A 66,702-nucleotide genomic window follows, 5' to 3' on the forward strand; every position below is an offset into this window, starting at 1 on the left:
GCTGATACTCCTAAAGCTTTTGCTGCCCGCTTACGGAATTTATTAATGGCATAAAATCGTTTGCCCCTTTCTATGGTGGCTGATTAGGGCCATCGCTTTCTCGCCTTAAAATTCGGAGGCGAGAAAGCGATATCACGAGACGAGAAAGCGATATCACGAGACGAGAAAGCGATAACACGAGACGAGAAAGCGATAGCACGAGACGAGAAAGCGATAACGCGAGACTAGAAAGCGATAACGCGAGACGAGAAAGCGATAACACGAGACGAGAAAGCGATAACACGAGACGAGAAAGCGATACCATTACGCGAGAAAGCGATAAAGCGAGAAAGCGAGAAAGCGATAGAGCGAGAAAGCGATAGAGCGAGAAAGTGATATACCAAGACGAGAAAGCGATAGAGCGAAAAAGCGATATACCAAGGCGAGAAAGCGATAGAGCGAGAAAGCGATAGAGCGAGAAAGCGATAGAGCGAGAAAGCGATAGAACGAGAAAGCGATAGAGCGAGAAAGCGATATTTCACATAATTCTGCCCTGTCTGCACATGACGTCTAACCTGCGTATGATTTAATCCAACAGGAGGCTTTTTTTTCATTTGGTTTAGTCGTATAGTAACAACATGAACACGCTTTCAAATTCTGTGGTACTTTTCTAATTAATCCTTTAACTTGTCCAAACAATAATCTAACAATAACTCCAGAAACCGAGCGTGTTTTCGTTGAACTAAATGAGTGCTCTTAAAAAGTCTGTAAAAAGGATACCAATCATTTAATTCATTGTTACATCACTAATTAGACCTGGATTAATTCCTTGCTTACAATTCTTTATTGTCATTTCCTTTGTTAAATGCCACCATTGTTATCTCATTATTCATGCCGGGATTAACAATCCCTGGCTTCCATTTGTCCATCCACCCTACCAATTTAGCGTTAATTAAGTACTGGCTTCCCTTGTTATCTAATCACTGTTGTTTCAAATGTACGTCTTTAGCTTTCTGTTTCCTAGTTTCTAGTCTCTTCATTCACCTGATGAAGGATAAGAATATACTCCGTAACATCGTGTTCCAGTGCGGTATTAAACAACAAACCAACCAAATGAACTCCCCGTCGGGCTTTATTGTTTCAGTGATGGAATTTTTATACACCCTGTGCCTTTCATCTGGTCTTTTTATGTGTGCCTATTTCACACATACATATTTCTACTTTTATGTGAAAAAGGTATTGTTCTAAATGTACGTGCCATCGTCTTCCATACTTCTACAAGAATGGTTTGTCTACATACTTATATGTCTGTCTGTCCCCATATCCCAGCTATCTACTTGAGACAGTGCCACAAGTCATCGACCGACATGATAGGTGTTTAACAAAAACGTAATATAATTATTACTTGGGGAATAAAGCACTATATCATAAAACACCTGTATATCGAAAATAATTTAGTTTAGATGGGGAGTTGAGAAGTTGGACGTAAGAGGGTTGGGAACTTGATTGCGTATAAGTTCAACTAAGTAAGTAATGTAAAGTATATTGTGACTTATTGGTTGTGAAACGTGCGGTGTGTGGCCTTGACATTGTGAGTTAGTCTAGATAATCGAGTTTACACTGTAATGTGTTGCTGGATAGGGATGTTTTAAAGGGTTTATTCTGAATTTAAGGGTGCTTTTTTTTGTTTGGTGTTTTGATATTTTGTTTTCAGACCCAGTATAGTAGTTATTGAGTAATTTGGTTTCTTCTAGTAACTACTATCTAGTAGGTACTAGTCTTTGCACCTATGTTTTTTTTATATATTGTAAGGAGTTTAGTTGGGGATAGAGAAGGACGGGAGCGACTCACTCCAGTGTGTACATGATAAATGTTTTGTAGATGTGTAGGCGGGTTTTTTTGGCTGCAGTGACCTCAATGCTCACAATATGAAACATACATTTTAGAAAGTCCGATATGCTCATGTGGATTAGCAAATGAGGATAGTTTTCACTTTTATTTGTTCAATATATACTGTAACTCGAAATAACATGTACTTTTACCAAAAAAGATATACATTAGACTCAGTATTATTCGGAAATGCCCATGCAACTGCACCTGTAAATATGCAGATTCTTGAATCTGTTCATTTATCTATCGTAAAGTCAGGCAGATTTGACGCCCTTTTCTCAAGATAATGATTGTTTACTCTCAACCTATGTTTTCGACATACCTCTCTTCTTTTGGACTATGTACAACGTATACATGACTAACAGCCAAACTATGTAATTGTTATTTGTTTTTGTAAGGGAGAGGTGTTCATATAAGCTTACAGCTTGTTCACCGATCCCTATTCAATTTAATTTGAATAAAAATATGTTTAAACCATTTGTCTGCATCCCAGTGAATCACCTATTGCTCTCATTCGATTTGAATCGTTTTGACATGAGTTATAAACAAGATGATACAGGTAAATAGTTCCATATATTGAACGAGTTTCAAGTCCTCCTCTGGAAACGAAAATGTTACGAAAGGTTAATTGGATACACGCGTCACCAATCAGCTTATCAAAACCTATGCGACCACGTCCAGCTGTAGCCCATTACTTTACTTTTATTCTCAATAGACCACCAATAGTGGTATAAGAGTACATATCACACACATCAATTACTACATACAGTCAAAATGGCGGCGGAGTGTAACAATATATTGTAGAAAACCAGTTGTTGGTATAACATGTCTATTATCTAAATTTTGTTAGAAGAAAACGTGGCGGAAAAGATGGGTTTTGATAGATATTTTGATGGCAGAACGGGTTTGAAATTGGCGGACCAAAATGTCGCTTACATTATAATAAAGGAGTTGTATATCCATATAACTTTCCCACTTGTTCAGCACACCAACTTCTAAATGCCAACCAAAGAAGTTCACTATATATGGCTAGGCCAGCGTTTAACTGCGTACTATTTTCAGCTTTGATTAGACGAACGTTTGACTGCATCCTTTTATTTGCTTAGATTACACCATTGACTGTGGAATGGTATTGCTCTTAGGCGACATATATTTCAATTCACACACTCACTCAGTGATTTGTTTTAGGATGGTGGTTTGGATGTGATTGATTGTCTTAGTGCTGGCCACTCATGGTGGAAATCACCATGAAAAGATACTCGTCACAATGCCTTATTTGTCATAGGTCCCTCCCTTTCATCTGGCACTTCCGACACATTTGTCACACAATATCATAATTCAAAGAAAACCATAGAAAAGAACCAGTCAGACTACAAAATTCGTAAACTTTTGGAAGCAGTACACATCAAGAAGATACGATCCGCTCTCAACAGAGATGAAGGATAGTACATTCCCAATTCCTACCTTCACTTGATAAAGTAATCAATAATATTTCTTGTGTACATTATCTGTTTCAATTCAACTATGTAGATCAAACCCATCTTTTGTATATACATCCACCTGGCCGGTGTCGTCTCAGGACGCCGAACTTTCGATTTTCCACCAGTCTCAGGACGCCGACCTGCGGTTTCCTTTGAAGGTTAGGTTCTGATTAGGCTTAATTAGCGTTGCGGATAATCTACTCTAGATGTTTCGATAAGGTGAACTCGCACATATCATCACTTCCAATTGATTGAAAAGTTTACAATAACACTTAGCAGATTGCCAATATTAAACACTGTTCATATCTTTGGTATAGATATCTATGGAATGGCCAAAGGATTCACATTCGATTTCGAAATGGCAAATGCACAGCTCGATGAGAGATTCATCCCTACAGCTCGCGGCAGTCGTTACTTGGTTGTTGGCGGGTTCATGTACAGAGTCAGCAAGAGAAAACGAGACTGGATATCTTGGATATGTACTGCAAAAGACTGAAGAAGACCGCTGCCGACAACTCGGAGACTACATGACCAACTTCTGGGTGGAGGGAGATCTGCACATGACGCAATGGAACCACCACAACACAGATGGGCCAAGAACAAACAACCACCTAGAAGGGTGGCATTCAATCCTGGAGAAATACGTCGGCAAGGCTCTTCCAAACATTTTCGAGATTGTGTCGTTGCTGTCACGAGAACAGACCAACACCGAAAACAAGCTGGTCCAGTATGCGGCTGGCCAGAAGCGTCCGTCCAAGAAGAGGAAATACAGGGATTTGGAGCGACGACTGGATGACATTTGTCCCCAGCTTGAACAAGGAACACTGTCCGTGAGGCAGTTTGCTGATTCTGCATCCCACCTATTGCATTTAGGTTAAAATCTGTGAAAAAATGTATGCTATGTACGATGTACATGTATTTATTAAAAATGCTAAAATCTGTCAACTGATAAAAATCTGTCATCTGTTGTCATCTTCTCATTAGGTGCGCTATCATCCGCATAATCCGGATTATCCTCCTCTAACAACTCTTTGATCCTGCATTGTCCTCGTAATCCATTATTAATTGGCAAAATGAAACTAGTCTCAGGACGTCGACCTTTATATTTCACTCAACCGTATAGTGTGGTCGAAAGGTCGGCGTTATGAGCCTGAACCCACCTGGCCTCCTATAAATTCTAATTCAGTCCTTGTATATCACCCTTCTGGCTTCCAATCAACTTACTCAATCTCTTCTACAAGCGTTGTACATCAACCTTATTTATTGTATAAACAAGTCATTCCCTATCTACTGTAATAACAACTCATGTATATATTCTCTCAAGTTGTTACTCATGTATCACTTGCTTGACAACGACATTAGAACCTATGGCGAAACGTCGCCGGCACAGAATAAAAGAATTTGTATATCCATAATAATTGTCATTATTCTTCATCAACTCAACATCTAAAATGCCCATCAAAGAAACAATTCAATTGGTTGGTGTGATTAAGTTGGTTAAGACAATTCGAATCCAGTCATGTCATAAAATATGTAATTCCTTAAGTCACATCACAAAATGAACGTTTCCGTTATTTCACGATATGACTATTGCATACGTGCAAATTGCATGTCAAAGGAAAGTCTACATCTCTATTAGATATTCTCTAAACGTCAAGTCATACACCGCCATTCGTGGGCAAGAACATTACTGAAAACCATTTAATACTATCCAGAAATTACGATGGCGACTGAGCTCCCGTTTGTAGTCGATCGTGCGCAGACAGCACTGAATTGTGGGTAATATCGCTTTCTCGCTTTCTCGCTCGCTCTATCGCTTTCTCGCGCAATGATATCGCTTTCTCGTCTCGTGCTATCGCTTTCTCGTCTCGCGTTATCGCTTTCTCGTCTCGCGTTATCGCTTTCTCGTCTCGCGTTATCGCTTTCTCGTCTCGTGTTATCGCTTTCTCGTCTCGAGATATCGCTTTCTCGCCTCCGAATTTTAAGACGAGAAAGCGATGGCCCTAATCAGCCACCATACCTTTCGGCTTCACCACGGAACAAATCGTACACTTTAATCATTTCACGTCAGCATTCAACTTAGTTTGGCATGAAATGCATGTGGACCCGTTTTTTTGTAAATATCTCTTCATCCAATGATCCAATCGATCTCAAACTGTGCAAGTGGATGTTTTGTCAGACAACCTAATCACATTGTAAATCACCGATTTTATGCATTTGTATTAAAGAATCTGTCTATGTAACTGTCAACAAAATAAACAGCAGAACGCAGACTGCTTGCAGAGGGAGGGAGCCAATGACCTGTAACAGCGGCAGTGTTGGGTCATAAAGGTAAATGCACGTGCAGTTCATGATAGTTACCTGTGCACTGCACAGTGATAGACCGTTTGGATCATTCACATTGACTACTTCTAGCTGTCATCATGAAAGCTTATTCAGATGATGCTAAACGTTTAATTAGAAATGTGTTGAATTTTTTTTAAAAAGAGAGCAAACGTAGCAAACCGATTTATAAGGTGTCGGATTACATGAAACGTACAACTTTTGCTCTTGGCATGAAAAAGAACATCGTGCTAAAAATTGTGAAAAAATAAACCAACAACCAATAAACAAAACCTTGTACAAAAAGGTAGGCATCCAAAGTTAGATTCTTTTGACATCAGGGTCATCAGAGATGTCATTCGCCGGCTATTTGCTAGAAATGAACACCTGTCCACAAGAAAGTTAAAACACATCCTTGCAGAGGATCACGACATTAATGTTTCTAGGTTTATGCTAAGCAAACTACTGCTCAAATTTGGATACAAGTACAAGAAGGTAGCAAACCAGAAACTTGTAATGTGTGAGAGATCTGATATTGTGAAAATAAGGTGTAACTATCTGAGAGAAATTAAGCAGGCAAGAGAGGATGGGTTCGAACCTATATATCTGGATGAGACCTGGGTCAATGCAAACCATACTGCTGCCAGACAGTGGCTACCCACTGATCCCAGTGATGGTAGGAAAATACCAACAGGCAAAGGTGAACGTTTAATCGTTCTTCATGCTGGTTCCCACCGTGGATTCCTACCTGGGTGTGATCTGGTATTTCGGTCAAAGAGCACAGATGGTAGGGACTATCATACAGAAATGAACTCAACGGTTTTCACACAGTATGTTGAGGAACAATTGTTGCCAGCTCTGCCTTACAAAAGTCTTGTTGTCATGGACAATGCTCCCTATCACAGTGTTCGAGATCCAAACAATAGGTGCCCAACTTCCAATACAAAGAAGTCAGATATGCAGCAATGGCTAACAAATAACAATATACAATTTTCAATTAAGGCCACTAAACCACAGTTGTACTCTTTGATTAAACCTAACAAACCTCCACCCACATATAACATTGACAACATGCTACGCCAACACGGCCATAAGGTCTTGAGATTACCACCGTACCACTGTGATCTCAACCCAATCGAACTTATCTGGGAGACCTTAAAAGTACAGTGGCCTGAAAAATCAATCATTCAAGTTGAATGATGTCAAGCACATTGTCAACACTGCTATATGTGACATTGACATTGCACGCTGGCATGCATGTGTTGAACATGTCAAGAAGGTGGAGAAAGAGTACTGGCTCAAAGATGGCTTGAAGGAGCAAACAGTTAATCCAGTTGTCATTCGTCTGACACTGATGACTCCTCTGTGGAAGAATGGAGGAACTTGATGAAGTTTAATTCTGTTATTATATTTACAGATAATAATAGTATCCAGCCAGATATGCTCAAAGAAATATAACTTCTTTTAACAATGACAGCACTGACTAATTCCAACGACTTATAGTGTAACATGAAACACTCATTTCACATAAAATTATCATGAAAATATAAATATTAACTATCTATATGCTTAAAGCTATTAGAAATGCATTGCTTAATTTGGAATGTGAACGACATCAAAACATAACACTTTTGTCTTCATTCTATCTTTTCTTCAATGAGTGTGCATGATTGTGTGTGCTTGTGTCCGAGGGAACGGGGCTTTAACAGTTGTTGAGTTCTAACCATAGGTGGTCCGATTAATGATTTAGTGTAAATATACTTTCTGTGTTCTTTAAATGCATTTCCACTTAGGTACTGCATAAACAAAATATGACATTAACATTACAAATTTAAAGATTTTAACCTACAGAATAATTCTCACTAATGGGTTTTGTGGTTAATGTTGAACAACTCAGAGAAACAAACTCCGTATGATGGTTAACAGTTGGCACCCACCTTACCCTATTCACGACCTGTGACACCTCTTCATACCTGTCACGTGCATAGCTGACCTACATTGACGAACGTTGACCTTTATGACCCAACACTGCCGCTGTTACAGGTCATTGGCTCCCTCCCTCTGCAAGCAGTCTGCGTTCTGCTGTTTATTTTGTTGACAGTTACATAGACAGATTCTTTAATACAAATGCATAAAATCGGTGATTTACAATGTGATTAGGTTGTCTGACAAAACATCCACTTGCACAGTTTGAGATCGATTGGGTCATTGGATGAAGAGATATTTACAAAAAAAACGGGTCCACATGCATTTCATGCCAAACTATAACTCACCACTCACCTCTCTCTCCTCTCTCTCACACATCATCACACACATACACACACACACACACGCACACTTTCGAAATTCCTGGATCCGCCCGTGATACGACTATATATATATTATTCATGAATTTTTAAACAATGACAAAATGCCATGAATGATTTTAGTAGTCGGGATCAGTTTTATCAAAGCACCGCATTCATTACGCGCGTTCTGATTGGTTTGTCGTATTTTAGCACATAACAAGCATCGAGAGAGGGGCCGAGTCTTCTTGAAATTTACGGAAAGGGGCGAGCGGTGACGAATGGAGTCTTCTTGGAACTTATGGAAAGGGGCGAGTGGTGACGAAAGATACCACATGCGTTTCAAAATGATGCTTAAAGAAGTGGCAGAGAAATCGCTTGTCCCACAATAATACGAGTTCGGCACGAATGTGTTATGCGCACACAATCATGGACCTACACAATGTATTTGGGCCCGATTTGGGAGCGATCACCTGTATTGCAATAGTATGGTGGTGTGTGGTCCTGTGCACAGAGCTCATGTCACAAATCAATTGAAGTTAAGCAACGTTGAGCTCGGACAGTCCTTGGATGGGTGACCCTGTTTGGCAGCTTGACTCCTGAGACCTTCTTGGACTACAGTCCTGCCCCACAACGAAACACATGTGATACATATGGTCTCACCTTAGGCAAGTGGGTTTGTGAGCCTTCAAAACTGACTTTGTTCAACCAGCAGTAAATGGGTACCCGGTGAGTTAAGTCATATGACTATAAACCTTCTAGCGCCTAACGGGCAGCTTGGGTTATTCGGGGTAATAATGTGATGTTTGTGCGCACTTTGAGCATGCCCCTTTGTGGTGTGGAGTATAGCGCGGTATAAGTACCCTCATTGTTATTATCATTAATACAGTGCAAGGCTGTCGTAACAACTGCATATAAAATGCAGCCCCTCAAATTGCAATTTCATTTAAAACCGAAAATTCCTGTTCTCGTAATTTCGGTTTTTCTCTTGTTATTTGAATTTTTTAACATGTTTTCGAATTTCGACTTATTTGCAAGCTACTCGGGGTATTTTTGAGTGAAAATAAAGTTTGATTGCTCTCCTAGCTGATTCAGGACGACCACTTCGAACCAGGCATTCAGGAAAAACTTATTTTTCTCCAATAATTGATTTAACAAGAAAAATACTCAGATTTTGGATAAGTAAAATATACTAAAAGGGAATATTAGGAGTTTGTGCATTGTAGAAATTAACTGAAATAGTGGTGACTGAAGGACGGGTTGTACAGTCAGTTAAAGACAAACTTTTGATCATTTTATGAAGGCTTCGAGAAGTATCATATACTGATTGCTCAGGTTAAGCAGGACAGGTTGATCACGACAGGTTGATCAGGACATGTTGAGCAGGACAGGTTGGGCAGGACAGGTTGAGCAGGACAGGTTGCAGAGGACAGGTTGATCAGGACAGGTTGATAAGGACAGGTTGAGCAGTACAGGTTGAGCAGGATAGGTTGGGCAGGATAGGTTGATCACGACAGGTTGGGCAGGATAGGTTGATCACAACAGGTTGATCAGGACATGTTGAGCAGGACAGGTTGATCACGACAGGTTGATCACGACAGGGTGATCAGGGCAGGTTGAGCAGTACAGGTTGAGCAGGACAGGTTGATCACGACAGGTTGAGCAGGATAGGTTGTGCAGGACAGGTTGAGCAGTACAGGTTGAGCAGTACAGGTTGAGCAGGACAGGTTGAGCAGGACAGGTTGATCACGACAGGTTGATCACGACAGGTTGAGCAGTACATGTTGAGCAGGATGGGTTGATCACGACAGGATGAGCAGTACAAGGTTGATCACGACAGGGTGATCAGGACAGGTTGAGCAGTACAGGTTGATCACGACAGGTTGAGCACTACAGGTTGAGCACGACAGGTTGAGCACGACAGGTTGAGCAGGCTAGGTTGTGCAGGACAGGTTGATCAGGACAGGTTGAGCAGGATGGGTTGAGCAGGATAGGTTGAGCAGGACAGGTTGAGCAGGACATGTTGATCAGGACAGGTTGAGCAGGACAGGTTGAGCAGGATAGGTTGATCAGGACAGGTTGATCAGGACAGGTTGATCAGGACAGGTTGGGCAGGACAGGTTGGGCAGGACAGGTTGAGCAGGACAGGTTGAGCATGGCAGGTTGATCACGTCAGGTTGATTAGGACAGGTTGGGCAGGATAGGTAGATCAAAGCAGGTTGAGCAGGACAGGTTGAGCAGGAAAGGTTGATCAGGACAGGTTGAGCAGGATAGGTTGATCAAGACAGGTTGATCAAGACAGGTTGAGCATGACAGGTTGAGCAGGACAGGTTGAGCATGACAGGTTGATCAGGACAGGTTGATCAGGACAGGTTGGGCAGGATAGGTAGATCAAAACAGGTTGAGCAGGACAGGTTGAGCAGGACAGGTTGGGCAGGATAGGTTGAGCAGGATAGGTAGAAGAGAACGGGTTGATCATGGAAGGTTGATCACGACAGGTTGATCAGGACACGTTGAGCAGGACAGGTTGATCAGGACAGGTTGATCAGGACAGGTAGAACAGAACAGGTTGAGCAGGACAGGTTGGGCAGGATAGGTTGAGCAGGGCAGGTTGATTAGGACAGGTTGATCACGACAAGTTGAACAGGACAACATCCAGGATTCCACCCCACAGTTTGGGAGTGGAGTACAGCACGCAAAGTCAGCGGTCCTTCCCACTCAAGCTACCGAGGGTTCCACAAAAATTGAAGTGTGGTAATTGGGAGTCTAGATCGCTTGTCAGAGGCTCCGTTACAACATACGTTACACTGGAACAGTTTCAGGTCATTGTGTGTCCGTAATGTAATCGAGGTGTTCATGACCAACAAAGAGGATAATTTGACGATAGTCAGAACAAACGCCTTGAAACTTACGTAAAAATATACATAGACACAGATGCGTACATAAGGGTACTTCGCATTCACAATCGTTCATATTTATATTCCTTCAACAACATGAAGGGATAGTATAATGTAGTTAACTCATATATTTACCAAACACATTCACGGATTGTTGTATAAATTACACTGATTATCTAAACATATGTAGTTGTATTCATGTAGTATGAATAACACTGATTATATAAACATATGTATTTGTATTCATCTTGTATAAATTACACTGATTATATAAACATATGCATTTGTATTCATCTTGTTTAAATTACACTGATTATATAAACATATGTATTTGTATTCATGTTGTATTAATTACACTGATTATATAAACATATGTATTTGTATTCATGTTGTTTAAATTACACTGATTATATAAACGTATTAGGGCTGTATACCAGGATATTGCCCTGATTTTCATATTGCGATATATTGGAATAATTTAAGAGATATTGCAATACATATGGTGATATATTGACAGGAAGGTTTCTGCCCTAGTGTGTACATCATAAATTCATAATAGCTCTCTGTGTGCGACATCATCTTCTTAGTTGCTGTTACACCATACTTTCAGGCTCCCCGTCCCCATTGTGTATGGCTGTGTGCCAGTGGTTTACAGACAACTTAAATGATATAGAGCCTTAATGTGGAATTTTTAATTGAAGTATTGCAACAGAGTTTTGCGAACATAATGATAAAGGTAATAATATAACATGATTTTCATGGTCAGTGTTGTTTGCTTCGACGGAATGCACTTCATTGCAGTATGTAATTATTGTTACTGTATGTCAGTGATTCATTCAGATTCAACTCCAATATAAACATGTGTTAACATGAACTATTGCAAACTGAAACAAAAGCATGATTTGGTTTAACTACTTGAGATTAAAATCCAATAACTCAGAGCCAGATGCTCTACTCATAAGTCCAAATAAACAAATGGTCCATTTGAGGCCACTTAATTCCTCAAAATAAAACCATTCAAACCCACAAATCGTAAAGCCTTTGGTAGAATATATGGCACTTTCGGAGACACTTATAAAGCCCCTTCCACTTGTAACATGTTACATGAAACCAATAGAAATAAAAGCTGCACTTTTAGAGCACAGTTTGTGCCATCGAAATCAAGGGCAGATAATTCAAAAGGAGCTAACTCTGGATCACCCAGTATATTGCAGAATCTGAACTATATCGCGATAATCGTATCGCGAGATACTGTACCGGTATATACCGGTTTACCGGTAATATTGCACGGCCCTAGAACGTATGTATCTGTATACATGCATATACGTAAGGGCTATTTTTATAGACACACAAATTGTTTTAACCATACCGTTGCACAACAACACTAACGTGTGTACTATACTCATCGATCCACATCTGATGAACAACCGTTTACTGGAACACAGTCTCCTGTTATGGATACCGTTCCGGGTAAACATTACGTAACTAGCAGGTATACGCAGGCGCAGGCGCTCTGAACAACCGACTCACCTACATATGTATGTGAATCACACATCGCGGACTATCTGTAAGTATATTAAATTATCAATTAATTTGGTTCTGGTGGAAGTGGTCCATGATCATTCAAAATTTCATGTAATACTCGTGTTTACTGTATATTCGATTGCATGTAGTTGTAACAGATGCCTGTTTATTATTGTGACACAGCTTGGCACCTACTCGACTGTTTGAGTTATAGCCTGTATTGGTAATCCCCCATTACCCCTACATGCCACTACCCCTACAGCTTATAACAACATAGTTTACGGTCTGTTGCACTGTTAATCCACTGCCTGTTACCTATTCCACACAATGGACTAATCCACTTAAGAGACATAACAACACACAACTAAAAGGTTGAGAGAATGATTTTAATGAAAAGTGATCATCATTTGTCATCATCAAGATTTTAATAAGAATTAACAATAATTCGTCATCATGATTCTTTGTTGGACATTAACAATTAATTGTTAACATTCAATGTTAACATAGTCATTTGTGTCAAGTGGTGGCGGCTACCTCTCCCGGGCACAAACAAACTCAACATTACGCAGACCAGCCATGTTGATGCTATGTTAGTTTGTTGTCAACAGCTATATACTATACCGAACTATCTCAATTTACTTTCTCGTCTCACCTTCTCATTTCCCTCCACTTCTCAATAATACTAAGTATCTTTTATCATGGCACTAAAACAACTTAATTTCAACATTTAACAACCTACACATTATCCAATTTGTAAAATTGTTCTACTCACTAGGGGTTTATCTTTCATCATGAAACTAAAACAACTTTTAGCTAATCCCAAATTTCCTTGACACAAAACACTAAAGAACAGTTTAATCCCTCCCTTGATCTCATCTGTGTACTCTATGCACTAATCTCTCTTTGGGTCAGTTCATTATGCCAGACAGGTAAATGCCGTGTGTTGTTTTAACTAATTGTAGGGGTTATGGGATACAACCCCTGTATTTGATAACATGGTGACAGACCAGGATATAACGAGGCCTGATATCATCAGATATAAACTGCCTGACACGACATCTGACATTAGGTGTCCCCGTAATTGTTCGTCCTGGTTTAATCAATGTTGTGTATCTAAAGTTTTATTGACTAAAGCATATACAGAATAAAAAAATATATTACAGAAACAGTTTACGTCTTCTGTAGATACAGATGGCAGAACAGATATAAAATAGTGATCTGACAACCTTAATATTTAACAATTTCACACAGTCAGTCCACAACAACCTCAGCTCTTACGATGCACACGAAAAGTAATATATTCATAATAAAATTTTAAACATGTAATGATATCTCTCCTGCTCCATGCTGTAACAGTATTCACTATGATTGCAACACGCTTAGAAGACAGATATATTGTATGGTCTCCGCTGGCAGACACTTATCATTTGTTTGTTAGTCCGCTTGCAGTGCAGTTAGTTACTTAGTTATTTGTTTTATATAGCGTCGCCCGCACAACTGGTATTTCGGCGACGGGCCTGCAGTGCAGTAGTGTTGTTTCTATCTATACATCTGTGTCATCATGACCTAAGCAGCATGTAAATCAATACGATTCAGTACTATGCACTAACGAGCGCAACCTAATGAACGCCCCTAACTGGTTTGTCCTGAAAAAGACGAATCCACGTTGAACCTTTACGGGGTGATTCGTTGTAAGCGCAATGTATAATTCAATTTTTATCTGGTTTTCGTAGTTGTGATAGATTACACAATAATTTCTCCCGTTTGAAAAATAGCTCCTCCATCCAAACATATTCTTCCAACTAACGAGTCAGTTAATTACTACCTTGATTTTCAGAAAATGTATCACTATTCTTCAAAACAGCCCATTCAATTCCAAATAACAACCTTCCCGTACCCTAACACATCTCACACAAATGAATGAATGCCTTGGCAAAATCAATACCCACACAATAAAGTCTAACCTTTTTTCCAACCACTTCATTAACTAATCAAACATTAAGAATTTAATCAATGATTAGTGTTTAATTGATGATTACATAATTACGCGTTGATACAACTGGGTCCAGGTCGTTTTGGAAGTCCCGCCATGTTGCAGCGTACAGTCCTTGAAATTTTCCAGACAAACTCTTCATTAAATCTACACTATTCAGCTTTCTCTCACAATGTAAATGATCCCACTTCTGACACCAAGTTTCAACCATATTCTCAGGTTCATGTCCTGGACCCGGTTGTATCAACACGTAATTATGTAATCATCAATTAAACACTAGTCATTAATTAAATTCTTAATGTTTGATTAGTTAATGAAGTGTTTAAATACGGTTGTTTAAACCCTTATTTAAACACCCATTAACTAAGTATGCCTCTAATATAGGTCCCGTCATTAAACCATGATTAACTTAGGGGAATCCCCTAATTATTATCCATGATGCATTGCAGGTAACCACTCATCTATAGGGCCCGTAAGTAGGTCACGGCACTTCGCGAGAGATTACGTTGTTTAGTTCTTCCGGTGACAAACAACGTTTTTCGGCAATGGCGATAACACTGTTACATTGGGTATGCCGTGGATAATCATACTCGACACTGGCTGTGTGAATCATAAACCTATGCCATGTAACATTGACTGCTAAAACACTAAGGCAATGTTGCATGAACAGCACGTGAATATTTGCCAAACAGATGCAGAGTTGTCACAGCGTCGTCTTCAGGCTGGCCCATTCATTAGTCGAGGTAAGTTTGTTACATGGATTTCTTTGTTTTCATTTAAAGGCTGGTATTGTTTAAGCATGGCACGCACAGTAAGGGTGGAGTTGACATGTGTGCAGATTAGTTAATCAAGTTTGATTGCATTTGATATCTTTCAGTGGGATTTTATTGTCCCCGGAGAGGACCCTAATAAAATATGACAGGCATGTATCCGGTATAATGCATGTGTACCCAAAACTGTGTTAATAAATAAAGTATCTTGCAGTTGGAATTATCCAGAAGATAACTTAATGTGCAATGAAAATCCAGGTGTAATTCTAAAAATAAATGTAATGAATTAAATAATAATTTAATAGTGCGTAAACAATGATGATTATATCCACACTTTGATTGATACCAATAGCTCTGAATAGGTGTCTCTCACAAATGTATTCTGTAATATGAGCTTGATTAATATATTATTACAACCCCATTTAGCATTTGGTTATGGTGCAGCATGTTCAGCCACAAACATAACATCCACATGCTTAATTTATCATCAATATCTTGATGTCAACATTGTAAGGAACTGTTTTAGTGTTTACATTTTATTAAGTATATCATACTTGGTCTAACGTGTTATGTATTTTTTCAGTTGGAACAGATGCACATCTTTAAGAGGAGAAAGAAGGAGGAATAGGTTTCTTTATCACCACAATTACCATTGACATCAAGAGCAACACAAACTGAAACAGATCTTCAGATTTCTCTTTAACATCTGGTGGTCAAGCAATATACATTGCAAATGAAGAAACAACAAGTCATTGAAATGTTGTATGTACAGTTATAAAACATATTAAAGCCCCACGATCATCCTTTGGAAACTTGCTGAACAGGAAATGCTTGTAACCAGCAAGGTGTTTTGGAAAGTCTTGTGACATCTTGGGACTCTCAGATAATTCAGTGAGAATTTAGATGAATGACCATGAAAGAACATTTGTATTCCAGATGATACTGTTACAGTATTTTTTCAGGTTTAGCATCTGGGAAATGCAAAGAATGTTTGATATGTTATGAGTAATTATGTCTTTGGAATAAACTTGCAGAATAGTTCTAAAACTTGTTTATTGTTTTTTTAAGTGTGGATAAAGCAAGCACAAATTTAATGGTTTGGAAGATTTCTGCTTTTAGCCATGATATTGATTTGACAGTAAATATAGAACGATGGATGTAGGAGATTAGATTTTCAGTGTATATAGCAAAGGTTTCCAAGTGAGAGAGTTGGGTTTTACACTACTTTTAGCAATATTCCAGCAACATAATGCTTGGGAGAGCAGCAATGTTACCCTACTACTCCAGTTTCCATGAAAAAACATGCTTTCAAATGAAAAGTTAAACTTAATCAATGGCATAGGCATGTGATTCTACATGACATGGAATTTTGTTGAAATATGAAATTCTTTGTTTTTATTTGCTGTAAGATTACAACACTGGTTCATAGCACAATAACCAGTACACATTATTCTTTTCCATTATTTTAAAACATATTGGTCTAACTGTATAGTGGAAAATATGGAATGCCAGTTACCAACCTTGGCCTCATTGGCAGAATATTTGGAATATGTAAGTTACTAAATACACGGGTGAAAACACTATATTACATGACAAGTAGTCATACTCATGCTGCTATCAGCCAGTGTCTGCAGAATCTACAGTCATGACATAGTATATATGCACATTTAGTTTCCCCATGTATTGATCAGTATATTTTACAATACAGGAAATGTCTTTGAGTGATTACTCCAAATTTTGAGTGTATTTGGTCTTGCATTTTTTGCCAATTGTGACTTGAAGGTGCTGTGTGCTGCTTCATATTTTTGCTTACAGCATAGCAGAACTTCACCCCTGCATAACCAAGAACTAAGTAACACTCATGTACTTTAGATCATAGTACATTGTACACTCACCCCAAGACATCCAGTACAAAGTGTAATAAATATTGTGCAACAACCAGTTTTTATAAATCACTTCTATAATAATGTTTACATAATTTGATAAATAATTGCTTCATGATGAATATTCATATGCCTGAGGGTTTTCACATTTTCTTTTGAATATCTCACAGTAGTAACCAAAATAATTGTAACCATGCCATCAAAGGTTATTTTGTCGAGCTGTTGATTGATTTGTGACACTATGACTTGTATTAATGAATCAAAACGTCACCATAAATGGGAAAGTTCATATATTTATAAAAAAAATTATGTTACAAGAACTGCTTTTATACCAGGCATTGGGAAAGACAGTGGCCATTTGAAACATTAGAATAAAAAAATGCCCCATTAAAATTTTGAAGTTCACTATTGATACAAGGGCAGTGGCCCATTCTAAATTCAGAAAATGGATAATAATCCTGAAAATGTCGAAGGTCTCCATCCCAACTCCTGTATTCAATATATCATTATCAGTATATTTACAGCATGGCAAAGAAACAATTTGACACATGCAGATCCCTGTCATCTATCCAAAGTAAAATTTATAATGCATTTTCTTTCACATTTGCAAAACAACAAACAATTTTATTTCATGTATCTTTTGAGTCATTCTGTCACCTGAACTGGCATAAAGTCATCCCTTGGACTTGGAAAAGAGTAAAATTATTAAGCCTAACAACTAGTTTACAAGTATTTATATGAGTACCTCAAGTATTTATACACATGCATTTTTACATTGCATAAAGCCAATTGTCGTTATTGAATATTTTAACTATTCCAAATTAAAACTATTTTGTATTATTATCAATATTGATATTTGTTAGAAACTATTTCCTAACAAATATAAATATATTGAATATGTACAAAATAGCATTTAATTTGGAGTAGTAACTAAAATAGTGCTGAAGCAGAACAAATGTATTTAGAAAATAAATAACAAATTAAAAAAACAAAAATATTCTAATTTGGAATTACATACTTTATTGAAAAAGGGAAATGACAGAGTCAATGTGGCCAAATATGAATAGAACATCAACTTGATAAAGTTGGTAACACATGGCTGTTTTATGAATTGCAGTATATTAATTAATAGTTTTATTAATTCAATATAAATACATATTACTCAAATGCATTTTACGTTAACCATGTCATTGATTCCCGAAATATGTTTTGTGACAAACACTGTCCGCGATACTGAAAAGAAACACGTTTAGCGATAGAACTGCACTTGGTTGTCAAAATATATTATAGCTAAAGAAAGGTACTCATATGGTTTCGAATTGACTCATGGTTGTCGGTTGTCAGTAAGGAACCGATAATCCTTGAAGGAATAATAATTTTTCGATCTTATCGTCCCCAAATGATCCAATTATCACGACTGTCACCAGCTGTGACAGCCAAGCATGGTAGTACACTTGGTCCGGTCTAGTAAGGTCATATTAGGCGGTCGCGCAATTTGGCACCACAACTGGTTCTTGCGTATTCGCTTGTCACCGGAAATCTAGTAGCGGAAGTAGCGCCTCGCGAGACTTACGGGCCCTATAGTCTGCATAATGGCTGCCGTCAGAAATCGCAGTAAAAAGTTCGAAAGTTGTGAAATACAGGCCTGGTTGAAGATCATATCAGTGTGTTAAACAGCAAACTGACTAACTCCATTACTAATGACAAAAAAGAAGCAGATATGGGACAAAATAACGTCTTAGCTCAATAGCATTGGGGTAAGCAATAGAACGTCCAAAGAAATCAATACAAAATGGAACAACATGTTTCAAAATGCAAATAAAAAGTGTTTTCAGACAGAATATGGTCTACTACACTAAATGTGTCAATTTCTTATGTAAATATTATTCAAACAATCAAAAACTTTCAAAAAATATAGAATGTATACCCTATATCCACGTATGATATGATATTGAACAAAACTAAATGTAGATACTGAAGTCAGTTTCATGAAAAAGTATCTGAACTATACGCAAAATACACATCATAATACTGACAGTGTAATCGAAAGGATTGGGCTGGATAGATGGATGGATAATTGAAAGTTTGATAGGTGTTCGGGCAACTGGGCCCATTTACACCTTGCCCATCATAAAGGTTTGCTACGTTTATACATGTTTACAAAGTAGTAAAGCTGCCACAAGCTTTAATGTAAGCAAGAATGACATTCTGAACATCATTGCGAGTGATATTACTTGTACACAACAATCCAGTAAAGGAGAGGTCAATATTAAGCGCTGTCAAAGATCCCACCATCGCCTTTTACGATGAGTTACATATTTTGACAATGCAGTAAAAAATGAGCAACATCATCTACCTGATTACACACTGTGCACTTTGTAGGAATATCATTATTAATAATGTTTAGATATGCACCAAGACCACAATGCCCAAGACGAAGTCTGGTTAAAAGAACCTCTTCTCTACGATTGTTTCTAGATAATTTTGCTTTAGCTATATAAGGCTCCAATGCCATAAAGATGGCGTCCTTTAAGGATGAGGTCCATCTCTGTTGCCATTTCGCTTGCGCATGGGTCTTACTGACGGTGCATAATTCTGCAGGAGGGCAATATTGTCTCATCCTGTTCTTGAGACATCAAAATCTAATGCAGCTTTTGCCAAATGATCAGCTTTTTCATTTCCAAAGATTCCAACATGAGCTGGTATCCATGAAAACTCAACATCTAACAGGTCTATACTTAATTCATTAAAAAGATGAAGGATAATATTGATCAAGTCTTGCCTTGCTGAGGAGGTACCTGTCTGGATTGCTTGTAAAGAACTGAAAGAATCACTGAAAATGACCGCTGATACAGGTCTCAAAAAATGAATCCACCGCAAAGCTTCAATGATTGCTGCAAGTTCAGCAGAGAATACAGATAAGTGATCAGCTAATCGTAGAGATATTTCTCTTTTATCAGTGGCTATGAAGAACCCTGCACCAACACGACCGGACACTGAGAATTTTGATCCATCAGTGTAAATCTGCATTGCATTGATCCACTGTAAACTTCGGATATGTTGCTCGGCAAGAGCTTAACAAGAGGCGCCGGATCAGATTTATTTGCTTTTGTTCCAGAACGTCAAGATAAACTGATGGAAGGTCAAGCAACCATGGTGGCTTCTTTGGCAAAACACTAACATCAGCTATGGCAACATCACGTACATTATGATGGAAAGCAGTTCTCTGAGAACGCATCCCATAATGCCCCATGCCGTCTTTCCAAGGATCTAGGAAATACTCAACACAATCTCCCAATACAGCTGAAGTAGGGTGTTTCATCTCCAAAGATTTCATTTAAGCATGTACCGAACTTCTAACAGTTCACGTCTGAGATCTAAAGGCAGTCTCACCAGATTCAACATGGAGAGCCTCAACAGGGGTAGTTCTAAATGCTCCAAGGCATATTCGTAGGGCTTTTGACTGAACAACAGCTAGTCTTGCCTTTGTGTAGCACATGTAGATCCATAGGCTTGATACAGCCGAAATCAAGTCGTGATCTAAGGAGCTGGGCAATGATACAACAGTAATAATAAACACGTCCTGTCTGCACCCCATTTGGTACTGGAAATACTTTCAGAAGGTTCAGGACTTTAGTGCATTTCTGAATCAAATAGTCTCATATATGAGGTTTCAGTGGCAAGCCTCTTATCAAACCAGAGTCCCAAAACTTGACTTTATCCACAACTCCAAAGGAGAACCCGCACAAAACCAATTTTGAATTATGTGGAATCTTCTTCCTGAGTAAAATGATTGCAGACGATTTAGAAGCTGAAATCTTAAAACCCCAATGGACACACCAAGTCTGTACAAGATGGAAGAGATTGTTGTTGAATGCCGTTAAAGAATAGTGTCAAAATTACTGGACCGTTTCCACAACGCTCCATCATCTGCAAACTGTGATGTTTCGACCATTTCACTGATATTCTCAAACACAGGTCATTAATCATAACATTAAATAAGGTTGGGCTGATAACACTACCTTTGAGGTGTTCCATTCTCTAACATGTATACATCCGACAGAGAAGTTCCAATGCGAACTTGTATAGTTCTATCCCTCAAGAAATCTTTTTATCCAGTCAAGCATGCGGCCACTAACTCCAAGCTTATACAGTTTTATTACTAGCAAACCGTCCTTCCATAACATGTCATAGGCTTTCTCAATGTCCATGAAAACAGCCAGTAGATATTCAATGCTCCCTAGTGCCTTTTTAATTTCGGTTTCAAGTCGCACTAAATGATCAGCACAAGATCTGTTTTTTTCGAAAGCCTGACTGGACACCTGAAAAGAGATTGTTCTTTTTCCATGAAGTAAACCAGACGCGGTTATTTTACCATTCTCTCCATTATTTTTTGTAAACATGTTGGAGGTAAGAGCAATAGGCCTGTAGGATGTGGCTCTGAGTAGGATCTTTACCAGGTTTTGGAATAGGAACTACAATTGCCTTTTCCAAGAAATGGGAAGTTTGCTTTCAAACCAAATGTGATTAAAAAGTAAAAGCATAGTGTCATTGGGCTGATAATTGGCAGATGTTTGACAATATCATAACACAATAAATCGTCACCTGGAGAGGTATTTTTACGTCCAGAGATGGCATTCCTTAATTCCTGCAAACTAAATAAAGAAATGTAGTCTGCGATATGATGTGTGGGACAATGTAAGATATCTGAATACTCTGATTCAAGTGACTTTTTAATGAGCCGGAAGTCTGAATTAAAGTTATCTGTACTAGATACTTTTGAAAAGGACTTTGCCAGTGCATTACTCTTGTCAATATTTGTTGTTGCTGGTGTGTCTTTACCAATAGATGGAATAGCACGTTTAGAACAGGAACTACCAGAAAGAATTTCTACACTTTTCTCCATACCTGAGAAAGAGGTGTATGTTTGTTTATGGAACTTGTGTACTTAGACCAAGACCAACGTTTAGCTTCAGTAACAGTTCGTTTGAGGAAAGCGGAAGCACGCCGAAACTCTATCAAGAATCAGATGGTAAAGCTGATTTTTCAACCAGTTTTTTGCCCTCTTCCTAGCATCATGTGCTGATTGACACGCATCCGTCCACCAACATACTGGCGGTTTAAAGAGGACGTTTACCTGAACTTCTGCCTATGGTTCTAGTAGCAGCGTTAATAATGTTAGAAACAAAGCAGTTATGAAACTGTTCAAGGTCAAGCGAATTTATAGCTGGCGTGATAGTGTCAGAGCACAAAGCAGTAAATGCAGACCAGTCGGCTTTAGAGAAAGTCCATCGCTGAGCTGTTTCTCTTAATTCAATTATCGGGTCAAGTTGAAAGCTGGTAAACACAGGATAAGGATCACTGCCAAAAGAATCCCAAAAAATACACTTCCCAATCACAGTGTGGAGCTAGTTGTGGACTGACAATGGTCAAATCCAGGGCTGAAAATGAAGCAGAAGCCAAGTCATACCGGGTCATAGAGCCATCATTCAGAAGGAAAAGATTCTGTTCATCAAGGAGTGTCTCAATGGCCTTACCTCCAACATCCAACTTAACAGCTCCCCACAACGGATGATGACTATTAAAATCACCACATAATACTTTAAGATTATCTGACACATTCAAAGAGAAATGTAATCATCACTGGAAGCATGAGCTTTATTGTAGATATTAAAATCGAGACCGATCTCATATCCTTCAAATGGATAGTGACTGCATTCTGCTTCTATTTCGGACTGTGGCAACCTAAGTTCACTAAATGATAACGAATCCTTTATGAGTATAGCACAACCACCCTCTTGACCCGATCGGACGGTCTTTACGTGAACAGACATATCCTTCCCAACGGAATCGCTGATTAGGATTCAAAACGTCTCCTGAAGACATATAACATCTGGCATGGGATCAAGATTGTTGACAAAAACTTTAAACCCTGGACCATTAGCATTAATAGATCTAGCATTCCACTGAAGGATTAAGAGAGCCATAATAAGGATTATGACTTCCATTGTTGACCCTTAACCATGCTCGTCAGATCCTCAGATGACAACTTTAACCCCAGCAGAGAATGTGCAGCTGATGCTATCGTCTGTAGACCATCAGACTTGAAGGCACGATTCGTTCCAAGGTTGGCAACTAGGCAAATAACAAAATTGAGAAAATCAACTGGAGAGACATTGTTGAACAGAGGTGTACAAGAAGTGTCATGCAGAAGATCAGTAAGAGAGTCAGTCTGACATTCAACCTCTTGGGTGTCAGTCTGCGTACTTGCTGTCACCATGACAGGACGAGATACCACATCAGGAATGGGAACAACCGGAGACTGTGGTTGAGCAACGGGTGGTGGTTTTTGAACCATTGGAACCTTAACAACATCTGATTCTCCGCGCACCTTTCGAACAGCCTGAGAATAAGAAAGTTTCCCCTCAACTCTAACTTTCTGGATTTGGACCGCTTCTTGATATTTAAGACAACCTCTGTATGCAGCAGAGTGAGCTTCACCACAGTTTTTACATTTAAGAGAACTCTCATTGCATTCCTCATATTTGTGCTTCCCTCCACATTTAGCGCAAACATGATGAGTGCTCCTACACTTAGCAGAGACGTGGCCAAAGGACTGACATTTAAAGCAGCGCAGTGCAGGGGGAACATAGATACGGATTGGAAATCTCTGGAAGAAAAGGACGACATGATCTGGTAAAGACTGACCAACAAACGTGAGCAAAACAGATTTAGTAGGGATTTTATCAGGTCCACGAGTCAGACGCACCGCAGAGTATAGTAGAGGCAAAACAGGTTTTATTTCTTCCTCAATTTCACTCATCTCAACATCAAGGTCGATACCATAAATAACTCCTCGAGATCTCATTAGTGACTCAGGCTCATACGGTGTAACATAATGTTCAGCAAGTTCTGTAATTTGCATAAGCTTATGGGCTGCCTCAACGGATTTAGTTGTTACACAAACATCACCCCTGGCCATCCGCTTAACACTATCTATCTCAGTTGTAACCTTAGCCAGAGCTCTAGCCAAAGCCCGCTGGGTCATCAGTTGACAAAGGGTTGGAGAATTATCATCATCATCAACATCTGCCTTAATGATGACAGTGGTTGACTTCATCTGAACTGGCTCATCATAAACGAAGGTGAGATCTGACCACGCATGAGAGGTAGTAGGTGGTTGCTTGACAACACAAGCTTTCTTAGAAGAACCATCCGGTATACGACCGATTCGCTTCCTCCCTGAAGACACCACTTTAAAGCCATCCTCACAGTCCATTCTGTTGTCAGACTGTGTTTACTCTTGTTCAGCCGACCTTCACCTCAAAGAAATTTCCTAATATGTGCAACAATGTTGACGTATGACATCACTATCGCTGACCGATTTCTTACAAAATTGCGACTTCGCTGACAAGGGTACACAGAACTTGGCGAGTACTCTTCCCTTGATTCAGGGATCATTTGTACATAAATATGTGATGTAAGTAATCAGAATTATTCTCGCTCTCTGTGTATTGTTATATGTTTTTATAGTTTTCAGTGGATAAATAAGAGAAGCCAGAAATGTTGATAATTACCGTTGTCGTTCTGCGTTATTTTGCATCAGTCATGGCGTCACGCTGCATGGAAACCTTGATAAATTCTTATGAATTATCAAATCATTGCATTGTATCTGTTTTTAATTTCCTGTTTCTTGGCACGATACTCTTTCCATGCATATTCTAAAGATATTGATCCATTGCAAGCAAAGAATGGACGGCTGGGTGTCGGACAATTCCAGAAAATGCTACGCAGTGTAAAATCGGATTCTTTCTTTGTTTTCATTTCAAACAAGTGCAATCTTCCGAGTACAATGTTCGTTTTCACCCCAATATCTTTCGTTTCATTTCATCTAGACAGTTGGTATTGGTGACAAAGACCATTTGTAATTTGATTCCAAAATGTATAGGGAATTCAGTGGTGTATTTCTCGCAGCTGAATATGAAATATACGTGATGTAATAGGCGTCTCAAAACCGGCCTTCGCGAAACATGATTTTCTTAACAGTATCCAATATGTCGGAAAACTCACTTCGGCGTTTGTGTAGGTGTATTTTAGAAAACACCCCAACCGATTCTAGGTTCATCGGCAACGTTTCAGAATTATCATTAGTGAGTGAGTGAGTTTGATTTTACGCCGCTTTTAGCAATATTCCAGCAATATCACGGCGGGGGACACCAGAAATGGGCTTCAAACATTTAACCCATTTGGGGAATCGAACCCGGGCCTTCGGCGTGACGAGCGAACGCTTTACACACTAGGCTACCCCACCGTCCCCATTAGTGATTTTATGAAAAACTGATATCAGTGTTCATTGCTATGCTATTTTTGAAATTCTATATTCCCAGTAATTGTCAAATTTTCACATTTCAAAACTTACAGCAAATAACTCTCTGAATCGCGATTACATATTGTGTCAAAAATGGCGACACGACGAAGTCTATTTTGAAAGGTTATTTTAAGCATTTTAGTTTTGTCTCATTTAATAGTGGATGGTATCAAGAAACAGGGAATTTCCCGCAGAATTCAAAACTGTGAAGTATATTTGTATATAAATATGTGATATATTTAGAACGTTATTGAACTTCAAAGTGAGGGTTATATAAAGAGGAAGGACATATATGTCCCTGTGGCACCCGGTGGGGGTTAATTAATCCCTTCACGAAAATGTTTCTCTTTTCTCCGACGTCGAAGTTGATGGTACAGTATGTCGTCTGTCATGTTGATACAGCTAATGATGAGTTAATATTACCCCCAAACCTTCATTAGCTTAATGATGGATTAATGAAGGGATTCCTTTATTAAGGATTTCATGCAACTGAAGATAATCAGTGATTTACTAATCATAGTTTAATTAACGATTAAAGCTTTATTAAAGTTTGATACAACCGGGTCCAGTACTGTTATCGGGATAACGTTGTGTATTCTGTTAGTCTGCGTACATGTATTGTGGCCGCCATTCTATCCCATGAGCCCCTTTGGTATGTGCCTTCGGAACTAACATTCGGAATGTACCATTCCTACCAACAGCATCACCACTTGCAGTAAGACCATTGGGGTTCCTTGAAACCGAAGCCGAAACTTGAAAATTAGGTCGCACTGGCCGGCATTTGTTGTCGGACGCGTTGTCAGTCAGATTTTACAAAACTGTGCTCACTTGGTGCTTTTTGTCATTTGAAATGGACCTATTGTATGAACGAATACTGGCTTCGTTCCTGTGGCCAGCTGGACAGAGAGTATCCTGGAAAAAAACGAAAAGTAGTTCCGGCAAAAGTTAACATGACCTAGATCGGCTCGAAGACGTTCACACACGTATGAACGATTTGAGGGGTTCAAGAGAAATGAACCTTGAAATTTAGATCACATGACCGCTCTCTCAAGTGTAGTTATTTGGGTCTTGCTTTTGACTGGATCTAAACAGTGTGCAAATCACACTTCTTCCCCGCAGATCACGAAACTGTTCAGTCGTAAGTATTTGTATTATATCTTAGTTTATCAGTGTTTGAGTTCACTTCCTGTGAGTAATGTCACCATCCAAACCTCCTTGAAACCGAAACCGAAATTTGAAAATTAGGTCGCACTGGCCGGCACTTGTTGTCGGACTGTGTGTGTTGATGTATCTCAGGTGTCTCACCCAGTATTCTATAACCATTCAATCAAGTATTGGTACTCTATTATATCTTAGTTGATCAGTGTTTGAGTTCACTTCCTGCTAAGTAATGTGACCATCAAAACCTCCTTGAAACCGAAACCGAAATTTGAAAATTAGGTCGCACTGGTCGGCACTTGTTGTCGGACGCGTTGTCAGTTGATGTATCTCAGGTGGCTCACCCAGTACTGGTTATTTGCACTAACAATAGGAGATATACATTTGAAATCCACGTTAACCCCAAATGTCTGCTAAACTAATTTGCGGTTGTGTCATGAGCTTGTATTTATGAATTACTATCTTATTGTGATGTAACTATTTGTTCTTCTCGTATTTTGGTTTGTCATCCATAAAGTATCGATATACAAAGCAGTATGAAGCCAATGCTTTTCTCTGGACGTCTGAGCATCGGGCAACACTTACTTATTCCATCTGGGATTCAGGCAACACCTATTTCATCTGGGATTCAGGCAACACTTACCTATTCTATGTGGGATTCAGGCAACACTTACTTATTTCATCTGGGATCCAGACAATACTTACTTATTTTATCTTGGATTCAGGCAACTCTTACTCATTTCATTTGGGATTCAGGCAACATTATTTTTATCTGGGATTCAAGCAACACCTATTTATTCCATCTGGGATTCAGGCAACACTTATTTATTTCATCTGGGATTCAGTCAACACTTACTTATTTCATCTGGGATCCAGGCAACACTTACCTATTTCATCTGGAGTTCAGGCAACACTTACATATTCCATCTGGGATTTAGTCAACACTTACTTATTTCATCTGGGATTCAGGCAACACATACCTATTTTATCTGGGATTCAGGCAACACTTACTTATTTCATCTTATATCCAGGCCAAAATTTACTAATTTCATCTGGAATTCAGGCAACACCTATTTCATATGAGATTCAGGCAACACTTACTTATTTCATCTAAGATTCGGGCAACAATTACTTATTTCATATGGAATTCAGGCAACACTTTGATTTCATTTGGAATTGAGGCAACACTTACTTAATTCATCTGGGAGCCAGGCAACACTTAGTTATTTTATCTGGGATTCAGGCAACACTTACTTATTTCATCTAGGATTCAGGCAACAATTACGTATTTCATCTGATATCGAAGCAAAAATTTACTTATTTCATCTGGGATTCAGGCAACACTTACTTATTTCATCTGGGATTCAGGCAACACTGACTTCATCTGGGATTTCAGGCAACACTTTCCTATTTCATCTGATATTCAGGCAACACTTATTTTATATGTGGGATTCAGGCAACACTTATTTACTTCATCTGGAATCCAGGTAACACTTACTTATTTCATCTGGAATCCAGGCAACACTAATTTCATCTGGGATTCAGGCAACACATATTTCATCTGGATTTCAGGCAACACTAATTTCATCTTGGATTCAGGCAACACATATTCCATCTGGGACTCAGGCAACACTTACTTATTTCATCTGATATTCAGGCAACACTTATTTTTCTTGGAATCAGGCAACATTAATTTTATCTGGGATTCAAGCAACACCTATTTATTCCATCTGGGATTCAGGCAACATTTACCTATTTCATCTTGAATCCAGGCAACACTTACCTCTTTCATCTGGAGTTCAGGCAACAATTACATATTCCATCTGGGATTCAGGCAACACTTACTTATTTCATCTGGGATTCAGGCAACAATTACTTATTTTATCTGGGATCCAGGCAACACTTACTTATTTTATCTGGGATTCAGGCAACACCTATTTCATCTGGGATTCAAGCAACAATTATTTATTTCATCTGGATTTCAGGCAACACTTGTTTTAATCTGGGATTCAGGCAACACTTACTTATTCCATCTGGGATTCAGGCAACACTTACTTAACTTTCATCTTGATTTCAGGCAACACTTACGTATTTAATCTTGATTTCAGGCAACACTTTTTTTCATCTGGGATCCAGGCAAAACGTACATATTTCATCTGGATTTCAGGCAACACTTACTTATTTCATTTAGGATTCAGGCAACAATTGCTTATTTCATCTGGATTTCTGGCAACACTTTTTTTTTCATCTGGGATTCAGGCAACACCTACTTATTTCATCTGATATCCAGGCAAAAATTTACTGATTTCAACTGGGATTCAGGCAACACCTATTTCTTATGGGATTCAGGCAACACTTATTTATTTCATCCGGAATTAAGGCAACACTTACTTATTTCGTATGCGATCCAGGCAGTACATACTTATTTTATCAGGGATTCAGGCAACACTTAATTATTTCATCTAGGATTCAGACAACACTTACTTAACTTTCATCTTGGTTCAGGCAACACTTACATATTTCATTTGGATTTCAGGGAACTCTTTGTTTCATCTGAGATTCAGGCAACAATTACTTATTTCATCTTGATTTCAAGCAACACTTGCTCACTTTATTTGGGATTCATGCAACACTTACTTTTTCCATCTGGGATCCAAGCAACGCTTACCTATTTCATCTGGAATTCAGGCTAGACTTATTTGGGCTTCAGGCCACACTAACCTATTTCATCTGGGATTCAGGCAGCACTTACCTATTTCATCTGGGATTCAGGCAACACATATTCCATCTGGGACTCAGGCAACACTTACTTATTTCATCTGATATTCAGGCAACACTTATTTTTCTTGGAATCAGGCAACATTAATTTTATCTGGGATTCAAGCAACACCTATTTATTCCATCTGGGATTCAGGCAACATTTACCTATTTCATCTTGAATCCAGGCAACACTTACCTCTTTCATCTGGAGTTCAGGCAACAATTACATATTCCATCTGGGATTCAGGCAACACTTACTTATTTCATCTGGGATTCAGGCAACAATTACTTATTTTATCTGGGATCCAGGCAACGCTTACTTATTTTTTTATCTGGGATTCAGGCAACACCTATTTCATCTGGGATTCAAGCAACAATTATTTATTTCATCTGGATTTCAGGCAACACTTGTTTTAATCTGGGATTCAGGCAACACTTACTTATTCCATCTGGGATTCAGGCAACACTTACTTAACTTTCATCTTGATTTCAGGCAACACTTACGTATTTAATCTTGATTTCAGGCAACACTTTTTTTCATCTGGGATCCAGGCAAAACGTACATATTTCATCTGGATTTCAGGCAACACTTACTTATTTCATTTAGGATTCAGGCAACAATTGCTTATTTCATCTGGATTTCTGGCAACACTTTTTTTTTCTTATGGGATTCAGGCAACACTTATTTATTTCATCCGGAATTAAGGCAACACTTACTTATTTCGTATGCGATCCAGGCAGTACATACTTATTTTATCTGGGATTCAGGCAACACTTAATTATTTCATCTAGGATTCAGACAACACTTACTTAACTTTCATCTTGGTTCAGGCAACACTTACATATTTCATTTGGATTTCAGGGAACTCTTTGTTTCATCTGAGATTCAGGCAACAATTACTTATTTCATCTTGATTTCAAGCAACACTTGCTCACTTTATTTGGGATTCATGCAACACTTACTTTTTCCATCTGGGATCCAAGCAACGCTTACCTATTTCATCTGGAATTCAGGCTAGACTTATTTGGGCTTCAGGCCACACTTACCTATTTCATCTGGGATTCAGGCAGCACTTACCTATTTCATCTGGGATTCAGTCAACACTGACTTCATCTGAGATTTCAGGCATCACTTACCTATTTCATCTGGGATTCAGGCAACATTAATTTTATCTGGGATTCAAGGAACACCTATTTATTCCATCTGGGATTCAGGCAACACTTACTTATTTCATCTGGGATCCAGATAACACTTACTTATTTCATCTGGAATCCAGGCAACACTTACCTATTTCATCTGGATTTCTGGCAACACTTACACATTCCAATTGGGATTCAGGCAACACTTACGTATTTCATCTGGGATCCAGGCAACACTTACCTCTTTCATATGGGATTTCAGGCAGCACTTACATATTCCATCTTGGATTCAGGAAACACTAACTTATTTCATCTGATATCCAGGCAAAAAATTACTTATTTCATCTGGGATTCAGGCAACACTTACTTCTTCCATCTTGAATTTAGGCAACACTTACTTTTTTCATCTGCGATCCAGGCAGCACTTACTAATATTATCTGGGATTCAGGCAACACTTACTTATTTCATTTTAGATTCAGGCAACACTTACTTATTTCATCTGGGATCCAGGCAACACTTACCTCTTTCATATGGGATTTCAGGCAGCCCTTACATATTCCATCTTGGATTCAGGAAACACTAACTTATTTCATCTGATATCCAGGCAAAAAATTACTTATTTCATCTGGGATTCAGGCAACACTTACTTATTCCATCTTGAATTTAGGCAACACTTACTTTTTTCATCTGCGATCCAGGCAGCACTTACTAATATTATCTGGGATTCAGGCAACACTTACTTATTTCATTTAGGATTCAGGCAACACTTACTTATTTCATCTAGGATTCAGGCAACACTTATTTTATCAGGGATTCAGACAACACATACCTATTTCTCTGGGATTTAGGCAAGACATATTTTATCTGAGATTCAGGCAAGACTTTTTGTTCATCTGGGCTTCAGGCCATACTTACCTATTTCATCTGGGATTCAGGCAGCACTTACCTATTTCATCTGGGATTCAGTCAACACTGACTTCATCTGGGATTTCAGGCAACACTTACCTATTTCATCTGAGATTCACGGAACACTTATTTTTCTTGGATTCAGGCAAGACTACTCACTTCATTTGAGATTCGGGCAACACTTATGTTTCTTATATGGGATTTAGGCAACACTTATTTACTTCATCTGGGATCCAGGTAACACCTACTTATTTCATCTGGAATCCAGGCAACACTAATTTGATCTGGGATTCAGGCAACACATATTTAATCTGGATTTCAGGCAACACTTTTTTTTTCATCTGGGATTCAGGCAACACCTACTTATTTCATCTGATATCCAGGCAAAAATTTACTGATTTCAACTGGGATTCAGGCAACACCTATTTCTTATGGGATTCAGGCAACACTTATTTATTTCATCCGGAATTAAGGCAACACTTACTTATTTCGTATGCGATCCAGGCAGTACATACTTATTTTATCTGGGATTCAGGCAACACTTAATTATTTCATCTAGGATTCAGACAACACTTACTTAACTTTCATCTTGGTTCAGGCAACACTTACATATTTCATTTGGATTTCAGGGAACTCTTTGTTTCATCTGAGATTCAGGCAACAATTACTTATTTCATCTTGATTTCAAGCAACACTTGCTCACTTTATTTGGGATTCATGCAACACTTACTTTTTCCATCTGGGATCCAAGCAACGCTTACCTATTTCATCTGGAATTCAGGCTAGACTTATTTGGGCTTCAGGCCACACTTACCTATTTCATCTGGGATTCAGGCAGCACTTACCTATTTCATCTGGGATTCAGTCAACACTGACTTCATCTGAGATTTCAGGCATCACTTACCTATTTCATCTGGGATTCAGGCAACATTAATTTTATCTGGGATTCAAGGAACACCTATTTATTCCATCTGGGATTCAGGCAACACTTACTTATTTCATCTGGGATCCAGATAACACTTACTTATTTCATCTGGAATCAGGCAACACTCTACCTATTTCATCTGGATTTCTGGCAAGCACTTTACACATTCCAATTGGGATTCAGGCAACACTTACGTATTTCATCTGGGATCCAGGCAACACTTACCTCTTTCATATGGGATTTCAGGCAGCACTTACATATTCCATCTTGGATTCAGGAAACACTAACTTATTTCATCTGATATCCAGGCAAAAAATTACTTATTTCATCTGGGATTCAGGCAACACTTACTTCTTCCATCTTGAATTTAGGCAACACTTACTTTTTTCATCTGCGATCCAGGCAGCACTTACTAATATTATCTGGGATTCAGGCAACACTTACTTATTTCATTTAGGATTCAGGCAACACTTACTTATTTCATCTGGGATCCAGGCAACACTTACCTCTTTCATATGGGATTTCAGGCAGCCCTTACATATTCCATCTTGGATTCAGGAAACACTAACTTATTTCATCTGATATCCAGGCAAAAAATTACTTATTTCATCTGGGATTCAGGCAACACTTACTTATTCCATCTTGAATTTAGGCAACACTTACTTTTTTCATCTGCGATCCAGGCAGCACTTACTAATATTATCTGGGATTCAGGCAACACTTACTTATTTCATTTAGGATTCAGGCAACACTTACTTATTTCATCTAGGATTCAGGCAACACTTATTTTATCAGGGATTCAGACAACACATACCTATTTCTCTGGGATTTAGGCAAGACATATTTTATCTGAGATTCAGGCAAGACTTTTGTTCATCTGGGCTTCAGGCCATACTTACCTATTTCATCTGGGATTCAGGCAGCACTTACCTATTTCATCTGGGATTCAGTCAACACTGACTTCATCTGGGATTTCAGGCAACACTTACCTATTTCATCTGAGATTCACGGAACACCTATTTTTCTTGGATTCAGGCAAGACTACTCACTTCATTTGAGATTCGGGCAACACTTATGTTTCTTATATGGGATTTAGGCAACACTTATTTACTTCATCTGGGATCCAGGTAACACCTACTTATTTCATCTGGAATCCAGGCAACACTAATTTGATCTGGGATTCAGGCAACACATATTTAATCTGGATTTCAGGCAACACTAATTTCATCTGGGATTCAGGCAAACCATATTCCATCTGGGATTCTTGCAACACTTTTTTTCATCTCGGATTCATGCAACAATTACCCATATCATTTAGGATTCAGACAACACTTACTTATTTCATCTGGGATTCAGGCAACACCTATTTCATCTGGGATTCAGGGAACACTTACCTATTCCATCAGGCATTCAGGCAACACTTACTTATTTTATCTGGGATTCCGCTGGCAACACTTACTTATTATACCTGGGATTCAGGCAACACTTACCTATTTCATCTAGGATTCAGGAAACAATTACTTATTTTATCTGGATTTCAGGGACCACTTTTATTTCATCTGGGATTCAGGCAAAACTTACTCACTTCATTTGGGATTCAGGCAACACATATTTTTTCATGTGGGATTCAGGCAACATTATTTTTATCTGGGATTCAAGCAACACCTATTTATTCCATCTGAGATTCAGACAACACTTATTTATTTCAACTGGGATCCAGACAACACTTACCTATTTCATCTGGAATTCAGGTAACACTTACCTCTTTCATCTGGAGTTCAGGCAACACTTGCATATTTCATCTGGGATTCAGGCAACACTTACTTATTTCATCTGGGATTCAGGCAACACTTACTTATTTCATGTGGGATGCGGGCAACACCTATTTCTTATGGGATTCAGGCAACACTTATTTATTTCATCCGGAATTAAGGCAACACTTACTTATTTCGTATGCGATCCAGGCAGTACATACTTATTTTATCTGGGATTCAGGCAACACTTAATTATTTCATCTAGGATTCAGACAACACTTACTTAACTTTCATCTTGGTTCAGGCAACACTTACATATTTCATTTGGATTTCAGGGAACTCTTTGTTTCATCTGAGATTCAGGCAACAATTACTTATTTCATCTTGATTTCAAGCAACACTTGCTCACTTTATTTGGGATTCATGCAACACTTACTTTTTCCATCTGGGATCCAAGCAACGCTTACCTATTTCATCTGGAATTCAGGCTAGACTTATTTGGGCTTCAGGCCACACTTACCTATTTCATCTGGGATTCAGGCAGCACTTACCTATTTCATCTGGGATTCAGTCAACACTGACTTCATCTGAGATTTCAGGCATCACTTACCTATTTCATCTGGGATTCAGGCAACATTAATTTTATCTGGGATTCAAGGAACACCTATTTATTCCATCTGGGATTCAGGCAACACTTACTTATTTCATCTGGGATCCAGATAACACTTACTTATTTCATCTGGAATCCAGGCAACACTTACCTATTTCATCTGGATTTCTGGCAACACTTACACATTCCCAATTGGGATTCAGGCAACACTTACGTATTTCATCTGGGATCCAGGCAACACTTACCTCTTTCATATGGGATTTCAGGCAGCACTTACATATTCCATCTTGGATTCAGGAAACACTAACTTATTTCATCTGATATCCAGGCTGGCAAAAAATTACTTATTTCATCTGGGATTCAGGCAACACTTACTTCTTCCATCTTGAATTTAGGCAACACTTACTTTTTTCATCTGCGATCCAGGCAGCACTTACTAATATTATCTGGGATTCAGGCAACACTTACTTATTTCATTTTAGGATTCAGGCACTTACTTATTTCATCTGGGATCCAGGCAACACTTACCTCTTTTCATATGGGATTTCAGGCAGCCCTTACATATTCCATCTTGGATTCAGGAAACACTAACTTATTTCATCTGATATCAGGCAAAAATTACTTATTTCATCTGGGATTCAGGCAACACTTACTTATTCCATCTTGAATTTAGGCAACACTTACTTTTTCATCTGCGATCCAGGCAGCACTTACTAATATTATCTGGGGATTCAGGCAAGCACTTACTTATTTCATTTAGGATTCAGGCAACACTTACTTATTTCATCTAGGATTCAGGCAACACTTATTTTATCAGGGATTCAGACAACACATACCTATTTCTCTGGGATTTAGGCAAGACATATTTTATCTGAGATTCAGGCAAGACTTTTGTTCATCTGGGCTTCAGGCCATACTTACCTATTTCATCTGGGATTCAGGCAGCACTTACCTATTTCATCTGGGATTCAGTCAACACTGACTTCATCTGGGATTTCAGGCAACACTTACCTATTTCATCTGAGATTCACGGAACACCTATTTTTCTTGGATTCAGGCAAGACTACTCACTTCATTTGAGATTCGGGCAACACTTATGTTTCTTATATGGGATTTAGGCAACACTTATTTACTTCATCTGGGATCCAGGTAACACCTACTTATTTCATCTGGAATCAGGCAACACTAATTTGATCTGGGATTCAGGCAACACATATTTAATCTGATTTCAGGCAACACTAATTTCATCTGGGATTCAGGCAAACCATATTCCATCTGGGATTCTTGCAACACTTTTTTTCATCTCGGATTCATGCAACAATTACCCATATCATTTAGGATTCAGACAACACTTACTTATTTCATCTGGGATTCAGGCAACACCTATTTCATCTGGGATTCAGGGAACACTTACCTATTCCATCAGGCATTCAGGCAACACTTACTTATTTTATCTGGGATTCCGCTGGCAACACTTACTTATTATACCTGGGATTCAGGCAACACTTACCTATTTCATCTAGGATTCAGGAAACAATTACTTATTTTATCTGGATTTCAGGGACCACTTTTATTTCATCTGGGATTCAGGCAAAACTTACTCACTTCATTTGGGATTCAGGCAACACATATTTTTTTCATGTGGGATTCAGGCAACATTATTTTTATCTGGGATTCAAGCAACACCTATTTATTCCATCTGAGATTCAGACAACACTTATTTATTTCAACTGGGATCCAGACAACACTTACCTATTTCATCTGGAATTCAGGTAACACTTACCTCTTTCATCTGGAGTTCAGGCAACACTTGCATATTTCATCTGGGATTCAGGCAACACTTACTTATTTCATCTGGGATTCAGGCAACACTTACTTATTTCATGTGGGATGCGGGCAACACTTACTTATTTTATCTGGGATTCAGGCAACCCTTACTTAAATTTCATCTTGGTTCAGGCAACACTTACATATTTCGTTTGGATTTCTGGGAACTCTTTTTTTCATCTGAGATTCAGGCAACAATTACTTATTTCATCTTGATTTCAGGCAACACTTGCTCACTTTATTTGCGATTCAGTCAACACTGACTTCATCTAGGATCCAGGGAACGCTTACCTATTTCATCTGGAATTCAGTTTTATCTGGGATTCAGGCAACACATTTGATCATCTTGGTAACTCAGGCAACACTTATTTATTGCATCTGGGATTCTGACAACACTTACTTATTTTATCTAGGATTCAGGCAACACTTGCTTTAACTTCATCTGGGTTCAGGCAACACTTGTGTACTTCATCTGGATTTCAGGCAACTCTTGTTTTCATCTGAGATTCAGGCAACATTTACGTATTTCATCTGGGATTAAGGCAACTCTTTTTTCTTCTGGAACCAAGGCAACACTTACTCACTTCATCTGGGATTCAGGCAACACCTGTTTCATCTTGGATTCAGGCACCACTTACCTATTCCATCTGGGACCAGCAACACTTACTTATTTCATCTGGGATCCAGGCAGCACTAACTGATTTTATCTGGGATTCAGGCAACACTTACTTATTTCATCTAGGATTCAGGCAACACTTTCTTAAATTTCATCTGGATTCAGGCAACACCTACGTATTTCATCTGGATTTCAGGCAACACTTACTTATTTCATCTGGGATTCAGGCAACCCTTATTTCATCTGGGATTCAGGCCACACTTAGCTGCGATGTGTTTTTCTTCTAATTTCAGACCCTTGATCGTATACGTTTATCTTTCAGTGTGAACATTTCCGAACGGAGATGAACTGCGTATGGCCTCAGATCTTTGTGAAGGTAAGGAACAAAGACATAATTCACGACAAATGACAATGATAAAAAAAACTGTGATAAATGTTAATTTACGATTCCAACGATACTGAACGCATAATGTGAATCACTTTTAAATACTGATGGTGCAAGGCGTTCCCCAAAGGATGAGCAAGTGTGACCCTAAGTAAGCATTCGTCAGTATGTAGCAATTCAGAAACTGTTCTCTCATTGTACCTCGGATAACTTTTCAATTTTATTTTTGTCACACTCCCCTAAAGCATTGATAATCTCACCTCGTCCAGTGAAAATCATGTAGTAATAAATTTGTATATTTAATGAATTAAGTGTCGATGAATATTGCATAATATATAATCACTGTTTACATGAAAACATTATTTAACGAACAAACCTTTCATACGCTTTGTATCTATTTTTGTCAAGGACGATGTACTGCCACCTCCGTGGACAGTGAGGGTGTGACCCAAGAAGACGCATGTGCGAACTGTGAAAGGGTGTCTAAGGAATACTGCAAAAGATCGTCCGATGCAAATATATTCTTAATACATACAAATCGTTCAGTGGTGAAACACAAGGCAAAGAATAGTCCGACTAAAAGTAAGGTGCTCGATCTGATAAAGACACGCGCAGCTGCTCTGAGAAACAGTAAAGGGGGGTCTATTCTTGTTCACCTTGAAGGTCAAGACAGAAGTGACAGATGCTTAGAATATTTTGATGAATTTATTAGCAAAGGATTAACGGCGCTGATCGAAGATGGCTCATTGTTCGTGAACGTGTTTACGAGGGAATGGCTAAGCGCTTCTAAAGTTTACAAAGACCATGCTGACTTTGTGCTCCTGAGAGTAGGTAAAACTGAATCCATATCGACAGTGGACTTTAACACGAAAGTTCGGAATGACATTGAAAACGAACATCCATCAACAGTGAACATCGTTTCTCTTTTGTCAAATAAAGACGGCGAAAGGTATTCTAAAGCAAAGTTATTGGAACTGCCTGGTGATACAGAAACATTTCACGAGTCAAGACATGTGGAACATAAAGCATTTAAACCTCAACAAAAAAAGATTTTACAACTAGAACGTGATGAAGACAGCGTCTTTGACTACATTTGGTCGGGTCTAAAACTAAAGGACAATATTACATCGTTTTCAAAATATTTTGGAGGCGGTTCTATTTTTGTAGGAATAGCCGAAAGTACCATAGAAGAGACAGGATCTAAGGTCTTGACTGGAGTTGGATTCGACATCGTTGATGCTGAAGGATACCATCTCAAACATATTTCGAAGGACGTTTTTGAAATCGGTATAGACAAAGAAACATTTTATAAAAAACTGACAGATAAAATAACACAAAATACGTCTCTGCTTTATGCTAGTGGTCGGTTCACTACAGAAATACCTCAAGATTTAGTCAAACTGAAGCTTCACCCAGTTTCACCAACAAACCGATACATTCTACAAGTAGCTGTTGGCTATGTTGAAGGAATTGTGTTTTATGACAAGAAAGGACCAAGGACATATTTCGTGAAGGACTTGTCAAATAAGATGGTATGTGAAAGGATGTCGATGAAAGATTGGATTCTGAGGCTGAAAAGACACTGCATATTATGTAAAACATGAACAAGCACTTCCAGCAAACTTCAATGTAAAAAGGACACTTGTAAGGCGTACAACAATGTCTTCTTCGTCTACGAGGGAGACTTCTGAGTCGTCATATAACTATGAGTCAGAAGAAGGACAAATTCAATGTCTAACCTCGAAACAATATGATTTTACTTCGAGCTCATCTGACGAATGGGTTGCTGCTTTTAAGGGTAAATAATTGTATTGTGAATTGTTCTCGTCATTTACAATATTCTATTTGTCATTACGCGTGTTTTAATCTTATTCTGTGCCTACACTTGTCATTTTGTATGTGACCATTTTACGATAAGGTTACTGCAGATTGTTACAATATTGTCATAGGAATTTGAGAGTAGACTCTGCATGGCGTGAAATACGAACACAAACCAAGATCCACCAATCCCCTTTCGTGTAATCTACAGTTACAAGTGTATTTTAAATATGTGAATTGCAGATTATTAACCTAAGATACTTTTAAAAAATATTAAACCAGTGTTCTTATTTAAAGATTTCACATTTCGTTTGTTTTAGAAAAATGTAAAACGTCAACGCCAGAAAATGGCCAGTCTCGATTACCCGACGGAACAGGATCCAGGGGGTGTAAACGGCAAAACAGCTGTGAAGAGGACACTCTCCCAAACTCTGCTTTTGATGATGAAGAGCGCAAGGAAGTGGAAGAAATAATTTCAAACGTTTTCAAAGGTATGAAAAGCACGAAAACTAAAAATAACATAGCAAAGTATTTCCAAGTGGAAGAGCTACAAATTAGCCTACAATCACGTACATGCATCAAAATCACACGGATTATGGGGGATGACTACGTTGTTCTCGATTATTTAAAGACCGCCGCGCGCCAAATAGCTAGAATATTGCTGAGTGCGGCGTTAAACAAAAAACAAATGACTTCGTGGTCAAAGTACGTGGTCCAGAGGGCCATTGGGCGGACATATTTGTACATAACTTTACAGATATGTCCTTTACCACTTTTCATTTTACTCATGCCCGTACGCGTACGTGTTGGTCCCGTCGATGGCTATCCAACGCTTCGTGTCCATCGGTGATAGGGACGTCTTGTTTATCGTCAGTTCGTATATCTTGTGTCCATCGCTTCTCAGCGTGTTCATCTGATGCCTGAAGGTGTGGGTCTTGAACAGGGCTTCCTTGAATCTGGCGTGTTTGATGTGTTGTTTCACCACGTACTTCTTGACGCCCTTCGCCTTTCGGATCTCGTTATTGTCAGCTTTCAGGATGGAGTACATCTTGGGCCTCAAGCCTATATACTTGGCGATCGGCGTGCCAGTACACTCGTCCTTCATCTTACCGAGGACCTTTTTGTTAACCGTGTTGTGCATGGCATGGTCCTTGGGGTGGTCAAGAATCTCCATCAGCAGGGAATCCGTGTCAGTGTACAGCACTTCCCAACTGTCGCCGTACTGCTTCTTGAGCTTGTTGTAGTAGAAGTCGTACATCAGGTGCTTGGAGAGGTCGAGGATGCTCATCCCAACGTAGACGGGCTGGTTAAACTTGATGTGGCTCTTTCTCATGTGTAGGGCCACCAGATCGTCGGTGAATATCTTGCTCCAGTTGAATGACGGGCTGGCTATCAGTCTCCTGAGCTTGTCTTCCTCTTTAGACCGGACCAGCTTCACGGTCAAGCGTTTTCGTAAATTCTCCATCGTCTTACCGAACACTGAGTTGTTCATGAGCTTGTAGAGGTTCTTCTCGAAGTCACTGGTGGCCATCTTTCGCAGGTCTCTGTTCATTCTGATGTAGGGCTCCATCCAAGGTCTTTGGTCGAATTTGAGCACCCTATGGGTTTTAGTCAGCCTCATACCCAGCGACAGGTACAGCTGCAGGTTACGATAGTGAACGATGTACTTGGTCTTGTTCATCAAGTTGGGTACGAGTTTTTTGACGTTGGCTAGCTTATTACCCCCCACCCTCCGTTGGTAGTCGGACATCCAGTCCGGGTTCACCATCAAACGTTCTGGGTCCAGGGGGTAGCTGTTGTGTGACTTATGTAATGCTGGTGGGTACTCCAAGTCAACTTCGAGTATGTAACCTACCCCTGAATCTGGCGGTATGCTCATGACGTCTATCTCAGGCACCCACTCGAACCCCCCGGTGGGTAAATACTGGCTCATGGCCCAACCGCACAGGTTGTTGGCATCCAGATAGAGGAGATGATTAATGGGTTTGCTAGCATCGTAGCCCTTCACGTACTTTTTGTTGGCTCTTGCGTACCATTTGGCAGCCATGGAAATCCCACCTCGCAATCCTTTCTCGTTGTAATCGGTGAGGAGTTCCAGCTTAACTCCGGTTTTCTTCAGCAAGGCTTCCCAAGAAAGACCGGGGCTGGTGTAGTACCACGCGGGGTCGAGTTGATACTGCTTGAAACACGTCTTTCTGAACGTCTCGAACACGTCAGCCAGCAAGAGTACGTCCGTTCTCAAGTACAGGTCGTGGTAATCACCCAGGTTCCTGCAGCCCAGTTTCTCCCACACATTCTGGGCGTGGCCGTAATCATCCTGGGTGATGGTCGAGTCGGTCAAGTTGCTGTAAAATCGGTCGATGGGTGGTAGTCGTGTCTCGGCGAACATGGCCCAGCCATCCATGTACTCGTAGGGGTAAACACACTTCCCCATCAGCAGGGGCCGAGTCTCGGTGTCGGTGTTTCGATCAGTGATGGGGAAGGTATCGTTGGCTTTGAACAAACTATCGAGAGACGACAGTAGGAACTGAACTGAGTCTATGAACCTCAGGCCGTTCAGACTGAAGGAGATGTATCTCTCCATGTTGTTGGGGATGCACGTCAGGTTGCCGTCGACTTTCGCGATGGGCTGCATGATCAAGTGAGAGTCGTACCCTCTCAAGTTGTGGAAGACCACGGGGAAGTTGATTGTTTTGGGGGTGATTCTGAGCTTGAGGTTGCACGCGCTGTGAGCGGCACCTCTGTACTCCCCGGTGATGTGACAGTGATCTCTCACCGAATCGCCGTTCAGCGGGCCGTCGCACACGTAGCAGTGAGTTCTGCAGCTGTGGGCTCGCCGGTTGGCTTGGGTCATACGCATAGGAACGACGGTGTACAACCTCTTCCTGATGGTTTTCTCTTCGTGCTGCAAGCACTCAAGAAACTTTTCTTCCGCGTCGGGACCCCTGTTCACCACGGGAGCGTTTGTTTCCCCATCACATCAGACGGCCACGTATCCGAACTCACAAGCCTCATGCTGTATGTGTTGGAAGCGGGGCCGATGTCAACGGGTTTGACGAGGGCTTCGAAGTCAGCGTAGATGATGTAAGGTACGGACATCTGGTTCTTGTGGTTGTCGAATTTTTAGGATATTTATTAAGCCTTCCTTGGGCATGTCGATTCGTTTGGCGTCTGCCCCACACCTAGGCAATCCTCCCGGTGTGATTCCAGCAGGTCGGGTCGAGTGAAGCCGTGCAGGCACCGTTCGCAGAAGTGACTCTTTTCTCGGTGTGCCGATTGGTCGTACAACAGCCTGCTGAAGTGTTTTATCTACGCGTAGTGGTACTTGTCACCTCCCTGGATCATGAATATATTGATCACACGGCGACCCTCCATTGGGCTGATCCTGTGCACGATCGTTTTGTTGCCTTCGTGCCCAAAGACGTTGACGGCTATATCATTCTGTTTCTCGATTTTGGTGACCTGGGATATGAGGGTGGGTTCGTCTATACCGTCCCAGTTGAGCCCGTCGTCTTGGGGATAGCTCGTAGGTCTGTTTGAATTAACGTCGATCGGAAACAAGGCTGATCTGATCGCTAACCTCATGCAATCCACCCCTCTGTTTTTGATGTTGACCATGGCGTGTTTTTTCTTGTAGTAGGGGGGCAAGTCTAGGTACGATCCGCCTCTGAACGGTACGTAGTTAGCTATGTCTAGATATAGTTTATCGATTTTATCCACAGCCCACCCGGAACCCCTGTGTGTGAAGCGTTCCAAATATTCCCGTATTTGTTGAAGACTGGCATCGATGGACTCGTCTATAGTCACGACTTCTTGTTTACCCCGGAAGTAAGGCTGAACGTACTCAACTGCACCATTCTGCTGTTTATCAAGCGACATCTTCACCGTTATTTGAAACTTTAGACTTCCCAAATCGTTCAGTTCCTCATTAACTTTGTCAGCGATCAGCGGCTTGACGTCGCCGATGTCTATGTTCTTATCCACATGCATGCGCCAGCCTCTCAGATAGTTACCTACAGTGCATTCAGTGCGCACGAAATCTAGATCAACAACTCTGTGCTGATGTAACAGTTCAACGAGCTCAGGCTTCCTCATACGGGAATAACCTACTAACCCCAGCTCTCGGGCTTCCCGTTTGATTTGTTTCACAGTGTGGGGATGTACGGGGTCGTGCAAAAGTGCGACTAGCCCGGCTTTCTTCATACGGGAATAACAAGTCAACCCCAGCTCTCTGGTTTGGAGTTTGAGTTGTTTCACCGTGGGAGGGGGTTGTATGTCGAGTAATCTAAACAATTGGGGTCTCCTCATTCGGGAGTAACCCACTACACCTCGTTCTCTTGCAATCTGCTTGAGCTCTCGGACAGTAGGCATTGTTATACCCAGGTGTATACAATCTCTAAACCGTATCGATTCTGGGTTCAGGATAGCTTTCCCATTTTATTATTTCCACAACGTTGGGGATACACGTATATGTATTAGCTGATTCAGTCAATACTTGTTCTCTGAAGACATCCAGCTTTGTAGTAACAATCATTTTAAAGTTGATGTGCCCCAATTCGTTTATTTCCTCTTCGAGTTTGCTAATGACCAGAGGTCTGATGTCATCAATACTACATTTACCCGGAAACATCAACCAGCTTCTCAGGTCAAAAGCCGGGGGTGGAATTCGAATGAATTGAATAGCAGGCATTATTATACCTAGGTGTACACAGTCTCTATTTGGGTCACTGGCTAGGGAAGGGAGGTAACTCCTCCAGCTCTAAGTAAAAAATAATGAGAGCTACACCTCCATACTAAGGAGGCGACTACATTCGTTTATGTAGTCCTTTTTCTTTTCGTAGATAAGCTGGTGCCTGACTACGTTTGCCCCGTGGGCTTTACATAAACAGTAATGGCATTTCACTCCAATACCGCACACGGAACACGTGTAGTTCGCCAAACACCTCCTGTGAAAACAGCAGTACCCCTCAGTCCTACATCTCCTACCGCAGGTCTCGGTCTTCCCCATAAGTATGTACTGGCAACGGTACGGGGCAGGTCTCATCTTTGGTATACAGTGAAGCCTCGTTAATCCGGACGGTTGCGTTTCTCAGTAAATTCGTCCGGATTGCGAATAGTCCGGACTACTGAATCAAGACCCAAGCAAAATCACTTTAAGTCCACTGACCGCATCTGTCTGTCAAAGTACATTAACCAATCACAAAACAGCTCACTTGTCATCCACGCCTTTGTATTGTGGTGTCAATCAAAGTGTAAAGGTACAGCATCTTCAGTCGGGAGCTTTTAATGTCTAATTAAAACAACAACCCAGTTGGCCAGTTAATTAAGTAAACATCGCCGGGAGGTGTTATTACGGTTCCTGAACATGTGTACTCATATGGGGACCTAGTTTAATTGCTTTACGATCAACGCAGTCACTGCTAGACCCATCACGACGAAGGTCAGTTCTCGGTCCTTTTGCCCCGGGGATGGTGTCTGAGCAAGTGTGGGCTCATGGAGTGGTTCGAGCTGTTGGCTGGTTAGTAGGTAGTATTCTCTCGCTGCGTCGTCGACGTCATGGAACGTTTTAACAGGCAATGTAATCGAGCCTCTGCATACGTTTCTTCGCGTACTCAGCTTGCGCTGCTTGCAGTTTCTCCACGGCTATGTTGTGCTGTTTTCGTTCTGCGTCCGACCCCCGTAGGTTCGAGAACAGGTAATTACTCCCGGAAAATGCCGGGGCATTGACTAAAGCCCCGCCGACCATGATAGCGATCGTAGCCATCCTATATATGTCTATATTTACTTCAAAATATTCCCCGGTATGATACCTTGCTTCACGAGGATATGCTTGGTGGCCATCGCCATGCCCAAATTCATGATGAGCATGCCCATATCCTGCAGGTCGAAATCGAGCTTGATAGTCGGTTGTTTGAGGACCATCTTGGTCAACCTAGCGTATCCTACGGCTAGGCCGGCGACCACGGTGGCGTGGTATGCTTCGTTAACGAACGATTTCCCCTCAGACATGATGTATATGATATAGAAATATATATTTATAACATAATATGGGGGTTGACCTCTAATTGTGGTTGTGGGGGTGGTGCTTGTGACCTATTATAAAGCATGAAAACCGCGGCAACCAAAGCAGCGCCTACAATCCATATATAGTTACTCTTATGTTGCTTGGCTAGACTACCTTTTCTACCGGAGGCGACCCTTTTAGTATTCAAGCCTGGTAAAATGGCACGTGCCGAGTGAGCAACTCGAAGTCGAGCGGCACGCAGAACCGGCTCCCNGTACACTCGGGCGATGGCCTTTTCACCCACTGAGATCTTGTCTAGCTGGTCTTGCGTGAAGCCGTACCCAACGCGCAACCGAGTCGATTTGCTCATACCTTGGTACACGTCATTGAAGCGTTCTCCCTCGCTTTTCCAGAGGTCCCTGTGGCAGTGAAACACGTTGCTGTCATCGATGCTCAGCACCTCGTTGCCGCTGATCTTGATGATGGCTCGACCTACGTTCCATACGAGCTCGTGTTTGTCGTTGGTGGAGGTCAACGTGAGGTTGAACGTCAGTCGAACTGTGCTGGGCACGATGAGGTCATTTTCACCCAGGTTCGGGAAACTAAACAGCAGCGTTTGGTTCTGGTCTATCTTGCTGGGATTGTTGGTGATGGTCACCGACTGGCACACAGCTCTGACACCTAGAGGCTCTCTTGATCTTTGGAAAGGATCTAGTTTCCTACCATACATTGTTATATACATAAAATATAAAAGTTTAATATAAATAATGGCTGAAGGCGGTCATGAGGACATCCGATGGATGATATGTGGGATGATAGTGCCCAGACGTTCGGGGAGGAGGAAACCTTATTCACGAACAACCCCTTAAGCGCTGAACTTGTATAGCCGTCCGTCAACGATTATTACGACGCAGTTGAAAAGAGAGACAACATCAAGCCGTGGGGACGAGACTATACCAAGTTTACCCTCGATAAGAAGGGCACGCTGCAATTGAGGGCTCACCCGGAGATCAATCTCGTCAACAAACTCTCGAGTGAACTGCTTGCCTTATCGACACTGTCCAGTCGCCGTGGTGGGAGTAAACTGATCCGTGAGGAACTAGGCTTCACACGGCCTAAGCTTTCCCCAAAGCTCATCCAAGTTTTTACAAACATCAGGCCCAAACTCAGCGGTGAAGGTGATATGCCCCAACGTGCTAAAGAAACATCAGACAGTATAGAAAAAATATTGGCTACGTACCATGACAAACCCTTGCCTGGTTTCGAATTTCCTGTTCGAGAACTGCTAGCGCTAGACAGGGCATTGCCAACCATTCATGGACAACTCGTGAACAATATGGTGAAACTGAACGAACTCGACGCTCGCATCGCTCGCGAGAAAATATAACTCAATCAGGTACAAGACAACGAGTCTCTGAAACGGTTGCACATTTACAAGAATCGAGAACAGCTTAGATCTCAGATCAGCCGCGTGCGGGAAACCATCGATTGAGTCCTGAATGAGGACACAACGTTGGCTGACAGGATCCGAATCCTCTTCCGATAGCAAGGGATCACCATCGCCAGCTTCTGACTGCATTGGGCTTCATCATATCAACCCTGGTCGTATCGCTGAGTGGGGGTCCAACAAGTGGCCTTTTCACCCACATACCAAGTGGTGGTACACCCACCCCACTAAGCCCATCAGGCGATGTCAGAGACTGGATAAAAAACCATCTGAAATCACTCGGCGAAGCCCTCGCTAAACTTGCTGGTAAGACCGCCGAAGCCCTGCCCGGCATCCTGGGTAGCATCATCTCGTGGTTACTTAGCACGCTCTCGAAAACAGTCACGTGGCTCGGACAAAACCTGTGGGCAACCATCGTTGCCATGGCCGGGCTGGTGTACGTCGCGGCCAAGGAATTTTAAACCAAATGAGACCCAAGCCGACCACGATCCCCCCAATCACTAGAGCTGTCTTACTATCGAGGTTATCCTTGTTTTCAGCCACCTGGTGTGGTGGAAAGGGCTGTGGGGGTGCGGGTCGAACCCTGGGCTCCGGGGGTGGCACGACTATGCCCGTTTCACCCGTGGGAGGTGGGACGTGACTCACGTTGAAGCCTGCATTGACACCCACCTTCTGGTCGGCCGTGGCTATGACTATTTCGTTGTTGTAGCCTACTGCTTTTTTACTCTCAGTTGCATGTCGCTCGGGGCCATGTACTGTCCCACGTCGAACACGTAGTCGACTTTAGACCGGGCATATTCTAATACATGTTGGTAGCATTTGATGGCACTCGGCAGATCAACCGGGGGCAGCGATAGCATCCTCAACGTTGACCACGAACTGTTTCTGCGCATCGTAAGCAGTCCCCTAACCGAGGATGTTGGAACGCGTTTGCCAATGCACGGCCAACAGTCGTTCAATTTGGTGACACCAGCATGAGTAAACCCTTTCGACGTGTCCAGCATATTGTCCAATTGTCTGCAACGTAGGGGGGTTGCTCGACCTTTTGGATGGTGAAACCAACATCGCCTGTAAAGTCCATACGATCATCTCGCCATTCGTTACTCGAAAGAGTAAATTCTGGCTGAAGTAAACCTCGTTTCAGTAGATCATTGCTGGCTTCTTTCACCGGTTTTGGCCCAGTGTGTATGGGTTTAGCAACGAGGTTGGAGAATGCATGGAAGAAATTACCCGAACTAAACATATTGTGCTTCATATAGTTTACCACTGTATCTTTTCGTAATGCTTTTACGGAGAGTCCATCACTGTACAGAATACCCAACCCGTGGTTCACTCCTCCTGGTATACACCAATCCGTCTTTGGATCGATTCCCGAATTCACCACAAATCTGTTCGTAAGCATGCCGATTATGTGGATTGTTTGATGCATCCCACGCCTTGTCCTGTGGAAGCGGGGCACTGATCTCTTTGAGGATACGCCTGACCTGGTAGTACACGTGAAACATGAACACAGACCTACTCAGCGCATCATGCCAAGTGTCGGTCAATGTCAAGCCACACCCCGTTGTAGCGGACCATACGGCGAAGTTGAGTTGATTCTGCCAGAACTGCATCGGGTTGTTGAACCAAGCGTGGACTGCTTTGACGTTCATCACCGAAAGCCTATACCATTAGAACACATTGATGAACTGGGCTCCAAAGTACAACCCAGCCACGTCGATCACAATCTTCATATTCGTGAAGTCTATGTCCATCTTAGGGTAAAACACTCCCGGTTTGTACATTTTTAAAGTATTATATAAAGGGTATATATACTCTAACATGTACGTAACACTTCTAGGAATAACGAGCGGTGAGTCCATTCAGCTGATGCACGCGATCAATAACACGTCGGGCCAACTCGAAGTTGCACTCTGCGATATCACCTACCTACGGCGATGGACCAACATCAACACAAGCAACAATAAGCTGTTCTTCAGTGGCGCCCGCACCCAGATAATCAACGGCTACTACAGTGTGTGCTCGCTAAGTGATGAGGTCTTCAAACCCTTGGGAGCCAAACTGAAGATGAACGACTCAAACGGCACAGTGGTGGTAACCAAAAACATTCATCTCTGTGAGCTGAGCACAACGGACAACATTCAAGGTGGCCACCCCGCAGTACCGGTGAAAACGGAGAAGTATGACGACGGCAGAACCAAGTCGTTTTCACCGCGGCAGTACAAGAGGTTAACTCAGGACATGATCACGGAGTTGGTAATATCAGTGTTAGATATAAAGCATAATCCTTTGAATATAGGATACCTCAGCATAACGCTGCACATAAAATGACTAGCGCACAAGGTCCCGGAATGAAGTTGGAAAAATGCGTCAATGTGGGGATCTCCGACATCGGGGACACACGCGGATTCGACGACCACGGAGTAGATGGTAAACTATACGCCTTGCAGCTTAAAAACAGTATTTACAAACGCATTGAACTCCCCTCCATCGGTAGAACCCTAGGTGCTAGGTGATAAAGTAGATACCTTAGGAGCGGCCCTCAACACTCGGTTCGACCTAGTCCACATCGGTGATGATAGATGGGCGGTATACCCATCGTTCGGAGGCAAACTGTTCGACTTAGAAGATGTTGAGAGAACGTCCGTTGTTAGAAACAAGCAGTATACCCTCGTCTTCACCGACACCGACAAGTGGGTGTTGTTGCCCACTCAAGTCGACTGGTTTCTCAACATTAGTCTCGGCTCCCCCTACATGTTCACGGAGAACAAAGACAACTACCTAAACAAAGTTGTGAACAACGGAACCCTGCTCGTGGCTACGTCCCGGCGCAGAGACGTAGCGTAATCATCAGCCCACTCTTGAGTATGGCGGCCAACATGCTATCGAGTAAACCGGGAGTGCAAGACGTGGCATTGCAGTTGGTGTCTGAATTCGCCGGTGTGGTCAAAATCCTGGAAGGTCTACCAGCAAATTCCAAGCTAGCCATCCAAGTCTACCTAGGGGAACCATCGCAGGACGAAGTCGAAGTCGTCAAGGGAATCAAACTCTGGTGGCCCAAACGACACCAGTATCACGTTTGCACTGTTTACGTGCGGGTGGGTGTCGACTCCCACACCAGTCTGCAGGGCATTACCGTTACCGTGGAAGACACGATATCCCTCACCAAGATCTTCCTACCCGACAACATACACCTCGTGGGGGTGAGGTGCACCCCTGAACTACTATCAGAAAGACAATTAGAAACTATCTTGTAATAGTATTATAGCAATGCCCAATCGTCATCGACCCAACGCCACGCTTAACGACCCAGGAGACACGGAGGGATTCGATCTGCCCGGCGAGGAAGACGCCTTGTACGTCCTACACTTGAAAGACAACTTGTATAGGCGGGCGGCCATGCCCGATCATCGACCCAACATCACACTCAGGGACTTTAGAGAGCCCAAATGGTTGATCAACTTAACCCTCACCGCACCTTACGTCTCTATAAAAAAAAATGGCGCTGTCTCCGAAATTAGGAACAACGGCGTCTGGCTCACGTCTTTCATTACACCATTTGATGATATAAAAGTTTCCCAACCCCCAGTTTCCCAAAGACCATACGTCTCAGGCAAGATATTATATTCACCTGATGACTCAAGTTTAAGGGCCGACTTATCTGATATCCTACCTAATCCTATGACTGTGAAACCAAACTCAACGCTCATCCTAGAAGTTCTTATCGGAGAAACTGTTTTGAATTTGAATTCAGAATGGTTCCCTTTACCTGGGTTGCAAATAAATTATGAAGCTACATATGAACTTCCTTATTGGGAGATACGTTGCCGTATCATCATACACAAGGAATCGGACCTCTTAGTAGACCCCCCGATAGTTGATGTGACACAAGATCCATCTATTAACCTTTCCCATATTCATCTGTATGAGAACCTAGCCATTATTAGCCTCAAATACATTGAGGACTATTTAACTAGCGACCAATTAAAATATATCTTGTAATATATATTATACAAACAGGATGGGTCTGTACCCAGTCGTAGAGGAAGTCGCGAAGACACTGGAAACTGTAGACAGGTTTCGGTTGAAACAGTTATGTGACGTAAAACGCCAACTAGAACAAGACCGTGACACACGGGCCGCATTGTACAAGAAGTACCATAGAGCTTTCAATGCCATGGATGGGGTTGATACCACCCTTATGGTAACTACCCTTATGGTAACTACATAGAACAGGGGATACAACAAGCCCAGCAAGCCTTCGTTACGAAAACCAAAGAAATCATAGGAGATTCACGTTAAACGTTTTGCTGAGATCAACATCATGTAGGGCAGCCACAGGCCGCCGCCAGAGAGGAATCACGGCACAATGTTACCCCCCAAGCAAAATATTTAACATGTCGAGTGATCCCAATAGTATCCTGTCAACACGACATAGAGCTATCGTGATCAGGAAAGTGTTGGTTCGCGGTCATAGCGACCAGGAAGTTAACTGGGGGTTCAAACCTGGTATATACAATAGCGGAGAGAGATAAGGGCCTGACAAAAGCTTTATTTCATAAATGAAGCTTTGCAGAGGCTTTTGTTGGACTTGATCCAGTACCCCCAGTGTATATACTACTCATTGTACATATCATCTTATTGTCGTTGTTTAAAATATTGGTGTAAAATAATTAATATGCCTGAACATCGTTTACCTAAAAGAGCTTTCAATATGCTTTTACATCTTGATCATCTTGAAAAGAATAACTGGACATCTCATATTCGCACCTTACTATTTAGATATGGTTTTGGTTGTATTTGGTTATCACAGACAGTTGGCAATGCAAACATGTTTATTAAACAGTTTCGTATGCGGGCTATTGATATGTTTAAGCAGGAACAGCATTCAACTATTAATGAAAGTTCTAGATATGATTCATATCTTAATTTAAGTCGTTGCTTGAGCCAGCGTGTTATCTTGCTCACCTTCAAAACAGAAATATTCGCAATGCTTTTATACGGTTTAGATTAGGCCTTAATGATTTATTAATTAACTGTGGAAGATATGTTTCTATGGAAAAAACCCAAAGATTATGTCCATTCTGTTACATTATTGAAGACGAATTCCATTTTGTGTTTACTTGTCCTGTATATGAAAATGTAAGAAATAAGTATCTACCGCAACTGTCTTTATCTCAAATCAATGTTAATCTATTGTCTTCCTTACTTTCCTGCAAAGAACCTCCAAAACAACACAAAGTTGCTCTATTTATCTACAATGCATTTTTGTTAAGAAAAGAATTGATTAGTTAGAAAGTTGATTATATATGCCATTGTCAAGATGTATCTCTTTTGTATATGGGCCTATGGCCTTTCATACAATAAAGAATTGAACTGAATTGAATAGAATTATTATGGTATGGTCCTTATCTAGGACAGAGCTTGTCTCTGATTATGGCGTGTGACTATAAGGCAAACTTGTTTAGTTGAAAACCGTGCAATGCGGTCCTATTGGGTCCTAATATGGCTGTATGATATGGAATGGGTCCCAACTTTCTTACGTCAATGGGGAAAAATTGTTAGATTTTATACACGTTTTTGTAATATATGTCAGGATCGAATCGCTCAAAAAAGACTTTTGAGGAGTAATCGCTGGGCAACCATACGAAAACGAAATTTAAACATTGGTATTCCTAAGATATTTGCAGATCACAATGACATCTTTGAACGTTTCATCCCATATTTATAATCTCGGTTGTGAAACGGTTCGTTTTTGATGATTATAAAAGTGAATGGAACAGTGCCGTTACACGACTAAGTGAGGGAAGGTAACAATCTGGGACTTTAATGACACGTGAAACAAGAGACTTTAACCCAGAAATGTATGCTTGCTATCGGTTCAACAACAAAACGTGGATGACATCAGACATGTTTTGTGATTGGCTGAGATCTTTTGACAGAAGTGTTCGGATTAACGCGGCCTGACTGTATATGTGTTACCCGCGTTCTGACCGGAGCCCACAGAAACTCCCTGGCCAATCTTGAAAGTGGTTCTGCTCATACATACTTTGAAACATGGCGTTATACATATACTCAGCAGCAAAATCAACGTCAGTGCGAATTCAAAATTAGATAGGCACTGTAATCAAAGCATTACAGAAATGGACATAATAAGGAGATACATACCATTTTTTGTGTACAATATATTGACACATCAATGAATAACTCCACCAATCGATTGATGAATGCCATTGGCACCTGGAACCACACTCTGAGAAAGGCCTGGCGCAATAAATCGGCTGTGTTCGACCTTGGTATGACATTCAGTTTCCTCTGAATTTCCTCCCAAAGATGTTCAATTGGGTTTAAATCAGGACGAAGGGCTGGCCACTGCAAAATGTTGACACCGTTCCGCTGCAGGAAGTCCCGTGTAGCTCTGGCAGTATGGGCCCGGGCGTTATCATGCTGGAAAATGTTGTTCCGGTGACGTGCGAAATGTGGTATGACGTGGGGTCTGAGAGCTTGGTCGATGTAGCGCACCGCTGTGATGCCGCCTCCTCTCCCTGAACCAAGCTTCTGGAACACCACAGGACCCACTCTCTGGTTCAGGCCTATTCCACACCATACCATGATGCTTGCGTCTCCCCGTGAGTCTCATTCCACAACACATTGGTCTCTGAGTAACGCTGGTCACGTCGTCGCCATATTCTTGTTATGCCATCTGCTGTTGATACGCAGTACGGACTCTCATCTGTGAACAGAACAGTTCTCCATTGCCTGTATCGCCATTTTTAGTGTTGTAGGGCAAACTGTAGACGTTCACGCCGATGACGAGGGGTGGGGATAGGTCCACGGTAAGGTCTACGGCAATAGAGGTTCCTGCTGTTAAGATGCCGGCGTACTGTATCAGTACTGATTGGTCTTCCGTGTGTTCCCACTGTCTGGCGTGCTGTTTCGGATGCCTGCATGAAGGGATTCTGTACATGCTGTCACACAACATGGCGGTCTTGTCGTCTTGTGGTCACCCTTGGTCTGCCAGTACGGGGGCGATCATTTGTGGTGTTGGTGGCCCGGAAACGTTGCTGCAGCCCGTAGATGGCCCGAACGTTGACCTGGAAGTGATTGGCAACGGCTTGTACCGTGTGGCCAGCTTCAAGTCTTCCCAGCGCCTGGTTCCTCTGAGCTGTCGTGAGTCGTGGCATCCTACTGACGTTGTAATGTGAATGTTTCAACCAAGTTTGGGGGTGCATATAATAGGGCCGGTCCTTGTGAACAGCACATGCAGCATGAGTTGCATGAAAAACATGGAGAACACCGTACCATCTTCGAGATCAGGTTGCGTTTTTGAGATCCGTTCCTGTGTTCAATTCTGAGTTTGGGAAGGAATGTCTTTGCTGAGGTTAAGCCGGAGATGTTGTCAAAAATATACAATAAAAAAATTAGATGAGTTTACAGTTATCCGTTTCTGCGAAGGAAAATTCCAAACTGACGTTTCTTTTGCTGTTTGCTATATTATACTAGGCGAAGGGAGAATATATTTCAATTGCACGAATGTGGTTGACGATTGGTGTTATGTATTGTTAATTTGTCCAGTGTATCGTGTTGAACGGTGTCAACCTATAAAACCATGTCACCAGTTGACATGTCATCTTCTTATGTGATGAAACGACTTTTATTCAATCAAATTTTGTTGCATGCCCTTTATCTCCCCCAAACCTGCGATATATATTTTTTTACAAAGAAACGAAATCTGATTTATATAATTGATAGACATATTTTATGTGTTTTTAGTGTTCATTCTCAAGTTTTTACTTGTTTTTGTATATTTTTTTAAGATAAATAACACGATTCTCTCATAGCCCCTTATGGAGTGGCCCGAGTATGTACTTGTATGTATTTTATCTGTTAATAATTTGGAGCCTGTTTGGCGAGACTCTAATAAATTATCTGTCTGTAAAAATCCATAGCTTCGGACGTTTTAGAATATTTACACACCGATTTAAATATTATATACATGCACACATATAACATGATGAAACGATAACGTTTCTTGTTAAAGTTTGTTTACATATTTAAAACCACAGTCAATATTATATTAACCATGTAACTGTCAAATACCAAAATAGACCGTTGAATAGTGCGGTGAATAGGTAGTAAGTGGGCGTCTTGTCGGAAACCATTTGAGGTCGATCTGTTTCTCCATGTGCCATGTAGTGAATTTCTCCGTTGTTAGTATCGAGTTATTCTAAATGAAATACTCCTTTTGTCTTCTTCAGGTGAGGTCAAACTGTACCCCAGATATATGGCTACGTGGCTCAAACGACATTTACCAAACGTCTATCAGAGAATAATGAACACCTTTGCTTGTCCATCAGTGTTCATGTTTGCAGCCTTCTCACTGACGAAACATCTTGACTTGGACGGATTTGTTCGCATTCCGAAACATGTCCTCTTTGACATCTGTGTCTTCCGGACAACAAAACCAATTATGATACTGACTTTCGTGAGTGACACAACAAGGGAGGAGAGTGTTCTCTTTTATAACGCTCGACTTTCAAAGTTTGCTTTAAGGAGCATCAATGAAGACTTGAAGTTGGACCTGTCGGTCGTACATGGTGTTCTCGGTGAAGAAGATTGCATCAGTGATGACGCATTCACTGAGAAGATTGAACAGTTGGAAAGTAATACCACAGTGTTTGCACTCCCGATGTCTCTTCAAATGGACAGTAATTTACACAGAAAGGTGGTGAAGAGCTTCCTGACACGATTTGAAGACAGGGAAAGTTCCAAACAGCTTAAGGACATGACCAAACCGGAGAAAGGCGTTTCTGATCAAACCAAATCAGGTACACAGCAGCTCTATCGCGGGTTTAAGGCAGCAGTAGTAGTAGTAGCAGTAGTAGTAGTAGTAGTAGTAGTAGTAGTAGTAGTAGTAGTAGTAGCAGAAGTAGTAGTAGTAGTGGTAGCAGTACTAGTAGTAGTTGCAGTAGCAACAGTGGAAGTAGTAGTAGTAGTAGTAGTAGTAGTAGTAGTAGTAGTGGTAGCAGTACTAGTAGTAGTTGCAGTAGCAACAGTGGAAGTAGTAGTAGCAGTAGTAGTAGCAGTAGCAGCAGTAGTAGTAGTAGCAGCAGTAGTAGTAGAAGTAGTAACAGCAGTAGTAGTAGCAGCAGTAGTAGCAGCAACAGCAGTAGTAGTAGTAGCAGCAGCAACAGCAGCAATAGTAGTAGCAGTAGGAGGAGGAGTAGCCGTAGTAGTAGCAGAAGGAGCAGCAGTAGCTGAAGCAGCAGTAGCAGTAGTAGTAGTAGTAGTAGTAGTAGTAGTAGTAGTAGTAGTAGTTTATAGTCCTGGCATTAGTGTTACTACAAAATTCAGTGTTATCTTCCATTTGTATTCTACAGCTCCGCTGATTTCTTGTGAGGTTGTGTGTGACATGGACACTCTACATAACACACATGACCGTACATGAACACACACAAACATACACAAAGACACAGAAAGACACTAACGCACGTACATACACCGAGAAACAAACAGACACTCAGACACGTGCACTCTCAATGCTTAACTAAATAATGAGTCTATGGTTATATCAACAGAAAGCTGCCGCCACCACAACTGCATCTATCGGACTATGGTACGTACTCCATGTTCAGTTTCCCTAATCAAACTATCTGCCTCAAATCTCATTACTACAGATTATCATTAACAACGGGACTCAATTCCATATTGACAGTTTAGTTAATTTTTTTTAAAACAGACCAAATGTTTATATTACAAAACAACGAATACGTTTTCCAGTATGTACAATATAACGGCTGTTAGGTGAATGTCATTTTTCATCAAATAAATAAAGAATTTGATTTCTTCCAGTATCAGAAACTGCTGACGAAGCTTAAAAGGAGAGATCAAGGTGTGTGTGTGTCTCTTTCACATCAGACCCGTGAACATCCGGGTTAGAATTGGTCTTCAGTAACCCATGCTTGTCGTAAGAGGCGACTAACGGGATCGGGTGGTCAGGCTCGCTGGCTTGGTTGATACACGTCATTGTATCCCAGTTTCGTAGATCGATGCTTGCTCATGATGTTGATCACTGGATTGTCTGGTCCAGATTATTTACAGACCGCCGCCATATAGCTGGAATATTGCTGAGTGCGGCGTTAAACAACCAACCAAACAAACAAACAAATCTTCCTGATCAACACAGCTGAAATGTAATGAAATTCATCCATCAAATTCCATATACTGTGTTGGTTGTATTAATATGTTTTAGATGAAGTGCAACTGATGCGCACATTCTTCCAACTATTGAAATGATTGATTTTGTCTCGGGTTGAACAGATGTTATTAAACTCATAATTTGATCTCAAGGTTCACTACTCTGTTCATATTATTTAGTCCAGTATGTTTGTCTAGCAATTGTCACCATGTATAACCCTGAAATCAAATCGAATTTGTTAATGCTGACCATAATGAAAACAATTTTGCATGGCATTGGAATCATCGCAAAAGGACTACATTTTTAAACACACAAAAATCCAAAATCATTGGGTTGATAAATGAATTCATTATGTTATATCATTTGGCCTTGATTATACGAAACTTCATTCGTTTTTGTCATTCTACAATGTTTCAGCGGTTGAACGATGTCAGACTATCGCAGCCATCCAAATAAAAAAACAAGGTATTTCTCAAACTACATGAGTATGTAGCTGATACACATCATTATATTATCTGTACCATGTATTGCTTATAAATGTCTTAGGTTTCCGATATATGTACAACACTGTATGTGCACAATTCTACGTATGCAATATATACTGAAGCGCAAAAGAAACGCGACTTAGTATTTCATTGGTACCATTTTTGGTGATTTTTTTGTGTGTGAACTCTAAATGTGATTCCCGAAAATGTGTTAACCATAATTGGCAAGTTTGTACACAATCATCCGTTTTGATTGTTAATTAGAGTGGTTTAAGAAACCTCTATCGGTGTGCGTTTCTTTTGCGGTTCAGTATAGTAGCGTTATATCGTCATTTTTCGTTTATAAGCTTACATATCAGAGAATAAAGGAGACGTATGGGCAATACCTCTTGCAATGATTATTGTAGTCCATTTTCGGAACTGTGTCCTGATGAGAGTGCTTTTACTTAATTCTCGATACAACACAGGAACATGTGTCAGGGTCTGTAGACGATAATGTATTCAAAAAAAAAATATTGCTCTACTTCTTTAGGTGCCACCTTGAAGATTCATCCTTCAATGAAGCCATCAGTGCCATCAAGTTCTGGTTTTGGTAAGGACAACATATGTTTAGTTTTATAGATGTTCACCGCTACCATGAAGTGGCATCGGAATGCATCAAATCGTTCGCTTTTGGCATAATTAAAGGGAACATTACCAGGCTATAGTAGTGCTTTTGTTGCTCATAAATATTGTTTCTTGACTGGAAAATATGCTGATTTTCAAAGATAAGATGTGTGCGATACAAATCAGAAGATGCGTAATAATCCAGGAAAAGTTCCATTTTATTAAACTTTCTAAATGTAATGCAAATCACAAATATTTTATAATCAACTGAGAGGTATAGTTTCTTTGTCAGTTTACCAAACAGGGTATTACCCAACAACAGGGATATATTACAAAGCAAAATGTTTTACACGACACTTATTTTCAATCTGTATAACCTTAAAACCTTTATGTTGCTAATTATTTATGATTAAAGGTACTTACATAAATGAAACAGACATCGAATCCGAGGAACTGGATGTTTTGAGGGATGATGATTCTTTTATTTTGGAGGACGAGGTACGTGTTAATACCCATATCTGTATAGCCATGGAAGGTGTTCATTCACTATTGTCGTTCAAAATGCAGTACTGCAGTACTGTCTAAAGTAAATAAAAACACAAGACAAAAATAAATGTTAGAAATTAATGTAATTAAAAATATATATGTTTGGGAAAGTGAGAAAGTGTTTCATTTCACGATCCCAAGTAGGCTCACGTATTGCCTTTGGTTGTGGATGGCATATGCACATTCATGTTTGAATTACTTGATACTTCTACCTCCAAATTCCATTTGAAAGAGTAACTGTGAAGTTTGAAAACTTAGTTGTATCAAATATAAAAGAACTGAGCCTAACGTTTGTGCCAAAATATTTCAGATCAAGAAATTAAGACGTGAAGTAAGGCAGTTAGCAGCAGGTAAGTCATTTCAAAGGGACTTTTACATACATGTATTTTACCAATTAGGCAAAAGTTAATTGGTACTCATTTCTAATTAGGCAACATTTCTCTTTTAGTGCTTTCAGTACACTGTTATCACTCTACAGGCGTCGGAAGGAAGTCATTATGTGTGATCAATGGCCAGTTTCCTTTCCTAGGGGTAACTCTTTAACTATGATGTATTCATGATTATGGAAAAGTTCTATTTCGCTTTCCTTTTATATATTTCCACTTAAATATATTCTGTTTACTTCCAGAACTAAAGGTCTTGGGTTGGAGAACTGTTCCAACTACACTTGCAGCTGGTTCAGATACAGGTAGCTTTTGTAGTCTATTTTATTAAAGAACATTTTGGTCATAGATACTTTTGAAAAAAATATAGTAAACATGCTCAATTTCTTGACTCCCGCTTATCGACAAGCTCTAACTATCTTTAAAACAAATTCCGTTTGGTATAAAGGCAAAAATACCTGTGAAAATTTAATCACTAAAATCAGTGACGACACCAGTGTTGTATTCCTTCGATCCAGCTTATAGGTCATGTTAAAGTCATTTTTAAAAAAAATATATGTTCAATTTTCATGCGATAACGTTGGCGTTATATTGTTTTACAGAAGCTTCACCTGACCACCACCATGTCAAACACATACAGTTTCAGAAGGATTTACACTAAAAAATACTTTTTCTTTGTTTTCTTTTAATTTTATATTTACTTCTTTTGAATAGGTATACATGCATGTTGACATGTAAAAGTTAACGTACATTGTAAGGTTATAATACTTCAGTATTTTGTACAGACAGTCACATGTACAAAGATAATTTACTTACTCAACGGTTCTGAATAGCCACCAACTGGACCACACTCACACTTGATAGTTGTTTCGCCATGTTTCAAAAGGTACATTTAGGATCCACACAGTTGAACAGAAGTGCCTCATCTTGCTGTGGCAGATTTGAACGACACGAAATCTGAGAAGAAGCGAAAACAAGATATTGTTGAATCCAGAAACGGCACATTGCCAGAAATATATCTATGACAGTCTTGTTAAGAATAAAGAAGACTTCACCGTGGTAAACAAAGCTGGAAAACAATACATGTTGGTATTTGGGAAACTGTACAATATATGTTAGATACAGAACCTCAAATTGTTAGTAGTAAAAGATACAAGAGGACAATACGGAAGGACAGCGGTCATGATGGCAGCTCACATGGGTCACATTTCTGTGTTCTATTCCCTAGTGGACAAAGGCTGTAACCTGTCCTTGAAAGATGCTGATGGCGATAATGTTCTTCATCTGGCCTGTATAAGTGGAAATATTGACATTGTCAGGTATCTCCTTTCCAGAGATGACATTGACAAAGACAGAAGAGGGAAATATGGCGACACTGCTGTGTATGGACGTAAAAAAATATTTGACCTGTTCGTTTCCAGAGGATGCATGTTATCACTTCAGTCAGAAAACTTTGATAACATTTTACATGTAGCTTGTATTGGTGGCAATGCTTCAATCGTCAAGAAACTTCTAGAAAAGGAAGAAGCACTCATCAACAGCAGAGGCCAACATGGGAAAACCCCAGTGATGGTAGCAGCACAGCGAGGTGACGCAGAACTGTTCAATGTCCTTGTTGAATATGACTGTGATTTGTCAATTCGCGACGATGACAATAACTGTGTCCTCCATGTGGCGTGTATCGGTGGCAGTGCCACTTTAGTCAGCAGATCATCTCGAGAAAATACTTTGGCGTTGGTGTGAGGGGATATTTGGGAAGGACAGGTGCTATGGTGGCAGTATCACAAGGTCACAGAGAGGTATTTGATGTTCTATTTGAGGAAGGATGCAATTTGTCTCTGGAAGATGAAAATGGTTTAACTGTTGTCCATTATGTTTGTATTGATCAAAAGGTAGATTTTGTGGACTTTTTTCTTTCACGAGACTTTGCGAAAAACACCTATGACCAAAGAAGCTCAACTGGCGAGACTCCTTTGGCGACAGCAGCTCGTTTTGGTAACTGGAAGGTTTGTGAGAATCTGATACAGAGAGGGTGTGATATCAATGCTACAGATTGCTATGGTAACAGCGTCTTCATGTTGGCTTACATTGGAGGATGTACAGAACTAGTAGAGGCACTCCTTCTGGATGTCAGGCTCAACAGATCTACCATATTGTTGCATGCATCAAGTGAAGGCCACAAAGATGTCGTTGACTTACTTCTTAAACGGGAAAGCTATCTTCAAATGGATACATTTTATCATGCACTTTATAGTATTACAGGCTACGATGTTGACGTTATGGATGGAATAACTTGAGAAAGTCTATTGGGAAAACACACAGTCGAGCCCCTTTCGCACAAGACTAGGAAGACGATACCGTTTACTTATCCGAAGACATTAACCAGGAGACATCTTTTCTGACTGCTTGTAAAACTGGAGATACTAAAGTGGTTCACGATATGATTAACTCTGGAAAGGTAAAAGTGAACTGCAAAGACAATTCTGGCGCAAAAACTGTACTGATTGCAGCTAGCAATGGACACATACAATTACTGAAAACATTGATCATCAATGGCTGCAATTTCCTGGTTGTGGATCACCATGGTAACAACATACTTCATCGAGTCTGTTTATGGAACGATGTAGGTCTGGAAGAGTACGTCTTGTCTCTTGGCCAACTTGATATCAACAGCAGAGGATCGCTACGCAGGACGCCTGTGATGATCGCCGTACAACAAGGGAATTTGCATGTTGTGACGCTTCTTGTAAACAAGGGATGTGATCTGTCGATGTCTGACGCATTTGGCAATACTGCCCTACACTTAGCATGTGCGGGGGAGAATCCGCCTATTGTAGAATACTTACTTTTTGTTGGAAGGATGGACATCAACAGCAGGGGAGAGGATGGCATGACACCAGTAATGATTGCTGCACAGCATGGTTGTTGGAAGGTATTTGATATGTTGGTGGAAGAGGGAGATTCGCTCCATCTAACTGACAATTTTGGCAGCACTGTGCTTCATCTAGCTTGTGAAGTAGGTAGCTATGAAATAATTGAGTACCTTCTTGCGACTCACAAGCAGTATGCGCATTTCAGAAATGTGTGTGGATTTACACCTGCCCATACAGCATCTGTCTTCGGACATGAAGATCTTGCTGAATTTCTGTTGGAACAATAATACAGAGACTTCTTGAAATTGCTGTGTAACGCAAAGAGGGTATTTTACATGAGATCTCTTCACCAATAGTCAAAAGTCAGTCATACTGGTTGTAGAGAGGTCTTTGTGGAGGCCCAATCACAGACTTTTCACAGGCAGAGATTGTCCTTGACTCTTACTAAAGTTGTAATGATGTTATTGTAGTTTTATGTATCATGATCGCTTGGTCATTCCTTGTACATAATCACAGAGAAATGTGACCGCCATTCTTATGCTTTTCTTACGTTAATCAGTATTTTAAGAATTTATGCAATGTACTTGACATATACAATACATATCCATTGCAGGGGAGGGCGGGGTGGGACGGGTCTGTTGTTCCGTTGATAAGAATATTAACCCTTGAAAGGACATCACATTTGCTTCCTATGATGATGTCAGTACATATCTGGCACTACTATAAGATGATTTTTATAATGTTTAAGTCAAGTGAATCTGTCATCTTTATTTGATCAGTAGGATTTAAAAGTTCTCCGTCACTCCGTCTGTCGCCTGAGAACAAGTCTGAGTCGATGATCATTTAGTTGATAAATTGAACACGTAGTGTTGGATGTCAGCAATTTGTTATATGCCAGGTAGTTATTGTAACAAGCCTAATCAAACGGCATGCCTTAGAACTATTTCCAGATATTTAATATTGACATACAGTGACAACTTGCTCATTTTCCAAATACACAAATCCAGTTTAACAATATCAACAGTACGATCCTGGTCACATGATGCCTTTTTTAGATTATACTAAAATAACCATGAGTAAAGTAAGAAATTGTGTTAAAGAAAAACAAACTTAACTGATAATTAATAAAAGATATTAACGAAGCTAAAGGTAACATGTCATTGATGTTAAGGAATGATATAGTCGCAGACACATACGTTCTTCAATGGGATGCAGAATCAGAACTTTAAAACACTTTGAAGACTTCCTACCAAATCCAACGGGTAATTTATTTGATAGATGGATCAAATGTAAAGGCGAATTTCTGAAACAGATAAGAGGGTCGTGGGACCTTTAACACTTCAATATGATAACAGAGAATGGCAAATTTGAATTTCAAGACTAATCTGTATGCGTGGATGAAAATAACCTAAACCTGAATTTAGCCAAAAATTATTGTTGATTGAATTTGAGACAGAGGAAATATATGGATAAGCTTTGTACTTCATACCAATTATATAAGTGTATGTGATAATTATTTTCAACATGTATACCTGTACATTTTGATACAATATTGTTTTGTTTTTGTATAACATTCTCGTGATCCTTTTGTTACGGTTTTCGGACGCTTAAGAACATCCCTTGGATTATCCTGGTGGTTAAAGCGTTCTCTCGTCATACCGAAGACACGGGTTCGATTCCGAACATGGGTACAATGTGTGAAGCCCATTTCTGGTATATTTGTAAAATCGGCCTAAAACTCACTCACTCACCACTGATATCTTTCTAGATGTAGGTAGGTCTCTCTTTATATGTAAGTATTATTATACAATGCGTGTGGGTCTTAGTAAGTGATTGTGTGTATTACATGTATATACTACCGGCGTACACTTTTTACGATGGTTTTAATTTGTATTATTTGTGTAATGTATATCTTGTCTTCGGATAATGTATTTGTTCGTGTGTGCCAGATATATAATTCAATCATGTATTCACGTAAATCCGAAATACGTCAATATAAACACACACGCACGCATGCAACCTGAAACATGAGTGTCGTTAACCTATTCAGACAATGACCTACTTTTCAGCCGGTCCGAAGTTTCTGGTGTGAAAGTGAAAAGAGACACCACAAACAACTATGGTAACACTGAATTCCAATTCTTTGTTTCATAAGAAAATGGTATTTACAAGTTAATTTTAATTTTAAACTTTAATAACATCGTATTTCTATATTTTATGGCGAGATGTATGCAGCATGGCCTTAACTAAGACGTCACAGACTGACCCAGTTTGATGAGGTCGCAAAATTATTCATAATTCATCTGGTTCACTGATTACACCTGTTATTTGTTTTTTGTTGCGCTTATTCAGTGTAGTTTTGTAACGTACAATGTGATTTATATAATATCAAGTCCGTACCAGACCGCCAAACTTTTCTAGAGGCAGAGCCTCGTTTTGAGATTTCCACGATTTCCAGATTTCCGTTTGTCAGAGCACGCTGTACGACGTGTTTGCAAGGATTAGAGGGAGGATAGTGTTGCAATATACAAGTGCTAAGATGTATCAAATAATACTGATTAATATTTATGTATCCAGTTGAATGAATTGGTATAAAAATTCTGGACTAGTTATTGTACTAATATGCGCACTAGGACGGAACCCAGTCAGCAGGAAACGAGACTGTTGTGTAATCAATGTTTTGACTTGATGCATGCATGGATTGGTTTTACTCTGAAAAGGTAATAGGTGTCCAAGGTGCAGGTGCTTACTTGGAATGCATTCGGGGAGTTATATATATATCAATGGATCACTGAAATTCCTTCATGACTCCAGTTAATATAGGTGTAGACATACTATGGACTTCAGTGTGAACAGTAATAGCTGGTTTAAACATACAACTGATTTCATTGTAAAAGATAAGCGTTTTAGTTACTTATCTTTAGTTTGCATACTTACTATGTGTACAGCAGAGAGCATCAGTTTATATTGCTCTACAACAACAAAAGCCCGTTAAACCTGTACATCAGGGACTTGAAGATATCCAAAACAAGTACCGGGAGGAGTCTTAGCATGTTTCTGTTTTTCCTATCATATATTTCATCATAATGTGGCTTCTGTTCAAGCACGTTGAAAGTATTTGATTATTCTTGGTGTTTTCATCTTCAGGGTGTAGAGAGACACTTTGTATTCATCATTTTGTACTTTGTACTTCTTTAAATATATTCTGGTGTCCCCCGCCGTGATATTGCTGGAATATTGCTAAAAGCGGCGTAAAACTAAACTCAGTCAGTCAGTCTTTTAATATATGGTTGTTTAAATTTGCCTATACTTGTCCTTCCATTACCTTTGTTATACATGTACAGCCATGTATATACACAACAACTTCCATCTGCTATAGGGCGGTGGGGTAACCTAGTGGTTAAAGCGTCCGCTCGTCACGCCGAAGATCCTGGTTCGATTCCCCACATGGGTACAATGTATGAAGCCCATTTCTGGTGTCCCCCGCCGCGATATTGTTGGAATATTGCTAAAAGCGGCGCAAAACCATACTCACTCGCTCCATCTGATATAATGCAAATACTTACTGCATATGTTCAAACAGTCTGCGTTAATACCCACATACAATGATGAACTATCTGTACTATGGTGTACACAAGTGTGCTTCGCTAACTTTGCGAAATGTGACCAAATACCACGTCGCATATTCAACCGATGGATGCAGGAATAATTCGGACATTCAAGGCATACTACAATAGATCGCTTGTTAGACATTACCTCACCTGTGCTGAGGAAGGACGTGATCAGACACGTCGGATCAACATGCGGATGTCACTCGGTAAAATTATTCATGTGATGAATTCAATGAGGAAGGTTAAACGAACACAAACAACAATGAAAGACTTTTTGCTATGACTATAGATTATTGTTGTGCTTGCTATTCATTGTTTTAGAAGCTTTACATTAAATGCTTATTTGTTTTATCCAGATTCGTGTCGTTTTTGTAATAGTAAGGGAAGCAACTCTTGCTTGAACTTGGGTCTTGATTCAGTAGTCCGGACTATTTGCAATCCGGACGAATTTGCTGAGAAACGCAACCGTCCGGATTAACGAGGATTCACTGTATTTGTGATAACCGTTTACGTGAGTCCAATATGTCCAAGGTTATCCTCTTGTGGAAGTTGTGCATTTGAATGTAGCTGACCAAACATACCCATACTTCTGTTTTATTTCATTAAAGATTACTCGTCATATGAGCGAAATATTCTCAAGCACGAAGTTAAAACCCAATTTTACCCCACCTCATTAAGATTACTTTTAGACATTTTTTAATAACTGTTTGATTTTCAGTCTAAAGAGTTATCAGCCCCTATTTGGTTTACTGGATATATCAACAGCTCTCAATACGTTGTTTTAAAATTGTATGTAAATTCATTTGGATAAAGTATTTAGGTGGTATTTGGTGTAGATATATCTTTAGAAGTTTGAAAGATTCAAGTATGACCGTTTCTCTCTTTCCTTTACCGGACTTTTACTAATAATAATGACAACATAGTAGTTGTTCCCTGTGCCAGAATAGAATAGTTAGTGTGTGCTTCCATTATAAATCATAAACGAAACCGAATTCATAAATTTGTAGAAATTCGAAGAAGTTGGTATCCCCCACGGTTCAGTCTCGTTGAAGGTATAAGTTACTGTAGGGCGGTGGGGTAGCCTAGTGGTTAAAGCGTTGGCTCGTCACGCCGAAGACCCGGGTTCGAATCCCCACATGGGCACAATTTGTGAAGCCTATTTCTGGTGTCTCCCGCCGTGATGTTGCTGGAATATTGCTAAAAGCGGCGTAAAACCAAACTCAGTCAGTCAGTCAGTATAAGTTACTGTAGAATTAT

The 66,702-nt window shown here is 40.3% G+C and overlaps 2 protein-coding genes across 2 annotated transcripts; both read left to right on the forward strand.

Annotated features, from left to right (window-relative positions):
- Positions 1-12,239: 12,239 nt before the first annotated feature.
- On the forward strand, positions 12,240-39,116 carry LOC124282286. Its single transcript, XM_046718238.1, has 3 exons — positions 12,240-12,421; positions 37,412-37,465; positions 37,883-39,116. The coding sequence occupies exons 2-3, from the start codon at positions 37,444-37,446 to the stop codon at positions 39,076-39,078; spliced, it is 1,218 nt and encodes a 405-aa protein (XP_046574194.1). The 5' UTR covers positions 12,240-12,421; positions 37,412-37,443; the 3' UTR covers positions 39,079-39,116.
- Positions 39,117-39,130: 14 nt separating this feature from the next.
- LOC124282255 lies at positions 39,131-60,704 on the forward strand. The gene is made up of 11 exons (XM_046718205.1): positions 39,131-39,272; positions 39,613-39,783; positions 55,002-55,571; positions 56,322-56,359; positions 56,596-56,677; positions 57,359-57,406; positions 57,959-58,018; positions 58,448-58,530; positions 58,889-58,928; positions 59,207-59,266; positions 60,190-60,704. Exons 1-11 carry the CDS (start codon positions 39,134-39,136, stop codon positions 60,702-60,704), a joined length of 1,806 nt encoding a protein of 601 aa, XP_046574161.1. The 5' UTR covers positions 39,131-39,133.
- Positions 60,705-66,702: the final 5,998 nt, after the last annotated feature.

The sequence above is a fragment of the Haliotis rubra genome, unplaced genomic scaffold (genome assembly GCF_003918875.1).
Source record: "Haliotis rubra isolate DU_JTF1 unplaced genomic scaffold, ASM391887v1 Scf297, whole genome shotgun sequence".
NCBI lineage: Eukaryota > Metazoa > Mollusca > Gastropoda > Lepetellida > Haliotidae > Haliotis > Haliotis rubra.

Bases quoted from the DNA above. Each gene is read 5' to 3' on its own strand.
- LOC124282255 (XM_046718205.1), top strand. From the start codon at position 39,134: ATGTCTTCTTCGTCTACGAGGGAGACTTCTGAGTCGTCATATAACTAT. The intron at 39,273-39,612 runs GTAAATAATTGT...CGTTTGTTTTAG, and splicing joins ATGGGTTGCTGCTTTTAAGG to AAAAATGTAAAACGTCAACG. The intron at 58,531-58,888 runs GTACGTGTTAAT...AAAATATTTCAG, and splicing joins CTTTTATTTTGGAGGACGAG to ATCAAGAAATTAAGACGTGA.
- LOC124282286 (XM_046718238.1), top strand. From the start codon at position 37,444: ATGGCCTCAGATCTTTGTGAAG. The intron at 37,466-37,882 runs GTAAGGAACAAA...ATTTTTGTCAAG, and splicing joins GGCCTCAGATCTTTGTGAAG to GACGATGTACTGCCACCTCC.